Consider the following 72,089-nt stretch of genomic DNA (forward strand, 5'->3'; position numbering starts at 1 on the left):
ATTAAGTTTATGGAGTGTTACTCAGAACTCTCCAGTGTCCCTGATTTTACATCAGAAATATTCCTTTCCATGCCCATGGCTGGCACTGTCCTTCCTCAAGGACAGAGATTTGTAGAGAAGAGACCAGAGCAAATCCACAATCTTACCCAAAAATCTTACCCACCTTAGAAAAACATGCAGTGTCCTAGTGCTTTTCAATCTTTTCAACATTTCCAAAACCCTTATCTTGCTATCCACTTGGTGCCCCATTTCCTGATTCTTTAGTTTATCTCTTCAACCATGGAATTCAACAAATGGTGAAATATTCCATGACTCTTCAAAGCAATTTTTCTGATGGGAGCTGCTCATGTGGATTAGGAAATTTTATAACTGTCCATCATTCTGGTGCATTCAGCTGACAATGGCCTGAATGGGAAAAAAATGGACTGGAACAGATAGCAATTATTAAATAGAAACTTCACTAATGCAAAGGTCATTATACTATCAAAAAAATATAGAGAAAGAAAACAAAATGACTTCTGCCTCAAGCATACTTCAATTAGCAACAAAAATCTTTGCTGATGGAAAAACCAAATGCATTGTTTTAAAATTGCACATTCCCCAGTGGATCTTTTACCAATGTCACACTCTCTCTTGTCGTTTTCTTTTTGAAGTTGTGGAGAAGGAATTATCATGCAGAGCTGAATGCAGGCTGGGGTTGGGTGGAAATAAATGGAAACTATTGGGAAGAATGTTTTTAAAAATTGCTGAGATGGAAGCATATACCCTTAACATAATGAGTACATTGGTATGAGTTCTTCTAAACTAATACATATGGTAACCCATGGCTTCTCTTCATTCCTTCTTTCTTTCCTTCCATCTTGCCTTCCTCCCTCCTGACTTTCCTTCCTGCCCCCTCTCTCTCCCTCCCTCCTTCCATCCCTTTCTCTCTCTCTCTCTCTCCCTCTCTCTCTCTCTCTCTCTCTCTCTCTTTCTCTCTCTCTCTCCCTCCCTCTCTCTCTCTCTCTTTCTCCATCCGTGTAGTGAACTGCCAGCGAAAGAAGAAAATCCTCTGTTAATACAGAATGGCAACTTTTGTACAATTTATAGCCTCAGAGAGCTGCCTAGGACAGTTCTCATTAATCTTCTATAGGGGTTCCACTCAAATTGAAGGAGGCCTATCTCTAAATCTTCTAACATTTTGTTGGTACCATTGCAGCACAAAGGTGGTCCATACCCTATGCCTCACTCTAGCCCACACCCTTTTTGGATCTTGTATTTTCATGATTATGTCTTTTACACTAATCCCTCCATGCATATCATAGAATTACAGAATCAACTAGAGTTAGAAGGTCCCATGGGAGTCAGTGAGTCTGCATCCCCATTTTACAGATGAGAAAACTGGGGTTTATACAGCTCAAACAACTTGCACAGAGTCACATAGCTAACAAGTGTGTGAGGCAGGATTAGAACCCAGGTGTTGCTGACTCGAAATTCAGCACCGTCCCCTGTAGCATGGTACCTCAATACTGCTAATGCTACAACTGCTTATGCCTACCTTGCATCTTTTTACTGCCCATTAGGTCATTCCTTATGCCTGAGCAAATAGGAGAAAAGAAAGAAGAATTTGAGAACTAAAATTATTTGAATTAAATAAACTTTGAAAGACTAAAGCTACTTGAATTTCTTCTGAAACCAATAACAAAAGTAAAGGAAGGGAGAAGATCACAGCAAAAAAAGAGTATATAAGAAAAGAAATATATGACTATAATCATGCTTCTGTTCTAGTTAAAAGTCCCAAAACTTCTGTTCAATTTGTTTTAAAATGTTTTTTGACTTGAGGTGAAGATTTTAACCTAATTTTGGACATTTATAAAGACAGCTGCCCAGCAACAAATGAGAGATCAAATTGTAATAAAAATCAAAAATGTCTGTCTTTAGCTCTGGGACTAGTTGATGCATGGAAGATTGGAAAAAAATCTAATAAAAGAGATCTTGCATATTTCTCTATAGCACACACACATGCGCACACTCTGCAATTGATTATTTTTACTACCAGGGAAGAGAGGTAGAGGATATAAAAAATGTAATATCTCATCCTTCAAGTTTATCAGATGAAAATCCAGAGTTCCTTGATATAGTGTAAAACCATAAAGTTTAAAATGAGCCAGCAACTCAAAAAAAAATCCATCGCATGACTTGGTAGTTGATATAGATGACTAGAGAAAATTTTTTTAATTAAAATTGTAAATAGTATAGACAATGATCGATTAAGCTATAGGTTGTAGACCTTAAAAACCAAAGAAAATATCAGGGGATCAATAGTTGAGGTAGAAAAGGTCATACACCTACTACTTACTGTAAGGGACCTTGGAAGCTATCTACTCCAATGCTTTGTTTTATAAATGAAACATTTGAAATTCACAGAAGTTAAGTGACTCCTCAGCCAGGATCACAAATGTAGTGAGTATCAGAGGCAGGATATGAAATTAAGTTCCACTAGCACCAGGGCCAGAGCACTTTCCATTGTCCTATGATGCTTCTTCAAAGTATCCTTCCTTCATAAATAGAATCTTCTTCTTCTTCTTCTTCTTCTTCTTCTTCTTCTTCTTCTTCTTCTTCTTCTTCTTCTTCTTCTTCTTCTTCTTCTTCTTCTTCTCCTTCTTCTTCTTCTCCTTCTTTCTTTCTTTCTTTCTTTCTTTCTTTCTTTCTTTCTTCCTTCCTTCCTTCCTTCCTTCCTTCCTTCCTTCCTTCCTTTCTTTCTTTCTTTCTTCTTCTTTGCATAAAAATTGACAAAAGAACAAAACAATTGGGAGGGAAAATAAAAAGAATGAAAGGACTTTTTTTAGTGGTAGAACATCAGGTATCAATAGAAAGAAATGCCATCAATTTTGTTTTAACAAAACATATACACACAAATCAAGGTTGTCTCTTGCAAAGCAGTGACCTCAAGAAGAATACATGTTCCCAAAAGGCTACCTTTGTTCAAAATAGTCTTAGGCTCCTCTTCTAGAAATGTTCAGAAAGAAAAGAATAGTCTCATGGGCCCCTAGAGGACTTAGACCACAGCTGTACTGAGGTCTAGGCACTATATCATTCTAAGATTTCACAGTCCTATAAGTTGCCTGCTGGCTCAGTGGATAGAATGCTGGGGCTGCTGTGTGAACCCTGGGCAAGTCCCTTAACCCTGTTTGCTTTAGTTTCCTCATCTGTAAAATGAGCTGGAGAAGGAAATGGCATACTACTCCAGTATATCTGCCAAGAAAACCTCAAATGGGGGTCACAGTCAGACATGACTGAATATACATACACATATACACATATTTGTTTGTATACTTTATATGTTTGTTTGCATGTTGTCTCCCGCATTGGATTGTAAAATCCTTGAGGGCAGGGACTGTCTTGTGTTTCTTTTCCTATCCCAGCATTTAGCTCAGTACCTGGCACATAGTAGGCACTTAATAAGTGTTTGTAGATTGATACAAACCCATATATGCATATGTATACCTATACCTACACCTCCATGTATGCCTATACCTCTACATATACATATACATATACCTCTACATATACATATACATATTCATGCATGGTATTTTTCAAACCATAAAGAACTTTATAAATTTAAACTATTAATTAATTACTTCTCTTGACCTGCCCTTGCATTAAGTATTTGAGGTTACCTTCCAGCTTAGTGTCCTCTATTGAGCTAAACATTTAATACCCTTGCCCTTTGAAAACACTTCCTAAAATGCAAATCTCTTTGTAAATAAAAACTATAGCTGACGTCTATAGAGCACTTTAAGGTTTGGCTTTACAAACATTGCCTCACTTAACCCTCAGCAACCAGGGTTGTTAATTATCTTCATTTACTAATAAGAAAAATCAGGCTAAAAGAGGTTAAATACTTGCTCAAACACACACAGTAAGTGTAGGAGAAAGAATTTGAACTCGGGTCTATCCTGATTTCAAGTCTAGAACACCTTTTGAACCACAAGACTGTTCAAGATAATGTTCGTTATTATGACAATGGCGGTTGACACAATCATTTTTATATGACCTGGTTTCTAGACCCCTCTCTCTATTAACACAGGCTCAAATTACATTTGCTTAGAGGCATGTTACAGTGTTAGTCTGAAATGAGCTTCTGTTGGGTAAAAACTCCAGACCATGTCACAAAATGCTGTTATTCTACTTCTCCCTTGGGCAATTGATTATTTAATCTAAACATAAGACTTTACATTGACCCTCATTAAATTTCACTTTGCTGTCTCCCCTACATGTTGTTCCACTCTGATGATATAATGCTGCATCTTCATTCTACCAGCACACCCCCCACCCATGTATTAGCTAGAGGCCTTGGCTTTATGTCAGCTATAAATCAGAAAACATGTCTTCCTTGTCTTTCTCCAACCCATTTCTTAAAAAAGAAGGGAAGGTCAAGACCTGTAGCAATGACTGGAGATCTCCCCTCGAGCAGATACTTATCTATCCATCAATAATAAATATTCTTCAGAACTGACAACTTACCCAACTATGAATCTGCTAAAATGTATAGTCAGTTCTGCTATAATTCAATATATGTGTTTCTAAGATTTACTTTACTATGCAAAACTGGGCAATAAAAACCATAGAGTGTTAGGAAAAATGGGGTTAGGGCATAACATTTGAGTTCTTCATTTAAAACAAAAAAAGTAGTAACCTAATAAAAATGGTAGCATAGTTTTATACACTGTAAATGGTTAAGAAGTAATAAATTTTGGCAGTGTCCATGTCTCAGGCTGTTGCTCAGCCTGCACCCAGGTTCTTAAGGTTCCCCAGAATTTGCCAAAATCAAAAGGCTATGGATGCAGCAGTGAGAAGGGCTATGGCGGCCATGGCAGAAGATGTGGTGATGGCGGGGAGCCTGAGGGTGAAAACCAGTATCCTCCACCCACCGCAACTACTGCTCCAGAAGAGGGACAATGAATATATCTACCTGGACAAAGACCTGAAGTTTGCTTGCAGAAGTGGGTATCAGAAGGGCTGTAACCAGTAGTGGGATTTAGCTGGTTTGTGCCAATTTGATAGAACCAGTACCTAGTTTTATTTTGAGTTGGGTGAACTGGTTGTTAGCAGGGGCGAGGCCTGCAACCCCCACATCAGTAGTGAGGACAGAGACTCTGCTAGGTTCCATGGAAAACCGGGTGTTAATTCATTTGAATCCCACCACTGGCTGTAGCTAGTGAGTTGTTGAGCAGTGGTGAAAGGAGGGTTATCTGAAATCAGCAGGAAAGCTGTAATACCAGTTGTGGATGGGTGTGGCTCAGCGGCCTCTAGTCTCTGGAGAAATCAAGCATAGGCAAACCAAAATCCAAGTTGTGCTCAGAATGTTCCCTAATATAGCTATAGTTTGGGAACAAATTTCTGTTTTGTAAACAAGCTTTAGAGTAGAATTGATTGTACTTCCCACTAGCCCATGTTTCTCCATGAATCCTGGCCTTGCTATTTGGTTTAATGGAAAGAGTGCTCCATTTAGAGTGAGAAGATGTAGGTTCGAATCCTGGCTTTGTTGCAAACTACCTGTGCTACCTTAGGCAAGTACATTCTCCATACCTCAGTCTCCTCACATGTTCTTTCTTGCTTAGAACATAAAGAAAACCATCGTTCTCTCCTAGACTGCTTCCTAATGTCACAGCACATCCTTTGCCATCTGTCCTTGCTTAATTTTTAAATTAATGCTAGCTGGGGATAAGGAGAATTATGTAAACTATTACATTAAAAAACAGAATAGAAGATTTGAATATAAAAAAAGGCCATAGATTATTGTCAACTGCTTTCAAAACACTAAAAAATAAAAGAGTAAGGGCAAGCCAAGGACTTCATTTGAATGACCAGTCTTTATGTAAAGAACTTTGCAAGTCAGGAAAACAACAAATGATATGGAAGACAGCTTGGTTTCTTTTTTGTTATGTACATTTTCCATTTGTATAAATAAATATGCACTGTCTGAAGAATAGTAGCATTATAAAATCTAAATAAATTATGAATATAATCAGAAAATTATCCACATTTTTTAAAGATTGCATAAACCATGAGAGCCCTGATTAATCCATTGCTTATAATTCATTGTCATAAGGAAAACTTGTATAACTTTTCTTCAAACCACATTCCTAACTCTCCAAAGGAGGAACTGTTTTCTCTTGAAGGAGGAGATGAAAATACCAATCACATTCTGATGACAGGCAGCACAGTACAGTGGAAACACCAGCTCTTGAGTCAGAAGATCTCAGTTCAAGTCTTTTTTTTTTTTTTGGAGAGGGGAAGGCAAGACAATTGGGGTTAAGTGACTTGCCCAAGGTCACACAGCTAGCAATTATGTCAAGTGTCTGAGGTCATATTTGAACTCAGGTCCTCCTGACTCCAGGGCTGGTGCTCTACTCCCTGCGCCACCTAGCTGCCACTCTGGGTTCGTCTTAATTCTGTCATTGACCATGTGTAGGCTTGGACAAGTCACGGCTTCCGCAAGCCTCACTTTTCTTGTCTACACAATGAAGCAATTGGACTACTTGGTTTCTAAGATTCCTCCCAACTCTAATTCTATGAAACTTGTATGAGAGGACAAGTGGTTAGCAGCCTAGCTGGGAGATCAGGGAGCACTGAGTTTGAGTCTTAATTTATCAGTGCCCTCAGAAAACTCACAGACTCTACAGGGACTTCAGCTCATTTCATTCTCTATCTGCTATTCTGCCTGATTTCAACTCCATGTTACAAGATGCCCCCTCCCAGGATCATTTCTAATCTCATCACCGAACAGCTAGATGGCACCATAATGGATAGAGCACCAGGCCTGCAGTCAGGAAGACTCATCTCCCTGAGTTCAAATCTGGCCTCAGACATGTACTAGCTATGTGACCCCGGGCAAGTCACTTAACCCCATTGGCCCAAGTTTCCTCATCTATAAAATGAGCTGGAGAAGGAAATGGCAAAACCACACCAGTATCTCTGCCAAGAAAACCCCAAAATGGGGTCATGAAGAGTCAGACCGCTAGAAAAGGACTCAACAAAAACAATCTCATCAAGGTGCTGACTGGAGCCTTGGATACCACCTCCCCCATCCCACCCCCACCTCCTCTCCTCTCTGGCTGAAGGGCTACAGGGTTGAGTACTAAAGTCCTCCCAAAGTCTTCCTTTCTAGAGGGCAGAAATTGGACTTCCAGGTCACTCCACTCTCCATCCACAACTCTGCTTGGTTTCAGCTCCACTGAACAAGATGCCCCAGTGCTGGGTACCCTGTGGTGTCCATCATCCCCCACCCCTCAGATTTCCAGCTGCCTTTTGTGTGCTGTCTTCCTCCATTAAACTATAAACTCCTTGAGGGCAGGAACTGCCTTTTTCTTCTTTGTATCCCCAGCACTTAGCACAGTACCTGCCGGTGTAGTAGGCACTTAGTGTTTATTGAACTGAAAAGGCAGACGATTTGCAACAGAGGAGAAAGTTTCCCCATACTGAGAGAATCACAGATCCCCACCCCTGGCCAAAAGACAAAAGCAAACTAAAATCCTGTACCAAGAAACTATGGATGAGAGCCACAATGGCTGAGTTCAACTCCCACATCTGCTATTTGTGACCTGGTGACCTTGGGCAAGTCATTTATCCTCTCTGGCCTTTTGTTTTCATAACTATAAAATGAAAGGATTAAATGATCCTCAAGAGTACCACTGCAAAGTCCCATGATTCTAGATTCAAACATCCATGTTCTAATTCTGAAAAAAAAAGAAGCAAAACCATGTTTTCCAGTCTACTGGTACAATCTCAAGCAGTTGGTAGGCAAAGGCAAGATTCTCACTGGCACCAACTCCATGTATGTCTCAAAGTATCCAAACAGATCTGTGTAATTTGGAAGAAAAAAAAGGTTTTACCAAAGGTTTATGCATGTGTGGCAGGAGTCATTAAACCAATAACCAATAAACAAGCATTTATTCACAACTTCCTACGTGCCACACACTGTGCTAAGTGCTAGACATACAAAGATAAAGCTGTTTATTCAGCACCTGCCCTCAAGAATCTTATGTTCTAATGGATGAGATAGTGTCAGAACATATGATGTATGTCATATGTCAGAATATAGAGAGTAAATACAAAGTCAATGGAAGATGACTTTTTGTGGTGATTAAAAGGGTTTGAGAGAGAATTTGGGGTAATTTAATAATTTTATTAATAATGCAGGCATTTTAATGAAAGGATGGTCATTTGGCCATCTCTCTCTTTGACCAAAGACAACCATGGCGGGGGGGGGGGGGGGGGGCGGCGCGGCTCACAGCTTATATGCTCTTTTGGAAGAGGAGTGTTCCTTAGGGTGGCAATCAATCTTACTGATTAACAATTAATAATCAGAGGTGGACTTTACAAAGAGAAGTGAGCTCACTCCAAAGAGGGGCTAAGAGTGACATCAGGTCACTCTTGAACAGCAACTATCCCTATACCCAGAGGATTGCCTTGGGCAATCTAGACAAAAGCATCTATCTCCACCCAAGGGTGACTGAATGGAATTCACCTTAGACTAGAGATTCCTTGTAAGGTTGGGTGGGGTCGGATAGAGGAGAAGGTTAGCTCAACCGTCTTGAAATGAGGGTGATAGAAAAAGGGGGAAACCTGAATATCCCTAAATCACTGTTATTAATAATATTTCTCTCACTTTAGAAAGCATGACACTTCTCAAATGCGATAAAATAAACAGGAAAGGGATACGCTGATATTTTAACTGTAAGGATTACAAACCAAGGTCTAAACCATAGGTTCCCAAAGTGGGCAATATCACCCCCTGGGGTCACTGGAATAATCCAGGGAGTTGGTAGTAGCCTCCAGTACAATTCGGGGGCATAGAATAAAAATAAGAGGGCAACGGAAGTATAAGGAAAGAAGAGAAGAGAATTTTGTGTAACAGTTAAAGTAGTAGTAATCACATTATTTTCCAAATAAATACACAAAATGAAAGTTACAACCAATCAGTGGTCAAGTCTGCCAACAGGTCTTAACAATCAAGTTTGGCCAGCGTATCGCACATTTTTGGGAAGTCCAGCACATATCCATGCATCTGCAGGAATATGTGCATGCACTGCTTTGTTTATAATACAAATGCTATATGGTTACATGATACAATATTGCATCATCAAAATTTCAATGCAGGAAAAACCCCACAAATTTACAATAAATCATTAAATTTAAGATGTATCATTTAAAATATATATATATTTTATATATTTTGAATTGGTGCAAATTTCAAAAAAAAAAAAAGTTAAAGGATTAAAGAAAATAGATTTCCAAGGGGGGCACTGAGTAAATTTTTTTAAAGGGCCAAATAAGATGGGCCAAATAAGTTTGTGAACCTCTGGTTTAAACCTATGACCAGAAGCAAGATGAGACATTTTTCCTCCTTTAGGCAAGCTTGCAAAAATTGTGTTCTTGGAAGTTGTTGACTATTGGAGATTTTGAATCTTCACTGTAACACAGGAGATTTAACACAAAATAAAAAACTGTGTGTGGTAGAAAACAGAATGTTCTAGCATCAAAAAATATACTGCGTTAAACTTCAAAGCTGAGCACCTGGGTTCAAAACCTACCTCTGTGTGACCTTGGACAAATCACTTAACTTTCTTTGGCCTCTGTACCTCATTATATGACCTGTATGGCACTTCTAGCTCTAAATCTATGATCCTACATGCATTTATAATATTTTAAAGGTTTCCCCTATACCCACCTCCAGGGTGCACTTATGGTGTTAACCCACCATATCCACTTTTACTTCTGGCTCTTTTTTCCCCTATATTTCTAAATACTCTGTGCTAGATTAAATATCTGTTTACTCGATTTACATTTATGGTATGATGCATGCTGCTAAAACAGCTCCCCGAGTCTGCCAGAAAGTGTTTGTGCTGGGGTCTTAGCTGAGCAAAGTTTGAACACTGCCCCTGAGCTAACCCTAGGTAATAGTATTCATTCCACGCACCAAGAATTGAGGGCCTGAATTGAGGGCCTTTCTCTCACCTGTGCAGGCTGGCACTGCCAGGAAACACAGATGCTCAGTTTTCTGGGGCACACTGGTACTGGAGCAGGAATGTCTGAAGTGCATGACATTTGAACAGTGGGCTGAGTTGCATGTTACAGTTTGTGTTTGACAAGCTCAATAAAGAGACAGAAAGTGTCAGAAAATCTCACTTACCAGGAAGTTTGCTTTTCACTGTAGTACACAGAGAAAGAAGCTTTAACTCAGAAGCCCCAGCTCCATCATATGTGGGGGCATGAAATTGAGCCTCTCTGGATCTCCATTTCCTCATGTGAAAAATGGTCTGATACAACACTCACACTGATCAAACAAGATAATAGGTATAAACTTCTCTGTACATTTTTTAAAGGGTTATCTAATTGGCATAGTAGATAGATCACTGGGCGCGGAGTCAAGAAGACTCCTTTTCCTGAGATCAAATCCAGCCTCAGTTATTTACTAGCTATGTGACCCTAAGTCACCTGACCCTGCTTGCCTCAGTTTCTTCATCTGTCAAATGAGCTGGAGAAGGAAATGGCCAACTACTCCAGTATCTCTGTGTTTTAACAATCGGCTAGCAGCTTCTGTGGGGGCGTAAGATCCCCACCCCCCACAGCCAGCACCCAGGAGGCTGCCAGGATGCCGAGAAAGCACAGGTTCTTTTTATCTGCTTAAACAAGGAAAGCACGGTGAAGGGGTTGACCAGCTTACTTTAATCCAGCATTCAGTTAGCATACAGACAACATTCATTTAGTTCAGGGGAAAAACGCCAGCATTCAGTTAGCATTCAGTTAGTTCAGGGGAGCATACACACAAGCATCAAGAGACATACTTCAGGGGAAAAAACCAACACCCTGAGGTGCAGAACATTCATTTAGTTTGGGGGAAAAAAACCAGTACCCCGAACCTCAAAACCAAAATACAAACAAATTACAAATATCAACAGACAGACCCAATACAATTCATAGTTACCAACATCTGGGCTCAGCCCGAGAGCAAGGGCTGGCCCAGAGTCATGCTCCCCACTGCTGCCGCGCCAACCAGAAAAGGAAAGAGAGATCTTCAAGCTGTCCTCTCCCCTCTTATAGAGTTTTTGACATCATCAAGCGCCGCCTGAATGACCAGGGCCAATTGGTTCTTGAGTTGGCCTCTCCCCCTAGCGTAGACTAGGTTAACACCCAATAGGGCATGGCTCTGGAGTCAACACCTCCCCTCAGCCAGCCCCATGACTCATCACACAGGAAGTTCTCTTCTTCCTGGCATGGTTTCTGGGCTTCCTGCCCCAGAAGAGAAGCCCCCAAGGCCCAGCGAGGCTCAATGAGGTAAGCTGAGTCACTCAAAGAAAACAAAGGTCACTCTGGTTACACTCTGCCAAGAAAACTTCAAATGGGATCACAAAGAGTCAAACAGAACTGAAAACAACTTCAATATTTTGAACTCTCTCAAAAAATTCTTTCAGATACCTCTTGAGAAGTGAATCTGAACAGATTTGAAAGAGGTAGAATCCACTAGGAGACAGAGTGTGGCAGATTTCCAAGCCAGGAGGGTCCAGAGAGGGATCCATTTCACCAGGCCGGGAGAGCCCTGGGCGCAAGGAACCACCCCCAACTATACCAGAGCACCATACCAGAACGGGAGCAAGCCCAGTCCACTGGTTGCAGTGGTAATCTGATCCCCAAGCCTCTCAGTGCAGGATGGGAGTCTGTTGGAGCTAGATGAGACAGAAATGCACAGCCTGGGGCAGCAGCAACAGCTGCTCCTGGAGCTATCAGCCCACATCTAAAGGTTTGAAACTCACCTTTTTGAACTTCCGGGAGCCATGATGACCCAGTAAACTCTAAGAGCTCTCATCCCTCCCTTGAATAACCCAGGGAATACTGTCCTAGGAGACACCCTGGAAGAGAGGAGCCAGAAGTGGAGGTTCAGTAGTCTTTTAGCTTGGGAAGCTAGGGAGCAGCCCACTTGCAGTGATGGAAGGAGACCAGTGCAGGAAGGGAGGCATCCCAGCAAGCCCCACCTTAGCAGACCAGTGGGAGTTCCTGAGCTCCAGTGGGGTGGAGCCAGCAAGTGCCAACACAGGACCCTAGGCAGGCCTTTGCGCAGCCAGGGGAATTGGCAGACACCAGTGTAGACCTACAGCTGAGACCACCCGAACTATACAGCACAGCCCTAGGGGAAGAGAAGACTTCCAGCAGCCAGACCACCCCTCCCCCACACCTCACACTGTGACCCCGGGGAAACTCAGAAAGATTTCACTAGGCCTCAATCCTTGGTACATGCCAGCCAGCTTTGGCTCAGCACCAGATGAGCTGCAACAGTATATAGCTTCTAGCTGACAAAACCAGAGGCCACAGCACACAAATCCAGCAACCAGGCCCCTAGCTCTCAACACAAGAAGCTTGAGATAGAGGTCCCTGGGCCCCAGAAGCAGAGAGCCACTTAAAAGGTCAGGAAAAAAGGCAACCACAATGAAGAAGCAAGCTAGAAAAGTAAAAACGGCCATTGAATCTTATTATGGAGACAGAGAACATCAAAATACAAATTCAGAAGAGGACAGCATTGACACTATGCCCAAATCGGAAACCTCAAATAAAAACTACTAGACTAGACACACTCTAAATCCCTCCTAGCGCTAGATTTATGATCTGGCCCTGGCATGTCTTTGCTGGCTTGCTGCACATTACTCCTTTTCATATGCTACACTGTCTGTTTCAGTCAAACTAGGCTACTTGCTGCTCCCCAAATTCAATATTCTATCTCCCATCTTCATGGCTCTGTAAAAGTTGTCCCCTTGCTTAGAATTCACTCTATCCTCATCTGTACCTCTTGGAATGTCTGGCTTCCATCAAGGCTCAGTCTATATGCCTCCTGCTCCAACAAGCCTTCCCTCATTCTCCTATCATGTATATACTTACCTGTTTACCTGTTCGTAACCCCTCCTCCAGTAGGATAAAAAGTCCTTGAAGGTAAGGGCTGTTTTTCATTTTTTCCTTTGTACCACCAGGACCTTGCACAGTTTCTTATACATAGTAGGTGCTTAATTAATGCTTGTTGAATTTGGTTTGGTTTGGATGAAAACGTATGGTAAACTTATACTAAGAGGTGGTCAAACTCCCTTTTAATACCTCACTATTAAGTCTAGTTTAAATCTCCTCTAACAGCTTTTTTCTTGTCTTACCCTGGCTGTCAATCTGGAGGTGGTCAAAAGCTGTCCCACTTATCTAAAAGGCAAAGATGGAAAATAATTCAAACTACACATCTGTGAACTTGATATTAATCTCTGATAAAATTATAGAAATAATTACCAAAGAGATGGCTTTTGAATATTGAGAAAGGGAAGAAGCAGTCACTTGGAGTCAACAGGCTTCATGAATAGCATGCCATGCATGACTTTCCTTTTTTGTCAAGATTACCAGACTAGTAAATCAATATTTTAACAAAATATTTGAAGAATATTTTATAGTTCCATTGTGGATAAGTTGAAGAGATCTGAACTAACTCAAAGCTCAAATTCATACAGCGCCTAAGGTTTGAAAAAAAAACCTTTATAAACCTTATCTCATGCAATCCTCATGGCAACCCTATAAGGGAGGTGCTATTGTCACCCCCATTTTATAGACAAGGGTCAGAAGTTGAGTGTATTTCCTTAGTGTCACATAACGAGTTAATATTAGAGGGTAGATGTAAACCAAAGTCCATCTCCCACCTCTGTGCCTTTCACAGGCTGACCCCATGCCTACAATGCATTCTTCTTGAAGACCTAAATGAGCAGAACCAAGAGAACATTGTGTACAGCAGTGATACTGTTTTAAGAACAACTTTGAGTAACTAAGTCATTTTGACTGCTATAAATACCCAAATTAACTACAAAGAACATATGAAGGAAGATGCTATTTGCATATTGGAGTAGTTTATCATTTCCTTCTCCAGCTCAATTGAGAGATGAGGAAACTGAGGCAAACAGGGTTAAGTGATTTGCCCAAGATCACACAGCTAGTACGTGTCTGAGGCCAGATTTGAACTCAGGAAGAGGAGTCTCCTTGACTCCAGGCCCAGCAATCTATCTACTGTGCCATCTAGAAGCCCTTTAAAAAAAATACAGAGAGGTTTATAGCTATTATCTTGTTTGATCAGTGTGAATGTTCTATCAGACCATTTTTCACATGAGGAAATGGAGATCCAGGGAGGCCCAATTTCGTACCCCTACATGTGGCTTCTGAGTTAAAGCTTTTTTCTCTGTTGTTACCTCCAGGTAGTGGAAAGAACCGATAAATAGAAGTAGGTATAGAATAGTTTCACATGTCATACATAAACACACACACACACACACACACACACACACACACATATTTGTGTCTAATGGTAGCCATCTGTATGGTTGGGAAGAGAAAAAAAGGAAAAAAAAGTTGCATGATAACTTTATTATATATTTAAAAGGCATAGCAAGTCATACATGATAGATCTGCAGTTTCATGTATAATCACCTTTTTTTTCTATTGTACTATGTTATGGAAATTCTTGTTTTATTTCTTAAGTTCAGAATAAAATAAACTAAATTTAAAGAAAACCTCAGCTTAAGTGCCACCTGGCTCTTCCTCCAAATCTGTAAATGATGTAACCCAGAATTCACCTTGTATTCAAGGTACTTTGCATATACATATTTGTATACATACATGTTATTTTCCCCTGATAAGGCGTAATGGCCTCAAGAACTTCTTTTTTTGTCTTTCTATCCTCAGTCTGACATAGTGCTTGTCCTAGAGTAGATGCTTAATAAATTCTTGCTGATTGATTCAAATAGAGGCTGGATCAGCACTTTTCCAGACTAGTACGGACAAGACTTATTATTTAGGTCAGGTTTGGATTAGATGGCTTCAGGGGTGCCTTCCAATGCTGTAATTTTGTGATTTTTCTGATTCTCATCTATCTTTGGAGAAATTTTACATCAGAGCATAGTGACTGCCAGCTGTAACTAGTCAGAACCAGCCTGAGGTAGAACATCTCAGTGAGGAGGAATTTCTAGGATAAAGTAGTTATTTTCATGTGTATCCTTTGTTGTAGAATATGAGCAATGGTGACTAACTTGAGAGTTTAGATTACTGAAATCCAGACGTGAAGGTTATAAAAATCAATAAGAATACATAAAGAATACAATAAGAATAAATAAAGAATACATAAAGAATACATAAAGACCCTTATATGCCCCAAAGGGTACAAGCTTTGGGAATCCCAATCGGGGAATTTTTCCTACAGACCATAGGATCATAGTGGTGACTTTTTGGTAAGAAGTCTAGACCTGGAGTCAGGACAACTGAGTTCAATGAATGCCTCAGACACTTGTTAGCTGCCTGACCTTGGGCAAATCACTTAACCTTTTAGTTTCTTCATCTGTAGGATGAGGATTATAATAGCACTCACCTCACGGGGTTGTTATGAGGATCAAATGAGAAATATAAAGTGTTTCACAAATGTTAAAATGCTGTCTAACTGCTATCATAGGATGTTAAGAATTCGGTAAGATTATGACCCCTATTTGTTCCTGGAACCTGGAAGCACCACCATCCTGACCCCACAGAAAAGGATACGGTTTCATTAAAACTAGAGCCTCTGTTACGTACACGTTGGGAAGACCTATTCACCTCAGTGAGAAACATGATGTGCACACATTTCTAGATTCATTTCATAGAGCTGAGCTAAATTAAGGTCAGAGCGGTTTCTCACCGGAATATTAAAAGGCACCAACACATTGAACAGTCATCAGTTTTTTGGAGTCCAGCCAAAGCAAGTGCCAAACAAAATTAATAAAAATTAATACAAAGTAAATGAAGAATGCCTGAAAAATCCGATGGTACCATTTAATGCTTTATTAGTCATGGCTTAGTCTAATGTGGTATGCAAAGGCATTTATTTGAACGGCACACTATTACTTATTAATGGCCATTTTAGTAGCTAATAACTTCTTCCTAGTGGCTAGTGCCCATTGCAATTGGCTTCCTGCCAAGAGAGAAGCTGGCTGAGAATTCATGTGATACAAAAGGGAGGCCAGGCATGCTTCCTCTCTCTTTAACGGGAAATTGGGCAGCAACAGATGAGCTACTTGCAGCAAGGTAACCCCTGAAATAAAAAAGGTCAATTAGAACAAGGAATTGGGTTGTTCCTGCTGTTCTTATGAAGACTGACTAGCACTTACCATACTTTTGGAAAAATCCTGTGCCCTAGTGTGGCCCTCTTTCGCATATGTATTCTGGGCTTTCCAATAATAACCCACAAGTGTTTCAAAGCACTTTTTTCATGGCAGTCTGTGAGATAGGTAATGCAAGGATTACTCATATTATTGCAATAATGCAAAGAATTATTGCATGTTCCTATTGCAGATGAGGAAACAGAGGCTCATGGAGATAAGTGACTTCTCAAAGACCAAAAAACTATGAAGTATCAGATATGGGATTTTAATCCAGCTTTTCTGATCCTAAGTTCAATGCTCTTTCCATTTCATCGTGCCAGTCAATGGAAATAAGATATACTTGAAGCCACAGACTGTGATCTTTTTGGTTTTATATGACTATCAATTGGTTAAAGATCAAATCAGTACAAAATTAGGAAAGAGAAAAAAATGCCAAGATATGACAACTCCAAACTAACTTATTTAAACAAGCAGAAAGATTTGAATGCAGAAAGATTTGAAATGGACAACAGAACAAACATCAAAACAGATAATCGCCATACCCTAAGGCGGTCAAACCAGTATAAACCAGACAACCCCCGCAAGACTGCAGGAACCTCCAGGTGGAAGAAAGCAGCCAAAATTGTAGCAGCTTAGAATATAAACTCATTTATAAAATCTTACAGAGGAGATTGGTGGAAGATTATAAGCACTGTCATCACATAAAACAGTAAGAAGCAATGAATTGAAAAATAGTTTTATAAAAAGCTTGGCTAGACCAATTAAGCTAATTATAATCATTCTGTGAATATTTGAAGATGAAACTGGAAGACAAAATGAAAATGATCTCTAAAGATTTCTATAACAACCTCTTTTCTCCATCAATGAGAGTGGAGCCATTACATTTGAACTCTAATATCACTCTACCTGATGCGAGAAATAGAAATGACATTAAAGAAAACAAAATTAGAGGGAGAAACTAAGCCAGATCAGTGTATATGGAGGAAACCCATGTTGGAAATGACACAGTTTTGAGGGCATTAAGGGATTGCTTCTCAAAATACCTAAAAGAGGAAAAGATATCAATGTACCATAAGTATTAATGCGTAAGTTTTCTTTCCCACCTCTACAAAATTCTCATGAGAATAATCTACATGTGCATTGAGGGCAGGTATAAAAAGGAAACAGGCAAGACTTCACATATGATATTTTACAACTTTCTCAAGCTCTTGTCCTACATTTCTTCTCCCTTTGATTGCCATACTCCTAGAAAAAGAAAATTACACTCTTTACTCTCTCTTCTCTACCTCTCATTTACTTTATAACACTTTTCAATTTGGTTTCTGACCTCACCGTTTGACAAAAAACTGCTCTCTCCAAGCTCACCAATGATCTCTTAATTTATAAGTCTAATCACATAAATCTAATAACTATATCAATTATAAATTTAATCAGTATAAATATAAAGATTGATACTTTCTATTTATGAGTTATATTTATGATATAACATATAAATATTTGTATATTTTTACATGCTACATTTGTAGAAACATAAATTATGATTATAAATCCAATAATTTTCTCACTCCTCATCTTTCTTGTCCTCCCTGAAGCTTTTGAATTCAGTAAAATGTAAATATTTCATAGGATTTAAAGTAGGAAGAGACTTTAAAGTCTTTTTATTTCAACTCTCTAATTTTACAGATGAGAAAAACTGAAACACAGAGAAGTTAACTTGCCAAATGTTACATAAATAGACCTTTCCTGTTTTCTCATGTGTGTCCATGACAGTTAAGGCACCCTAGCAGTCAGAGGTCATAGCATCCTGAAAGTAACACCAGAATACCACAGAGGGGAAATCTTTTCTTCTTCCTCTATAACCCAAGGGGATCTAAGAGGTAATTGAGTGAACACATATAGAAATTACAACTAGATGCTTGGTGGTTTATGGCCAACAGAAATCCTGCTGTGTACAAAACACTGTGTCAATGACAGTGACTTCCCTCTGTTAACTATCTCCATTTTATCCTGTATATATCTTGTTTGTACATAGCTAGTTCCAGGGTTTGAGGGTCAAGTACTGTCTTGGACACAATAGTCAAGTACCAGTGTTGTAAGTTAGGACATAGCAGTCAACTCAACAGCTGGATTGTTATTGTCGAGTTGTTTCAGTCATGTTTGACTCTTTGTGACCCCATTTGGAGAGTTTTCCTGGCAAAGACACTGAAGTGGTTTGTCATTTCCTTCTCCAGCTCATTGTACAGATGAGGAAACAGAGGCAAACAGCGTTAAGTAACTTGCCCAGGGTCACACACCTAATGAGCTTCTGAAGCCAGATTTCAATTCATAAAGATGAGTCTTCATGACTCCAAGTCCAGCACTCTATTTACTGTACCACCAAACTGCTCAACAACAGTTGACTACAACAACATGTATTAAGTACCTGTTATATCCTAGACACTATGATAGACCCTGAGGTTTCAAAGACAAAAAATAAAACATTCATTGTTCTCAAGGAATTTACATTCTGTACACAGATAAGTACACACAAATTAAATATGTGGCAATGTGAATGGGGGATGAGAGAGGGAAACCAACAACTGGAGGAATCATGAAAGGCCTCTAAAGGAGGTGGCACTTGAGTTAAACAATGAAGGGAACTAGGTATTACAAGAGGCAGAGGTAACAAGGAAAGGCATTCTAGGCACAGAGGACAGCCTCTGCAAAGGTATGGAGGTGGGAGGTGAATTTTCATGTATAGAGAATATCGATTAGGTCACTTTGGCTAGAATACGGAGTTTGGGAAAAGAAGTAATATAAAATCACTCTGGAAAAATAGATTGGAACCAGACTGTGAAGGGCTTAAAATAATACTCACAGAAATTTGTATTTTATCCAGAAGCAGTCCTTTTAATCCCTCTCCTTAAAGTATTTGGTTATTACTGAAGATGAACAACAACAATACCTCACCCTACAGTTGATCAGATAAACAGCTACCCTTTCTTCATGGTAATCCCTGGGCAGAAGGCAGGCTATTTGGAAAGAGTATTTTTCTACTCCAGGATAAGCAGTTTGAAGCTAAGTTCACACTCATCCCTCTGAGCAAAGAGTTTACATGCCCACTAAGCTTTAGTAGAAAACAATTAAAGCTAGATTTGTAATTTGGCCACAATGCTGAGAACCAGGCCAGATGGCAAGGACTCAAGTTTCTACCTAGCCAAGCCCAGGAAGCCTCAGTTATCAATAGCCAAGCTGGTCCAGGGCTTATTTCGCTGTGTAAATATGTAGCTATTGGCACAATAAAGTCACAGCTGTTTGCAATTCTAAGAGCCCAGGGTCGTTGTGCGCAGAACAAGACCAGGGACATTTCTCTCTTCTATCGCAGGCAGAAAAATGACAGAGCGAATGAGATACTGTGTGAAGTCCTTTTAATTGGGCTTAGAGGTCTTGATCACAATTCCTGGGACTCTCAGCTCTGCTCTACCTAGCTTAAGGTGCAAGCTTAAAAAAAAAATTCAACACCTAAACACTATTTATCTCATAAGATTAACATCCCCAGGTCATTTCATAGAGAGTACATCACTTTTACTTTTTGAGGTAAATTATTTTGAATCGGATGGCCTCTGCCACATAATGTTTTTACATTCCCCCAAAATTCTGGCTTTTAATAATAAGGATTCAAATGTGATAATTTACTGTCACCAAAGCAAAAAACAACAGTAATAATAAAGAGATGCTTACATTGATATATCAAAAAGCCAAAAAGCCTTCATACGTACATAAAGCTTTGAGACATCTCACTTCAGCAATCAAATAACTGTGTTTTACCAAAAAAGATCTGTCCAGGGGGCGGAGCCAAGATGGTGACTGGAAAGCAGGGACTTGCCTAAAGCTCTCCTCCAGGACTCTCCAAACACCTATAAAAATGGCTCTGAACAAATTCTAGAGCTGCAGAACCCACGAAATAGCAGAGGGAAGCAGGGCTCCAGACCAGGACAGCCTGGATGGTCACTGGATAAGGTCTATCACACCGTGCTGGGAGCAGAGTGGAGCAGAGCCCAGAGTGGGCCACACCCATACCAACCAGACCCAGGAGCCAGGCGGAACAGGCCCTAGAGCCCTGAATCAGTGAGCTGTGGCAGTTACCAGACTTCTCAACCCACAAACACCAAAGACAACCAAGAAGGTTAGTGGAAAAAACTGTGGGGACAGAGTGAAAGGAGTTCACAGTCGACCACCACCCCAGGGGTGGCAGAGGTGGTGCAGCTCTGAGGCTGCTTACAGAGCTACAGCTACAGTTGCTCCTGGCCCCAGGCCCACCTGGTGGGAGGAAATAAGTGGCGAATCTGAGTGGGAGTGCAGAGTCTGCTTAAGATCTGAGTCGCGGTCAAGGTTGGTGGTTCTTGGGGAAGGAGGAGCACTGGTATGGCAAGACTTGCTGTGTAGAAATAGCTCTGAAAACAACAATGCAGTCCCTCAAGCTTGGGACAAAGTACTCTCTACAAGGAGTCATACCCCGACAAAAAGCTCGGGTCAAGTAATCGGCTGGGAACATGGCCAGGCAGCGAAAATGGACCCAGATTCAGACTCAGACTTTGGAATCTTTCTTTGGTGACAAAGAAGACCAAAACATACAGCCAGAAGAAGTCAACAAAGTCAAAGAGCCTACATCAAAAGCCTCCAAAAAAAACATAAACTGGGCTTGGGCCATGGAAGAGCTCAAAAAGGATTTGGAAAAGCAAGTTAGAGAAGTAGAGGAAAAATTGGGAAGAGAAATGAGAGTGATGCAAGAAAACCATGAAAAACAAGTCAATGACTTGCTAAAGGAGACCCAAAAAATACTGAAGAAAATAACACCTTAAAAAAATAGACTAAATCAAATGTCAAAAGAGCTCCAAAAAGCCAAGGAGGAGAAGAATGCCTTGAAAGACAGAATTAGCCAAATGGAAAAGGAGGTCCAAAAGACCATTGAAGAAAATACTACCTTAAAAATTAAATTGGAGCAAGTGGAAGCTAGTGACATTATGAGAAATTAAGAGATTATAAAACAGAACCAAAGGAATGAAAAAATGGAAGACCATGTGAAATATCTCATTGGAAAAACCACTGACCTGGAAAATAGATCCAGGAGAGATAATTTAAAAATTATTGGACTACCTGAAAGCCATGATCAAAAAAAGAGCCTAGATATCATCTTTCAAGAAATTATCAAGGAGAACTTCCCTGATATTCTAGAGCCAGAGGGTAAAAGAGAAATTGAAAGAATCCACAGATCACCTCCTCAAAAAGATCCCAAAAAGAAAACTCCTAGGAATATTGTTGCCAAATTCCAGAGCTCCCGGATCAAGGAGAAAATACTGCAAGCAGCCAGAAAGAAACAATTTGAGTATTGTGGAAACATAATCAGGATAATACAAGATCTAGCAGCTTCTACATTAAGAGATCAGAGGGCTTGGAATATGATATTCCAGAGGTCAATGGAGCTAGGATTAAAACCAAGAATCACCTACGCTGCAAAACTGAGTATCATGCTCCAAGGCAAAATATGAATTTTCAATAGAATAGAGGACTTTCAAGCTTTCTCAGTGAAAAGGAGCTGAATAGAAAATTTGACTTTCAAACACAAGAATCAAGAGAAGCATGAAAAGGTAAACAAGAAAGAGAAACCATAAGGGACTTACTAAAGTTGAACTGTTTTGTTTACATTCCTACATGGAAAGATGATGTATATAATTCATGACAGCTCAGTATTAGGGTAGCTGAAGGGAATATACATACATACATATATATATATATATATATATATGTGTGTGTGTGTGTGTGTGTGTGTGTGTGTGTGTGTGTATAGACAGAGGGCACAGGGTGAGTTAAATATGAAGGGATGATATCTAAAAAAATAAAATCAAATTAAGGGATGAGAGAGGAATATATTGAGAGAGGGAGAAAGGGAGAGATAGAATGGGGTAAATTATCTCATATAAAAGTGGCAAGAAACAGCAGTTCTGTAGGAAGGGAAGAGGGGGCAGGTAAAGGGGAATGAGTGAATCTTGCTCTCATCAGATTTAACCTGAGGAAGGAATAACATACACACTCAATTGGGTATCTTACTCCACAGGAAAGAAAGAGGAAGGAGTTAAAAAAGGGGGGATGATAGAAGGGAGGACAGATAGGGGGAGGAGGTAATCAAAAGCAAACACTTTCAAGAAGGGACAGGGTCAAGGGAGAAAATTGAATAAAGGGGGATAGAATAGGAAGGAGCAAAATATAGTTAGCCTTTCACAACATGAGTATTGTGGAAGGGTTTTACATAATGATACACATGTGGCCTAGGTTTAATTGCTTGCCTTCTTAAGGAGGGTGGGTGGGGAGGCAACAGGGGAGAGAATTTGGAACTCAAAGTTTTAAAAATAGTGTTCAGAAAAAAGGTGTTATTCCAACAAAACTTTCTCTGCTTTTCATCCTCAGGTGTCAGGGCCATCAGCATCTCAATAGGGAAAGGGAGATTTTGTGCCAGGAAACCCGGCTTTTTCTTCCTTCTTTATTAAAATTTAATCTGGGATAAAATCACTATTTTAATATAGTCAATAATCAAACCTAGACGGTGCTGCACCCAGAAACAGCCATAATAATAACAGGCATTTGTATATTTCTTTAAGGTTTACAAAGAATTTTTTATCTAGGATATTTCATTTGATCCTCACAACCTGAGAGGTAGATGCTATTATTATCTCTTCTTTTATATATGAGGAAACTGAGACTGAGAAGTTCAGTACCTTGCCTTGAGTCACACAGCTAGTGTCTGAGGCAGGATTCAAACCCAGGTCTTCCTGACCCCAAATCCAACACCACTTACCTAAAAAGCAGGTCATCATTCCCAATTCAGAAACCATAAGAGCATGAAGAAACTTTCCTATAATTCTGTGAATATGCTCTCCAAAAATCAAAGGCTCATGTCAGACTCTAGCAAGCTTTCTTCTCCTCTATGGCAAATTCTGAGATGGAGTTCTCACTCTTCTGAAAGGCTCGTGTCATCTCCACCAAAATAACTAATCCTTCCTTGTTCAGAATAAAAATAAACTTCCTTATCAGTTTTTCTTCCAGTTTTAAGATAAATTAAATTCTTAGCTACTCCATCTTGGTCAATGGAGAATTCCTACAGATGAGACTACGCCAGAAATCAAAAGCCCTGATCATGACATCAATAGGTTTTCATGACAAGTTAGTTTTGTTTCCCAAACTTATCTATTTTCTCATTCTGTCCAGGTGCTGTGGCCTACTCTGATAACAGCATCACTTCTGTTTCTGCCTGTTGCCTTCATGCAAATGATCTCCATCATGTTTGTACATTCTTGTTTCCTAGATTTCCTCACATGACTTTATCTTCAAAATACACGCTTCTGCTCTTCACCATGGCCTCCACCTTACCCTCCTTTTAAAAACCTATTATGTAGTCCCCTTGAATATGATACAGCCAGAAGCTTATTTTGGTCATGGCTTCTCATCCTACCAAGTCTCAGCATACAGTTCTTAACTTGGAATCAGGAAGAAATGGGTTTATATCTTGTCTCTTAACACTTAACTGTGTGACAATGAACAAGTCAATTAGCCTCTTTGAGACTCAGGCTCTGTCTGGAAAATGGTAATAAATAATACTTGTATCACTTATGGAATTGTTATAAGACCCAAACTCTAAAGCACTATCAAAATGTCAGTTATTGTTATCATCCTTTTAAGGTTAAATATGCCTCCTTACTTTAGATTCTATAGTTCAACTTTCTGGTTGCCAATTCTTGACATAAAGACATCTAAAGCCGTGGGTTTCATTGCTATATCTTTTCTTGGATTCTGTTCTTTGTGAACTTCTGGAAGTCTATGCTACAACTCTTCCCATCTTGTAGCTACTTTCTGTGACATCTAGTTGGATATGTGTGTGTGTGTGTGTGTGTGTGTGTGTGTGTGTGTGTGTGTGTCTGTGTACAGCTTTCTCTCTCTTTTCAGTTGAAAGCCATTTTGCTTAGATTTGAATGGCTCAAGGCAAATACATTCTATACATTCTTACCAATCCATTATAGGCATACTCCATCCCTGACCAAGAGACTATAATTCATATATTTTGAGCTATGGTCTAGAAATCTTGATAAGAAGATGCTCATAAATTTGGCAGTTCTGGGTTTCTACCAGTATTTTTAGAGAATTGTTTAATTAAAAAATTGTTGTTTCATGCTGTTTGTATTTTCCCGAAAAAACTTCGTAGCCTTCTGGCTAGATTTCCTGCCTTCTACCTGAATTTATAGATTGTACCTCTATTTACAGTTTTCTGGTTAGATTTGCAGTTTTCTTTTTTTGTTGTTGTTGATTCCTAGAAAGATTTTAGAATCCCGTATTTGTTGGTTTCTCTCTACTTTTCCATGTTTATAGATGTTTGTTACTTATTACATTTATTTCTAATCTCTACATATTCATGTAGTTTTCTAACCATACTCACTACTTACTAGATTTTAATATTTTTAGCCATTTTATAATTTATTAAATCTCAGTTTTCTAATAGCATTTATGGGCTTCCTAGATTTTCAGGTTTCTACCTGTATTTTTAGCACCCCAGCTAGATTTCTAGTTGTATTTTTAAGCTATAAGATGTCATCTTATTTCATTCCAACAATTTGGAATTCCTATTCTCAAACTTCCTTCAAAGTTTGCCATGCATTCTTTCCAGTGCTCTGAGTAGTGGTGAATTCTCATCCTTTGTGTACAGATTTAATTTTTAGAAACAGTCAAAAATGATTCATGCTGGTGAGCAAGCAAGCTGGCCAATGTCATTTTAGTCAATAAATAACCATGAAAACAAGGAGCAACTAGAAAGCATTGAAAATAATTTTCATCTGTTGCTCCTAAAAAAAGTTCTGATGGGAATTCCAAAACTATTTTGAGCAATGACGGCACCATTAAAGTAAGTGTATATCCTTCCAAGGTGACGATTTTTAATGGAACTGTTTGTTTGGATGTAAAATTCTAACCTATTTTTAACATAAAAAACCTCTTTGGTAAGTTTATAGTCACACTGAGTTATTTGCCTCTTAAAGTCTTGGGTCCTCATTTAACAAGAGCCACTTTAATCATCAAAACTATTTGGTACTTTTGGTTAAAAAATGTAAAAGTATATTAATGGAATAGGCTAGACAAAGAAGAGTCAGAAATAAGTGAACTCAATGACTCAAGGTGTAAATTAGCAAGAAAGAACTCCCTATTTGACAAAAATTGAGGGAAACTAGAAACTAGCCTGGTAGAGATGAGATTTAGACCACCATCTTGCATCCTATGCCATAAAAAACTCTAAATGGATACATGACCAGAATATTTAAAGTAATCTAGAAATTAAAAGAGAATCTGAACAGGTTCATGCAGCTATGGCTAAGGGGTAAATTCTTATCTAAGTATTAAATAGAGGCAATCACAAAGGATAAAATATATGATTCCGCTTATATAAAATTGAAAAGCATTTGCTCTCTGAGAAGCGGAAGGGATAAAATGAAAACTATAGGTGATGCCATCAGTTAATAAGCATTTATTAAGCACTTTCTATGTGTCAGGCACTGTTCTAAGCACAGGAAACAAAAACAAAAGTAGAAAGCTAGTCCTGGCCCTCCAAGAGCTTACCTTCTACTAGAAAAAGACAACACATGAAAGGAAGCTGAAGGGGTGGAGGGGTGGGAAGACAAGAAACTGAGGGAGCAAGAGACATCATTACTTGATGACTTAAGTAGGTTACAGCAGGAACAATAACTGCAGCTGGTTCAGTTTTTCCATTATCTTGCCAAAAATATCCTGGCCTCTGCATCCCATTTTGAGTTTCTATTTGAAGCTTCTTAGTGATAGTGCCTCGATATTTTTCATCTGTCATAGGATATTTATGACTCCTAACATAATCACACCTATACTTTTTAGGACTTAATCTATTAACATCTGAAATTGCTCCCAGAAGGGAATGATATCTGGCCAGACCATGAAGTATAGGTCTGCATACTAAATAGTCTATGTTCATATTGAGATTGGCTAATATATTCTGTAAGAGTTAAAGCTTGTAGGTGATCTTAAAAGGTCACCACCACACGTAGCATAACAAAATGCCAGCCAAGAGGTTACTAGGCCATTGTCTACCACAGAGAGAAATAATAGTGATGGATTATGATTTCAAATAGCATTTAACATATCTGTCCAATGTTTAATGAATATTGGGCCTGGCTCCTTGCATATTCACTGACAAATTTTTAAAAGCAGATGTTGGGATGAAGATAACCATATAACACTTTCCAAAAATCAGTCACAAAAGGTTTTGGAAACAAAAAAAAAATCAAAAGTGCAAAGGTAGACTGCATTTATTGAGTGTCTGATGGAATTTATTATAGAAAATACGCATGTAAAATTTTCTATAAAATACAGGATTTGGTCCTGAGTGTCTTTTACCTCTTTATGATAGCAAAAAGAAAAAAAAATCATCCACACATCTCTACTTTGCTCTCTACTCACACTGTACTGTGGAAATGACCTGGGGCTCTCAAAAGATAGGCCAGGGAAGCATAAGCTTTTTAACTATGTTTCCAATGATACAAAGGCAGAGATTTCAAGCACAGTCCCATCACAGACTGATTCTATTTGTCCAATTACCAATTTAAGTACAAAGAGAAGCATTGCCAGAAATAAGTTACCAGGTGAAGAAATTAAAGAAAAATAAATGGCTCTTAGAAACGCACAACCATTTTCTGTTCCCTCAGTGACAGTGGAGGATCAGCAGAAAATGGGGCTGAAGGTATTAAGGATAATATGCTTTTTAAGAACATCTATACAGATATGAGGTCATGAGACCTCAGATAGGGAAGCTGGTGGAATAAGGCCCCAAATTCCCTCAAAAATAACTTAAAATAATGCCTCAAAGTAAATTTTAGAGTGGTAGGAATAATTAAAAGTAAGAGTAAAGAAGTCATTGAGCCTAAGACAACTTGGGAGGCCTATCCAACCCCTTTGGGTGGTGCTCTGGCCTGATTGAAATGACTACCAAGTCAACAAACAGCAAGCCACAGGGGCAGGTAGCAGCCTTAGCTTCAGGAGATTCAGGAGTTTTTACCTCACAGATTGTGTAGGGCTCCTGTAGCTGATCAGGGGAAGATTGCAGGAGCTCTCCAGTGATCCCAGGTTGTAGCTGTGGGCAAAGAGGAGCAAGCATGGGCCAATGAGTGTGGTCAGAGGGCTCTGCTGATTGTGGTCACTCAAAGGAGAGCAGAGTCCTTGGTTTTGGTTCCAGGGCAGAGGGGTGAGCTGATACCCATAGCTGCCTGAGTGACTACAGGGAGCAAGAGCATTTGCAGTGGCAGTGGTGCTGGGGGCACTGGTCGTGGCTCAGAGGTGGAAAGGAGAGGAGTACCTGAGGCTACTTTTAAACCAAGGTGTGAAACAGAGGAGGAATGACCACACATGGACTTGGATTATAGAACATTGGAAGAACCAAAAAGTCAAAAGCCCCCACATTGAGCTCAGAAAACAACAGGACAAAAAAAATGAAGCCTGCGAAATTATCTCCCACATTCCAGAAGAAGAGCTCAACTCTAACACAAAGTTAACAGACAAGAAATTGGCCATTTAAAAAATGAGTAAAAAGCAGAAAAAGAACCTGACCATAGATGGCTACTACAGTGATAAAGAAGATCAGGGTTCAAACTCAGAAGACAAAACAGCTTCTTGTAAAGCTTCAAAGGAAAATACAAAATGTTCACAAACCCAAAAAAAGTTCTCAGAAAAGCATAAAAAGGACTTTAAAAATGAAATAAGAAAGGTTGAGGAAAATTGGGAAAAGAAATGAGCAGTACAAGAAAAGCAAGAAAGTTATTAAAAGAAAGTCAACCAATTGGAAAAAGAGACCCAAAAACTTACCAAGGAAAATAATTCCTTAAAACTTAGAATTGGGCAAAGGGAAGCTAATGACTTTATAAGAAAGCAAGAAATAATAAAATAAAATTTTTGAAATTTAAAAATAGGATATGTGAAATATCTCATTAGAAAAACAACTGACTTGGAATTGTCAGACTACCTGAAAGTTAAGATCAAAAAAAGGAGTCTAAACATTATACTTCAAGAAATTATTAAGGAAAATTGCCCTGAAGGTTTAGAATTAGAAGGTAAATTATCTCATACAAAAGAGGTATGAGTGGAAGAGCTATTACAACGGAGGAGAGGAGAGGTGGAAGGTGGGTAATATGAGAACCTTATTCTCATGGTAACTGGGTCAAAGAAGGACTAACAAATACATTTAGTAAAATATAAAAGTTTCCTTGACTTACATAGAAATAACTTTGAATGTAAATGGGATGAACTCACCCATAAAATGAAAAGTTGGCAGAATGGATCAAAAACCAGAACCTGACAATGTATTGTTTATAAGAAACACATTTAAAAATTTGAGATGCACATAGAGTTAAAATAAAGGGATGGAGTAGAATTTATTATGCTCCAGCTGATGTAAAAAAAAATCAAAAACAAAAAACTCCAAGGGTAGCAATCATGATCTCTGACAAAATTAAAGTTAAAATAGATTTAATTAAAATAGACAAGCAGGGAAACATTATGTTAGAAAGTACCATAAGTAATGAAATAAGATCAATACTAAACATACATGCACCAAATGCTATAACATTTAAATTTTTAAAAGGTAGATGTATTATAAGTGGAAATAGACAGCCAAACTTATTTTTGCTATCAGGACCCCTGGTCCTGATTACTATCTTTTTACAGGGTTTTGTTGGTGATATATAGAAATGTTGATGATTTATGTGGGTTTATTTTATATCTGCTACTTTGGTAAAATTGTTCCAACTAGCTTTTTAGTTGAATCTCCAGTATTTTCCAAGTATACCATCATATTGTCTGCAAAAAGAGATAGTTTTATTACCCCATTGCCTATTATGATTCCTTCCAATTCTCTTTCTTCTCTTACTGCTATTGCTAGCGCATTTCTAAAGAGGAAAGGATGGGGTACCAGTCATCAGATGAACTACACTTATCTGAAAGATAAAGAAAAGTTAAACACATTCAGAATTTGGCATAGAAGTATCTCATATGCCATAGGGAAATGTGTGGATACGGTGAAAGTGAAGTTAAGATGGAAGAAAAATATAAGGGAAGGAAAGACAGTTGTAAGCAAAACTAGCTTACTGATTCTGGGGAAATTAAAAGGAAAAAATGAAAAGGATTAGATTTTAGTAGATCATAACTTTCTCCATCAATTGTGGAATGACTGAATTGTGACATGTAACTGTAATGGAATACTATCAAATTATTGTTAAGATATAATAAGACGAACTTCGGAGAATCCCAGGTAGTTTGAATTGACAGGGTGAAGCAAGCAGAACCAGAAGAACAATCGATTCAAGGAAAACATTGCAAAGAAAAACACTTTTGAAAGGCTTAAGAACTCTGATCAATGCAGGAATGAACCATGTCTCTAAAGGATCTCTGATTGGTTTTGCTTTGACAATGCTTCTTTGTTAAACGTGGTGGTTTTTTTCCTCTGGTTTTTTTTTTTTTAATTTGGAAGGGGTGCTGAGACAGTTACAAATAGTGATGCTAAGAGGGCTATTGAAATATATTTTTAAATGCACAGAAGGAAAGTTCAGAGGGAAACACAAACAGGATAGTTTTGAAAGTGATATGTAATTTATTATGTATACATATATATTTTAAAAAGCAAGTAATATGAAACATTCATGGCTCCATATGCAACCTTCATTTTGTGTTCTATATAGATAGAAATGCTCATTTTTCTTTGGTTTTTAAGTTCAAGATTTTTTAAAAAGCCTTTAAAAAACCTTTTAAGAAAGGTACCAAGAATACAATGTCCTATTTGGTTTATTGTAAAACATGACTCACCAGAGCAAAACACAGCTTTAAAAGCTATCCTAGATAAGAGTTTCTTATACATATATTAAGACCATACATGATTCCTAGGTGTCAGAGATAACTGTTAAGTGCCTGATTATTAACATCGAGAAAGATGTAAAGCAAAGATGTTTCCCTTTAGTCATTAAAGGTTAGAATAGGGGCTTCCCATGGACGGTGAAGTCCTCCACAAATATTTTCAAATGACATTGTGTTGATTGCATCAAGGAAATGAACATTGTACAGGCCTTTCTCAGTGAGTTACATGATTCAAAAGAGATAAGCCTAACAGTCCATACTGAGAAAAAAAAACCCAAATGGATTAAATATGTCTAGTCTTCAGACAATGAAAACTGGTTGTATGCCCAATTCATCTAGTTAATCCATCACTACATATTTCTGTGTGAGGTTTTGCAAATGAATGAGTTGGGCCCAGAATTAAATAAGGAGGCTTCTTGGGAGGCTTGCACTAGGGAAATTTTAGTCCCTGTTTGACCTTGCCAAAGCTTCTTCCTACTACAAGAACCATAGGTTTTCCCTTCATGATCTTGTATGGGTATGAATCTTGTAACATCACATTCTTTCAAAAATCAATGTTTTGAGTGACAAAAAAGAAAATGACAAAAAAGTGCATGGTAGGCACAAGTAGGGGTGCACTCTATTTCCAATGATGACCTTTATGCTGTAAGCGACGGTGGCATCAAGGGCCTTTATGACTGGAAATAGTGTGGCTGCTCACATATAAGTGCACAGGATAACAGAGAGTTCAAGAGCTGTACCCATACCCAGGAAATGGGCAAGAACAGAGATCAGGAAACAATCATCCTAATTGCTAACATTTATAAAGCCTTTTATATAGCTCATCTCATGGAATCTTCACAACAGCCACAGGAGGTAGGTGCTATTATCCCCATTTTGCAGACAAGGTTTCCGGAGGTTGAGAAGGTAAGTGACTTGCCCAGGGTCACGTAGCTGGGAAATGTCCCAGGCAGAATTTAAACGCGGATCTTCCTGACTCAAAGGCTGGTGTTCTAACTAATCCTCCATCTAGAGGCCATGCTGAAAAAATAAGGCCTCTATGGACTGCTATTTTTAATGATGGAAGGAATACCCATTTGGATGAGATCTCAATCCCATGTAAACATTAAAGAAATACATTGGCAAAAAAAGAAAAATAGGTCTTAGGGTACTTTAATTTCAACAGTATCCTATCCTCAATGAACTATGACATGCATAATGTAAAAAGTAAGGCCAATTCAAAAATTAAGACAACATGAATATTTAATGATATTTCAGAATATATATTATGTGCCAGAACTCTGGCATCTATCAACATGAGGAAAATACATTGATGAATTTCTGCAATAACACAACTTGTGAAATGACAAGATGGAATTAGACACTGTTAAGAAAAATGAAAAGTTAATTTCCAACAAATACAATTATTTTCCTATGCTACCATTCCTATATTTCCAGTTCTGTTGTGAGGCCACAAGATAATAATCAGGAACAACCTCATCCATGATACTTCAATACTTGGGTGAATAAGAATAATCATTTTCCTTTCAATTCATTTTCTTGGTGCTACAAGTCTGATTTTGCATTTTCTATAAAAGATCTATGCCCCCTTTTCCCTTAATAAGTATGGCTACCCTTTAGCACAAGGTCTAACTACTACTTTTGAAAACCACATGTACACAATTCACCAAACCAAAACACACACACACACACACACACACACTCAGATACTATGCCACCCATGTGCAAGACATGTAATTCTTAGTCTTCAGGCTCCTCATAGTGAGCATAGCCACTGGCATAGGTCCTTCCTAAATTCAAATTAGTAAATAGATCTGTGGTCTCTGTATCTGAATCTTTTCCTCCTTCATCCTCTTCCTCATCATCCTCTTCTGCTTCATAGTCATCATCTTCTTCTTCCTGGTAGCCTGTATCTCCATACTTTCCTGATGCAAGATTCTTCCAATAGGCATCATACCCAGAAGCTCCATCTGCTTCTTCACCTCCAGTTTGCCGGCCAAACTTCAAGGAGCGTGCTACAAGAAAGAGGCATGAATTCAGAATTCACATTTTTCAAGATCTTTTCTCTAAGATATATGAAACAAGTCGAATCAGTGGCTACTTCTTGACAATCCCACCCAAGAAATTTTAAAATCCTTTCTTAAATGCATTCCAAATGTTGTTCTATGCTTAACAGAAAAGCAACTAATGTTTTTAAAAAATAAAACACATAAAGAATGTTATCCCCCAACAAACTATATAACCTGTGTACGACCGACCTATATGCAAGACAAAAACATTAATCAATCATAATGGATCCTGTAGCTGTAATCATTTAATCAAGAGAGCTGCCATCTCTATCATCAAATGAATTGACAAGGGCTGGTCTTTTTGCAGGCCTCCACATCTGTTACTTTTATGTCCCAGGTGGACACTATTGCTGGTTTGTTGCCAAGTTTTTTACAGTGACAGGAAAACAGAAACGATACATAACTATGCTAGGGGTGGACAGCTATTTTGTGAAGACATAAGAACACTAACATAATACAAGGTATCAAGTCTAATTTCTTGACCATAGTAGTAGCAAAAATAGGTATTTTAACTAGGTTTGGTGTGCAACAAAAGTTCATTCTTTGGTTTGTACTCATATCACTCCCAAGATGCAACAGACTTCATATGCTATTTTACTCTTTAAAAAATTAAACACACATATAAATGAACAAGATACTATGGAAAATAGATTCAATTTGTCCTGTTTTTCTACAATTGCAAAACTCTGAAAAACAAATCAGCAACTGGGTTAGCCTAGAGGTTAAGCAATTGATAGAGGGAATGGGGAGGTGTCTGTAAAAAACACATCTCATTTTTCATTTGATCATAGAAATGTCAGTTTTTTTGATTAAATATACATTATTACAGAAGCCACTTATAAAGTTAATAAAGTTGTGAAGTGTTTTCTAAAAGGTTAATGGTTTTCTTAGAAACTGTGTACTGCATTTGAAAACACTTCTTGGATTTCTTCACCTATAATCTTACTAGATAAAAACTTCATACATGTTACATAAGCACACTAAAAATCATATATATTTTCATTTTCCTCCAACGTAAAAAGAAATTGTGCTAAATGATGTCTAAAGTACATTTTAGCCCTAATATCCTTTTTCATTTTTATTGACCATGTAATTTCATTGATGAAAAGAACTCCTGGTAAGAAAACACTCTCTACCAATGCAGACTGGCAAATTCTCTTCCACACATAGTCTTGGTTCCTGGGACACTGAAAGGTTAAGTGATTTGCATGGGTTAATATGTAATTATATATCAGAGGCAGGTCTTCCCAACTTTGTGGCCTGTTCTCTATCTGCTATGCCATGATGTCTCTCCTTGTACTATTATGATCAAATATTTTAAGACAGGCTTGGGAAGTAGCCCTGTAATTTCACCAGACCTAAAATTACCATCAAATATTTCTTCTGAATTTAGTAGTGAACCATAGATTAATAGGAAGATGGGGGCAGGGGGTAGAGAAGAAAGCTCAAATCTTTAAATTTCTGTATTTAGTATGGCATTAACTAAGGCAAACTTATGGCTGACCACAAAAGCTATCCCCGCCCACCCCCAAAATGATCTTATTTCCAAATTAATGAAGTTGAAAAATTACCCTACCCCTACATGTATACTTTTTCACAGCAGTGCCAAGTCCAATTTTCTCAGCCAGATGAAAACACTAAGCATGAAAATGCTCTACTCAACTATAAAGCCTAAGTATGGACACTCCAAGAAGAGTCTTACTTGACATGCTCAGATCCTTAGTCTCTTGAGTTTCATGTCCACATTTAGGACAGGGAGGTTCTTTTCCTTTTTCTTGCTTAAACACTTTGCTCCTTGTATGATCATCACAGAAACAAGCCTAAGAAGAAAAGAAGGAAATAACTGAGTGGTATTACTTTAACCAAGTTCAAGAAATAGTCTTGACTGAGCACAGAGGGATATAAAGTTTTCACAGCATCTGAGAAATCCTCCTTCTGGGAAGGAATAAAATCAAGGAGGCGTTCTTAGGGGGAACAAAGTCTGGATCAGTCAGCACAGTTCCAATAAATTATAATTTAAGACTCTAACTTACCACAGGGTGGTGTCTCCTTCATACCATGCAGTACACCACAGAGAGAGGCACTCAATACCATAAAAGATTTCTCTCCCATAATAACAATATATGCTCAAAAATGAATTTATAAATTGAAACTGTACTATCAGTTAGCAAGTCTGATCCAAAAAGAAGGGCAAAGTTAATGCTGGATATGGCCTTGTAAGAAAAACAACTAGGAGAGGGTTTAACTATGACTAAGAAATGGTTAAGAGACCCCAATAATGTGGGTCACTTCCTAAGGCACAGGTTCTTAACTTTTTTGTGTCATGGGCCCCTTTCACAGTCTGGTGAAGGCTATGGACCCCTTATCAGAATAATGATTTCAAATGTATCAAAAAATGTACATGATTGCAAAGGAAATCAAGTATCTTTAAATACGCAAATAAGTAAATAGAAAGCTATATAAAAATTTATGTATTTATTTGTAAACAAACAAAAGCAAACTGATAGACCTATATGTGGAGTCAGGAAGACTCGAGTTCAAATCCTGCTCCAGATCTGCTGTGACCATGGGCAAGTCACCTAACCTCTGTCTGCTTTAGTTTCCTGATCTATAAAAAAGGGAAAATGAGATAATATTTGTAAAGTGCTTTAAAAAACTTAAAAGTATTGTATAAATGCTAGTTATGACAGACAGCTAGGTAGGACAGTGATTAAAGTGTTGGGCCTGGAGTCAGGAACATTTGAGTTCAAATCCTGCCTCAGACATTTACAAGCTGTGTGACCTTGGGCAAGTCATTTAACCAATCTGCCTTTTTCCTCAACTGTAAAATTCGGATAACACCAACAACATCTACCTCCAAAGGTTGCTGTGAGGATCAAATGAGATAATATTTCTTAAGCACTTAGTACAGTACCCAGCACATATTAGGGGCTAGGGCTATATTAATGTTTACTCTCCTACCTTCCCTATCCCCACATCAAGATTAAGAACCTCTAGTCTAAGAGGCAACAATCTGTGGGTAAAATAGTATGAAGTGAAGTGGTGGGGTTTTTTGTTTGTTTTTGTTTTTTATCATCAAAATTCTAGAAAAAACAACCAATCTGGAAAAACTCTGGCTAAATACAATGGTCATTTTCAGTAATGTGTTATGCAAGTTAAAATAACAATGAGAACTAACATTCTTATAGTACTTTAAGGTCTGGAAAGCACTTTACAAATACTATCTTATTTTAGCCTGACAATAACCTTGAAAGGAGGTAGGTGCTATTATTATCCCCATTTTACAGATGAAGAAACTGAGGCAAAGAGCGGTCAGGTGGCTTTCTCAGAGCTATACTAATATAGTGTCTGGGGCCAAACTTGAACTTGGGTCTTCCTGATTCTAGACACATTTCTCCTTTCTGGTAACAATAAATGTATTTTTTAATAAAAGAAAAAAATTATATGCTTAATATGACATTTATTGAAAACATAGTTATCATTTTGGATAGCACATTCCGATTCCAACTACACTGGGAGTAGAAATGGTAGAAAGAGCACTTGAGTGGGAGTCAGAAGACCTGCGTTTTAGGCCCATTTCTGCTATCATACAACCCCTGGCAAGTTAAAGTTACTTAACTTCTCTTGGTCAATGCTTCCTTATTTATAATATAAAGTGAGAGAGTTCAACTAGTAGAGTTATCGCTCACGTTCCTTCCAGCAAAATAATGTTTATGAACAATCTAAGCACTGGTGGTTGAGTTAGAATCATGAAGAAAACCCTGAACTAAAATATACAAGAGATCCATTCCTACCTTACAACGAAGGCATGAGTGCTGTCCCAGCCGATTACAGGAAACACCTGTGGGAGAAGATATACTTTTGTCATTTTCAAACTAGAACTGGCATTGCTAATTTCTACAAATTTGTATCTAAGGTTGAACTCTCAGATTCATTATCGAACTTCTAATTATTCTGAAGCAAAATGCAAACTCGAAAATATGAGCACACACAGTTATGATGGGATCCCCAATAAAGAAAAGGAAAATCTACAAAATCTGCAGACATTGTTTTGAGTCATGGAACTTTGCTTTTCTCCAGTTACTGCAGGTTTCTCCAATTCGCCAGCATCTGACAAACTGCACCACCACCATCCTTATCTGTGGGGATATCAAATCATCTTTTACCTCTCTGATCCAAACTTTAGTCACCCACACATGACTCAGGTTTTTCAAAGGGCTACCCCAAACATCACTACTGATATAAGCCTCTGATTTTGTAGATTCAGATACTACCACCTTACCCTGCCAATTCCAGGTAAGGTAAGTGGATAGAATAAGAAGTCTGGAAAGTAAGGCTGGAGGAAGGAAAAGTAGACAGAAAAGTACATTAAGTACTATGGTGCTAGAGTACAAATTTGGTGGATCTACTATCATCAATATTAAAAATTACTTTTAAAAGGAACACTGGCAGATCTGTTCCATTTTTCATCTTTTTTCCTACTGCCTGTTATGCCTATACTCCTGGGATAATCCAGCTTGGTTGGGTATTAACATGAAGTTTCCTGCAGACTTGGCTTCTTCCCTAATGCTCATGTCGCTCATTCCTATTTTGTGGGGCAATATTGCTTGTAATCTTCTACTACCCTCTCCCCATAATGTTTCACAAACACCTTTATACCCTAAAGTGGTATTTGCCTTAGCAGCTGTGTTTGTGCTTATCAAAGAGATTAAGTATATGCTGGCTGAGCCAGTTTCTGAGCTCTCTCATCCTCCTTGTTGTGGAAACCACTCTACACTGAAGCTATGTCTTACAGTCTAATCCATGTGGCAATTTGTGAGGGGCCATGTGGGAGACAGGGATTGCCCAGATCCATCTATCCCTCCAGGTTTGTCCCTCCCTCAGCCTGCTGCCTGCCAGCCAAAACCTGCAGCTCTACTACTGCACTATATATGTGGGGAAAACAACATTAGCATTAATAACAGCAGCTAGCTTTTATATAATGCTTTAAGATCTGGAAAGTACTTTACATACATTATCTCATTTGAGCCTCAAAACAATACGGATGAAGAAGCTGAGAATGAGAGAGAACGGTGCTTAGCTAGTCACATATCTAGTGTCTGGAGAAGAATTTGAATTCAGGCATTGTATCCCCTATGCCCCTAACTGCCCATTAATCAAGAAAGATAGATATTTACAAATGAGATTTAAAATATTCCAAAAGTATGAAGTTTCTTTAATTTTATTTTTTTAATTATCTTCCAGCAGCATGTTTTTAACACATACAGTACAATTTTCTAATATAAGTTTCTTAGAAATAATGATGAGTATGTATATATAAAACATGCTATAAAGCAGTGGTGTCAAGCCCAAATAGAAACAGGAGCAACTAATCCATATTTAAATATCCCTGCAGGCCACATGTTGACTTAGTTTTAAAATGTAATGCTATCTATGTTTTATTATCTTTTTATTTATTTTGTTGAGTACTTCCCAATTACATTTATTTTTCTGTTTAGTTATTTATTATTGTCAGTTCACATTTACTTTTTTTTTAATCTTTCACAGTTTTATTTCTTCCAATGTGAAACTTTTTTTTCTTTTTAATTTTTTTTATTTAATATATTTAGTTTTCAGCATTGATTTTCAAGAGTTGGAATTACAAATTTTCTCCCCATTTCTACCCTCCCCCCAACTCCAAGATGGCATATATTCTAGTTGCCCTGTTCCCCAGTCAGCTGTCCCTTCTGTCACCCCACTCCCCTCCCATCCCCTTTTCCCTTCCTTTCTTGTACGGCAAGATAAATTTCTACACCCAATTGCCTGTGTATCTTATTTTCTAGTTGCATGCAAAAATTTTTTTGTTTTTGTTTTTGAACATCTGTTTTTAAAACTTTGAGTTCCAAATTCTCTCCCCTCTTCCCTTCCCAACCACCCTCCCTAAGAAGTCAAGCAATTCAACATAGGCCACATGTGTATCACTATGTATAACTCTTCCACGATACTCATGCTGTGAAAGACTAACTATATTTTGCTCCTTCCTAACCTATCCCCCTTTATTCAATTTTCTCCCTTGACCCTGTCCCTTTTTGAAAGTGTTTGTTTTTGATTATCTCCACCCCATCTGCCCTCCCTTCTATCATCCCCCCCCTTTTTTTTTATCTTCTTCCTCCTTCTTTCCTGTGGGGTAAGATACCCAATTGAGTATGTATGGTATTCCCTCCTCAGGTCTAATCTGATGAGAGCAAGATTCACTCATTCCCCCTCACCTGCCTTCTCTTCTCTTCCTACAGAACTGCTTTTTCTTGCCACTTTTATGCGAGATAATTTACCCCATTCTATCTCTCCCTTTTCCCCTCTCTCAATATATTCCTCTCTCATCCCTTAATTTGATTTTATTTCTTTTAGATACCTTCCCTTCATCTTCAACTCACCCTGTGCTCGCTCTCTCTCTCTATCTATATATATATATGTGTGTGTGTATGTATATATATATACATATATATATACACATACATATATACATACATAGACACATATATACATATATATGTATAAACATATATATGTGTGTATATATATATATGCATATTCCCTTCAGCTACCCTAATACTGAGGTCTCATGAATCATACACATCATCTTTTCATGTAGGAATGTAAACAAAACAGTTCACCTTTAGTAAGTCCCTTGCAGTTTCTTTTTCTTGTTCTTTTTCTTGATTACCTTTTCATGCTTCTCTTGATTCTTGTGTTTGAAAGTCAAATTTTCTATTCAGTTCTGGTCTTTTCACTGACAAAGCTTGAAAGTCCTCTATTTTATTGAAAATCCATATTTTGCCTTGGAGCATGATACTCAGTTTTGCTGGGTAGGTGATTCTAGGTTTTAATCCTAGCTCCACTGACCTCCGGAATATCATATTCCAAGCCCCTCAATCTCTTAATGTAGAAGCTGCTAGATCTTGGTTTATTCTGATTGTGTTTCCACAATACTCAAATTGTTTCTTTCTGGCTGCTTGCAGTATTTTCTCCTTGACCTGGGAGCTCTGGAATTTGGCAACAATATTCCTAGGAGATTTCTTTTTGTCATCTATTTGAGGAGGCAATCGGTGGATTCTTTCAATTTCTAGAATATCAGGGCAGTTCTCCTTGATAATTTCTTGAAAGATGATATCTAGGTTCTTTTTTTGATCATGGCTTTCAGGTAGTCCAATAATTTTTAAATTATCTCTCCTGGATCTATTTTCCAGGTCAGTGGTTTTTCCAATGAGATATTTCACATGGTCTTCCATTTTTTCAATCCTTTGGTTCTGTTTTATAATCTCTTGATTTCTCACAAAGTCACTAGCTTCCACTTGCTCCAATTTAATTTTTAAGGTAGTATTTTCTTCAATGGTCTTTTGGACCTCCTTTTCCATTTGGCTAATTCTGTCTTTCAAGGCATTCTTCTCCTCATTGGCTTTTTGGAGCTCTTTTGACATCTGATTTAGTCTATTTTTTAAGGTGTTATTTTCTTCAGTATTTTTGGGGGTCTCCTTTAGCAAGTCATTGACTTGTTTTTCATGGTTTTCTTGCATCACTCTCATTTCTCTTCCCAATTTTTCCTCTACTTCTCTAACTTGCTTTTCCAAATCCTTTTTGAGCTCTTCCATGGCCTGAGGCCAGTTCATGTTTTTCTTGGAGGCTTTTGTTGTAGGCTCTTTGACTTTGTTGACTTCTTCTGGCTGTATGTTTTGGTCTTCTTTGTCACCAAAAAAGATTCCAAAGTCTGAGACTGAATCTGGGTGCGTTTTTGCTGCCTGGCCATGTTCCCAGCCAACTTACTTGACCCTTGAGTTTTTCAGTGTGGTATGACTGCTTGTAGAGTAAAGAGTACTATGTTCCAAGCTTGGGGGGATGCACTGTTGATTTCAGAGCTATTACAGCCAGCTCTGCCACACCAGCATTCCTCCTTCCCCAAGAACCCCCAACCTGGACTGGACTTAGATCTTCAGCAGGCTCTGCACTCCTGCTCTGATCTGCCACTTAATTCCTCCCACCAGGTGGGCCTGGGACTGGACGCAACTGCAGCTGTAGTTCTGCAGCTGCCCCACCTCCGCTGCCCCTGGGGTGGTGGCTGAACAGGGAACTCTATCACGCTGCCACAGCTCACTGATTCAGGGCACTAGAGCCCGCTCCACCTGGCTCCTGGTCTGGTTGGTCTGGCCGCCCATGCTGGGCTCTGCTCCACTCCCAACTCCGTGCGCGAAAGACCTCACCCAGCAACCATCCAGGCTGTCCTGGGCTGCAGCCCTGCTTCCCTCTGCTATCTTGTGGGTTCTGCAGTTCTAGAATTGGTTCAGAGCCATTTTTTACAGGTTTTTGGAGGGACTTGGCGGGGAGCTCACACTAGTCCTTGTTTTCCAGCCGCCATCTTGGCTCTGCCCCCCTCCCAATTACATTTTAATCTGGTTTGGGACACTCCAGAATGTTGCTATAACTCATATTTAAAATTCCTACAATTCCATTATAATGTCAAATGCATAAATTATTGGATTCAACCAAATGAGGAATAAAAGTAGCTTATGCTTGTCAGATTAATATGGAACCATTGGAATAGCACTTGAAGAACCTTCCCATGTTCCAAGAGCAATCAGTAAATGAGAAAATGAAGAACAAACCAGGTGGCAGAGAAAAGGAAGGCCTTTAAGAATTAATTATAGCAAACAGAAGAACATTGTGAATTTACAATGAGACTGATTTTAATATTACACATCAATGACAGAGTGATCATTCCCTCTCGGGATGCTGATGATTACAGAGCTTTGGGGCTTTGCTTGTGTCTCTTACTGCATCACTAAAAGATGACAGAATTATAATGCTATCATTTGCAGTTACCTGCCTTTTATTCCATGTGCTATAAAATGCACAAAGGAAAAAAAAATCAGTGTTTTGCTACATATTCTTGCAATGTGTCTAACAGGCTCAGACTTGACTCATAATTCCAGACACTCCTTTAGTCTGAAACGTTTCTATTAGCCTACAAACAGTGCAACACTGTAAATCTTAGAAGTCCCTTGGTAGATAAACCTACTTTAAAACCAGAGATAAGGAACATATTTAGAAAGCACTTCTTGTAACAAAGTCTCTGTGAGCCTTTGAATGCATTTCTAATGAAGAAACTCAGCCTACCCAAATGATGTAAGTATCATGCCCTGTGGAAATTAAGTTGTTTCATTTACAAAAATATTAGTAATCTAGAGTCAGTAGGCTATGTGTTTTTGAATTATTTTATCCAATAATGGAAAATCAATACTCACTTAAATTATTGTGCCATGGGGGAGTTCCATGGGAAGCATGCTATTTTTTCCACTAAATGTTAATACTCTTAAAAGAAAGTACCTTGGATAGACATAACAATTTAGATGAAATTACTTACATTTAAACGTTTCTGCCTCCAAAACCTGGCAGCTGGCTTGATGTTCAAATTGATCATCTTCACACAAGAAGTTATGGCAAAACGAGCAGCTGAATATTCTGCCTCCTGTCGGAATTCCCAAGATAATAACCAAATATGCTGACATAGTAAAACTAAGTGAACTTAAGTGACACTGCTTTAAAAAGTGATGTGCTATTGAAGAGGAACATAAAATCATCTGGCAATTTTTGTTCTGATAAAAGAGACAATGACAACAGTCAGACTGCTTGGGGGAGATAGCTTATGACCCCTCAGTATCCCTTCTTCCCCACTGCCCTTCTCTGTCTCTTCCCAAACAATATTCACAATTCCTAAAGAAGACTTTTGTTCTTGTTGCGTGGGTAAAAAATACTGGTAGAAAATATCTACAATCCCTGCTATTACATACCCCTTTCCATACTGTCCTAACAACTAATACAGCTGCCAACAGCTGGTATAAAACTGTTTCCATTAACTGTAACTTTAGAAATAATTTTGCAAGCAGCATTCAGAATGGTATAAAAGACATCCTACATATCTAACAAAGTAGAATATCTTTTCCCCCTTATTTCTAATAACTTACCATGGTCCCATACACCTCTTTCACATTCAACACATTCTGCATCAGTAAGAGGGCAGGTACAAGCATGTGTACTCAGACATTTCCTCCCATGGCAAACCCAGGCTTCACAGAAATCACAGATAGCACCCTGTAACCAAAGAGGGGGGAATATTGATCTCTGCAACTGACCATTTCGAATCCTACAAATGTAACAATTCATCTACCTTTGGTGCAATAAATAGTTTCACTGCAGGAAGTTCAACTAGGACACAAATATCCCTTACTTGAAAATCATAAGAAACAAAGGGAAAGGGATGAGGACAACTTTAGCAGCACAAAATCCATGAAATTAGTAGCCTATTTATCCACTCCACACTAGACAGGGTATTATACAGCATTAAATCAAAGTGAAAGACTAGGCACAATGGCTCCTTCACCTATATTTCTCAAAATAAATCCCAATTCTGATATACTATGCATGCACTTCCTATCTGGTAAGGGCTTCTTACAATTGAATGAACTTTAGCCTCAACATTTTTTACTTTCAAAAAAAGAGTATACACATAATTTCTAAAGAGGATCATGAAGTTACTCTGGAAAAAATGAGATAAAATGCTAAGAGTATTGTTTAAAAGACAGCTGATGATGTCTTTATATGATCACTCAGGATGCTTGTTTGTCGACAATGATAAAATTTAATACAAACCAAAGCCTACAGTAAGTTACTCTAGCTCTGTTCCAGGCTAAGAGAGTATACATAATAAATGGTCTTCTAATAAAAACCCTTCGATCTTGTACAGTGGTAACAATACATGGAACAGTAAATCTGCTGAATGTTTTTGGCTTTTAAAGTGGAATGCTAATGCATATGCCACTAAAAGAGCCATAATTCTGAAATACAGCACTTTACTAGATATATGCCCTAATTACGTGTGATTATATTTAAATGGTTTTATTGGTTTGTCCATCTACTAAATGGAAGTAATTATATTTCCCATTCATACACCTTAGGGAATGTTTTTAAAGGAGAATTTGTTTTGCTTGACTATGCATATACATTACAAGGTTGTTTTTTTTTTTCTTTTCTTCCAGTGAGGTGAAAAAGATGGGAGGCAGAAAAAATAATTGGAAAAAAAAGAAAATTTAAAGAACTTTCAAAAGATAGGGAGGGCTATTAAACATAAATAAAAGGAGGGCTATTAGACACAAATAAGCTACCAAGAAACAGTGGAATCTACTTTACTGAAGAATACCACTGGAATACCATACAGGGACAGAGAAGGCAAAAATTGACCTTTTGGACACTTTTGGTTTTGATTATATTGAGCATTACATGAATGGCCCAATATATAATTATCTCATCAATTTGCATTCTTTGATCATAATAGCAAAGAGAAAATGCACATGAACAATAAATCAGAAGTTATTTGGGGATTACAAATTTTCCATGAATAATCCACAAGGTTGATAGTTGAAAGTGACTCATAGAGAGAGAAAGACAGATAATGCTTTGATATCAAACTTAGAAAAATATTTTCCTTCAGAATAATTTACCGCCTAAATATTTTGTCTTACTTTAAAAGATGATGTTTTAGAAAGCTTACCACCATTGCAAGGCCAGTACTATACACCCCAGCATGCTTTATGACACAATCTGAAGACTTCATCATACATTTTGTTTTTCCTATGTTTAAAAAAAGGAAAAAGAAAATTTAAAAAGGTTTTAAACTAGCCTTGAGGAGTGATACAAAAATATCTACTAAGCCTTCATCTTTTCCCTTAGCCTACTCCCCTACAGAAAACAGTCCAGGAGTAAAACAAATTAAATCAACATTCTTTACTACTTATCTGAGTGACTAGGAGAGTGGTTATAACTAAGATATTTAACTGTATGTGGAAGTTCTTTCAAGGTAAGTAATATTAGTAAAAACAAACATTTTGGGCAATAGTTATTTACATGCAAAATCACACCAAATATAAGGTTATGCACAAATTTATAATCTAGTATCAATATTAAGCATCTTGTAACACAAAAACAGAAATAGTATATGTCACATTTGGAAACATACTCATTACTATTTAATAATCATTTATTTCTGTCATGTTTGTTACCCAACATAATGTTCAGCTTGGTACTATCAGTGGAAAAAATAGCCTGAGAATCAGGTATGGGTTCTAGACCTAGATTCTCCATTAACTACTATCTATGTGATAATTAATCTCTTTGGGTCTGTTTCCTCATCTGTAAAATGACTAGGTGGGGCTATTGAACTCTAAGTTCCATTCCACATCTAAGATTTTATGAAAATGCTTAAATTTTTAAAAAGTCCTATTAATTTCACATTATATAATTCATGTTTTAAAAAGGTAGATTTAATATTATTGCTAACTTCATCTTGCAGCATTATCTCAAGTCTGAAACCAAGACAAAGAATATTTACAAGGCTTATTCAATATGAATTTATATATCTGATTAGCCATGCTAACTATTTCAGAAAATGTTTTAAAACCATATAGATAGGCTTGACAACAAAAAGTTTGAAGTAGAGAGTGAGGGAGCTCAAAAAACTATTATAAATTTGTTGTTGAGACCAATGACCCCAGAAAAAGCCAATGGCAATCACTACCGACAAAATGAAAAACCCCAATCTTGTAGGATAACAAGAAATCATGAGGAAAAATACTTTGTAAGCCATTAAGGACTATCTGAATCTCATATATCACCAGTTTTTCAGCTCTCATAACAACTTAAAATGGAAAGATGGTTAAGAGAAATAGTTTTACAACATCCCTGCCTGCCTACAGAACAAAACCCTTGAGATAGGCAAGAAGGTTGCAAACAATAAGAGAATAAGAAAGTAGTTCTATCCAGCAACTACCTAACATGCCCATGCTTCTGATACCAACTCAGAACATGAGCAGGTACAGTACACATTCAAAATGCTTCCTTCCCATTATTCCAATTCTCCACTATTACCCATGAAATAATCTTTTACTCACTATCAAAAAAATCTGGAAATTGACCTTTCCACCTTGCTTGTAACATCAACTCCCTTACATAACCCAGATTCACATTCCTGAGACACCATATTTCAAATGAACTCACACAACAGACCATGTGAGACCATGGTAGACTTAACGTTTTCTGGTCCTAGCTCTAAAAGAAACATTAAAATAGTCTGTATGACAGTATGATAAATAAATGGCTCTCTACATTACCTTCAAAGGTTACACCCTTATACTGCTAACTCCTTCTTCATCCTGTATCTATCACTCATGAATGTAACAAAATTCTTTTTAAACTTGCTTATCTTTTTAAGTTAAATGACCTTTCATCGTGACAAATACCATTCTTATTATCTGAGGTGAGTAGCATATCCTATTCTATTCTGAACTAAAAACAGGCAGGCATAAGGGACTGAAAAACCCCAAAGGGTAGCTACCAAGCACCTTGCAGCAACAAAGGCAACATGATTTCAAAAGATAAGAATATGTCTAGTCACATTAAAAAAATGCTTCAAATAACTAATAATTAGAGAAATGCAAAGAGGCTCTGCTTCACACCCATCAGATTAGCAATTTTTAACAAAAGGGATCATAATCTCTAAACAAGCAGATCTCTATAAATCAGATGTAGGATATAAGTCATATAAAAACTAAGATTTTTCTTTAAAAAAAAGGTGGCCTGGACCTTTCAACTTTCCCCCAGCATTTTATTGATTCTTAGGCAAACAAGGACAATGGGACTTTTCTGCTAATCAAAAAGCAGTGTTTTTTAACATTAAGTTTATCTGTGAGACAGATTGCTTGTTATAAGCAATTATAAGATTGCTTGTGAAGAACATTCAGGTTCAGGTCAAAACTTATTAACATTATAAACAGAATGCTCTGTAAAGAAAAAGAGATGTGTCCTTTGTCATATATACTTACCACACTGAGCGCACAGTGGTAACTTCTGCACAGAATTACAAAAGTAACAAAATGCTCTATTCTTCTGTCGTCTTGTTATGTGAAATAAAAATAAAGAGTGAAGTCGACTAATTATCAAAAATAAAATGCAAATTTTATAATGAAATGTACAAAGAAAAAATGATTAAATGTTTACCTTTGACATTTATCACATTCCTGTAAGGAAAAAAACACATTAAAAATTTTTTTTTCTGTTGCCACAAAATGGTGAAGAGAATTTATAAAGGTTATATCATAATTTTTATTCTGTCAGTACATATTTTAGGTGTCTATATACAAAACATAACTAGGAATGTCTGGCTTCAGTAAAATCACATATTGCATTATGTATGTATGAAACAGAGATATGGAAACAGAAAAAAGACAGGAAAAAGTTGGAGTTATGAAAAAAGGCAAACATAAGACATTAAAATAATGCCATAGAGGAAATGGTAGAATAAAACAAAGACTAAAAAGGAGATGAGCAACATCATAAGGACAATGAGGACAGAATTAAAAAACAGGGAAAGCCAAGATAGCTCAGTGGGACATGGTAAATAGGGGGAGATTTTTTAAAAAGGCAGGGGATGAGTATGCATCAAATGCTACTTTACTACATCATTGAATAATCCCAACCAATCCAGAAATTAGTGGCCTACACTGTTCAGAACCATATTTGCTATAAAAACCACAAAGAAATCCCTCCTGGAAGAGCTATCTACAAAAACGGCAGGGTCGGCAGTGTAGCAGCACAGATACGAGTACCTGGGGAAACATGAAAACCGAGGTAAGAACCTAGCACAGGTATAGGGAAAACATGGAACAGATATAAGAAGGAACATCAGCATAACTGAAATTCAGAAAATGTGACATTTATTACATAACTACTCTGTGTAAGGAATGTGCTAGACACCAAGGATACAAAGGCAAAAGAAATGTGGTTCTAGCCTTCGACAATATTACATCCCATAGGGAAGATAAGAGTTACACAGATCAATATAAGAAATAATAATATGAAGAAAAGAGCAGTAGATTACTGGGGGAATATCAAGACTTCATAGAGAAAGCAGGACCTGGGCTAAGCTTTCAAGGAAAGAAAAGGAAGGAGAGGAGATGATGGAGACAGGACCCTAGTAAAAAGACTAGAGCTGAGGAGGGTCAGAATTGGGAGACCCAAGTAAGTTATGAATCACCTATCTGGTTCTCCATCTCACCCGAACTCCAACTAGGACAGTTCCTTCTAGGGAACTTTTCAAGAGATGAATGGAGCCATAGACAACATCCCCCATATCTGGTGTAGTGATATCTGTGATGATCAAGGATCAGCGAAAGCAGCCAAGTACTTTTCAGAGATTGAGCTGGCAAAATAACTACTCAAGAGGTTTGTGGAAGTGGCAGAGTCAAAGAGAAGCAAAAAGACATTCATGAATGCAGAGGGAGCTGAAGAGGTGGAAGATGAGAAGCTGAAAGTTAGGGAAAGTGAAGAAGGAAATATTACCCAGTATTCACTATCTCCCCTCGCCTTAGATCCAACTGCTGCTGATCAGCTACAGCTTAATCATCTATGGCATTTGCTGGTCTCTGACACTTTCGATAAAGAATCTCCTCTAAGCTGCCCTGTGAGGCTTCCCCCATTTCCTAAGGCATGGAGTCAAGGGCCATGGACACAGGAACCAAGGGGCCTGGCGTCCTCAGGAGATGGAGCCAGGTGGCTGCATTTTGAGAGTCTGCATTCTCCCATGTCCCCACAGCACCACCCAAGAAAAAAAAAGCAGGGCCTTATGTCCTGGTAAGCCATAGCTGTACCTATTCTTTTACCTGAGGATCCCAAGGAGATTTGAGACTTTGCTACCCAGATTTTCATAATAGTTCCTCCAAGCCTCTAGGCATTCCAATAGAATAATATCCCAAACATAAAAGACATCAAGAATGTTGATAAACATCCAATGCTAACTAGCCAGGGCAAGAGGTGAGGAATGAGAAAGGCCCATCAGAAAATTTTTCATAGGACAGGACCTAAGATCCTAAGATCCTAAGATGAATAGCAAATACCTGAATGGCACATAAAGACAGAACAACACATCCTTGCATCAATATAAAACATTATTTTGCAGACAACTTTTCTAAGCTACCAACAAAGAAACATTTCCTATTGAGACAGATTGCTCTGTTTAGCATGTTTCATATGCTAGGTGCTATGCAGAGAATGGAATGAAATATATTCAATGCAGGAAGTATAATAGGTATGTATATATGTGGGTACAGGCATCATCCTTTGACATCAAATCCTAGACTAAAATTAAACATGTCAGCACACTGTAAATAATGCAATGCTATGTTTTCACTGTAATCTGTAAATAACAGCATCTGGCTTTATCAATATCTGCCCTGAACCATCATCTCTACACTCTCATTCTGGGTTATCTCAACAATTTCCATGGGTCCATTCTCATCTACAAACTGGTTGATGATTCTCAAATCTATATACTCTGCCTCAACCTCTCTCCTTAATTCAAATCCTGAATCACTAACTGCCTGGGCATCTCCACTAGAATCAGAAACTCAACATGTCAAAAACACAACTCATTATAACATTTCCCCAAAACCATCTCTCCTCCAAACTTTCTTATTTCTGCTGAGGGCACTCCCAGTCACCAAGGTTCACCCTGGAAATTATCTTTGGTTCTTCCCTCTTCTCCATATTCAATCCATTGCCAAGTCTTGTCGATTTTACCTTCAGAGCATCTCTTACACCTATCCCCCTCCCTCCAATCTCAGTGGCTATTTCACAAAAATCACTGAAACAGCCTCCATGCTCCTAGTCTCTCCCTTTTCCAATTCATCTTCCACACAGGTACCAAATTAATATTACTAAAACACAAATCTGACCCAGTAAAAAATAATGTTAAATGGTTCCCTAATGCTCTAGAATAAAATACAAACTCTTCAATTTGGCACTTAAAAGTCTTCTACAATCTGGCTTATCTTTCTGGATTTATTTCACATTACATCCCTTCACATACTCCACGTTCCAGACAAACTAACCTCCTAGCCTTCCTCCAAACTTGACGTTGAATTCTACTGCAATACATCCCAGCAAAAGCTGTCCCTCATTCCTAGGATACACTCCCAGCTTTCCTCTACCTCTTAAAACTCTCTTTATTAAGGTTCAGTTCAGGTGATACCTTCTCAAAGCCTGATTGTCCCAGTAGCGAAGTGATCATAATGTAATTATATATCTGTGCACATGTTTATACACCCAGTAGAACATAAGCTCCTTGAGAGCAATGACTGTTTAGTTTTTGTCTTTGTATTCCAAAGGTCTAGAACAAAGCCGTATATATGTGTGTGGGTGGGTGTATGGATGTGGATATGGATGTGTGTATGTGTGTGTGTGTGTATACTTAAAAATATTTATTTAATTGAATTATGGGGGAAAATTACCATTGAAGCGTTACATGGATGTTTAGCTAAATCGATATTGCCTCTTGCTGCTCTCAGCTGTTTTTCGCGTTCTCGACGGCTTTCAGCCTTCTTTCTTGCACCAGTCTTTTTTTTAGGCATTTTGCCTACTTTCTGCACATAAGAGAAAAGAAGATTTGAGATCTGGCTGCATCTACTATTTTAACCCAACTTAAATTATGTAACATAATGTTCTCTCAACCTGGTAATTTTGATGGATTAACCACATTATTCAAATTTTTTGAAACATTTAACACATTTTATATGCTACCTGACAAAGAAATTAGTGATATTCTTAAAAACACATAGTCTATTAAAATAAAGCACTTATTTACATTCACAGAATCATTCTAAAACATGTGAAACTCAAAAAGTAGATAGCATTTATTTTGAAAGCCAAAACATTTATTGCAGGTTAAAACTTTATTTGTGCTGAATTCTTCAAAAGATGCACTACGATGCCCACCCCTCCAAAAAAAAAAAAACCACCCACGCTTCTTTTCTGGCGACAATATAAGTAGAATAGTATAGAAGAAGAATATAGATATAATCTTTTACTGATCTAATGTATAGCATCCTTCCAAATGATGTCGTAACATAAACAGATTTATCATTTACTATACTGCTGATCTGAAAAATTAAATGCTTAACTTTTAAATAAAAATTAAAAATTAAATACCTAAATATACTAAGTTTGACAGCATTATTCACAAATATAATTCTCTCTCAGAAGATATCATCATATTTTCTACGTAACCTGCTTTCGGGGCACCGTTTCCTGCAGATAGTCTAAGTTATAATTAAGCACTTTTAATATAATAAAACATAACAAGTTGAAACTGTTTTTAATATTTTAATTTTCTTCACTTAAGCTACAGATATACCATCCTCAAATTTAATATTTTCTTATTTAGTCAATTGGGAATTAGCCATGCTTTGCAATCTCTGAAGGAAAAATTTCTAAATTACCATAGTTTAAGTAACCCTAATTTTACAGGAGAATAAATCTAATTAGTATGAATCAAGAAACTTCTACAAAATAAGCCTTTTTATTGCCTGTCTATAAAGAGATCAAGCAAAACTAAAGAAGCCACGCAGCTCTGAAGTTGAGGCTAAGCTACAAAGAACTGGCATAACCATCTTAAATATGAGGCAGTGGCTTTTTTCATTTGAAAAATGAGGCCTACTATCTTAAGAGCACAGGCTGTCTCCTCACGGAAGGCGTCATATGCAAAAGTCATAGAATCATAGAGTTAGACATGGAAAAAAGCATACACATCTGCTACTCCACCCATATCATTTTACGGTTGAGAAAAATGAAGTTCAATGATTTGCTCTAATTCACAAAGCTAGTGAGAGGCAGAGACAGGTTTCAAATCTCAAAGAGAAGAGAATTCATTCACAACAGAACAGATAGGTTCACCAGATTCATTTATATATGACAGTAACTGTACCAAGACTAAGAATGCTGTAGGGCAGACCCATATGACCTGGTAGTAGGTAGGAGCCAAAATTAATACGGGATAAACTTCTTCAAGCCACAGATGCCTTTTTAGCAGCTCACTTTCCAAGTGTGAGGGATGGCTCGCAGTGAAATTCCCTCACTAATACACTGTTACATTCTTACCTCTCTCTCTCCGTGCTACATTTTGCCAAATGATGAAAGGAAACCAAAACTGAACCTCAATAATCCTCTTCTGACTGGTTGCCCCCAAGTTTGGTAAAAGGAAATGCATAATGAGGTTTTGTAAAACCACTGTCCTCTGATAGGGTACAAATTAGTTAGGAATAATTATGGTAATGAAGGATAAAAACTGCAAGAAGACTGTGAGCTTCCCTCACTGGCCAATGGTGAGGTAGGACAGAAGTTAGAGGTGGGATTAGGATTAGGACAAAAGAAGCCTGCGAGCTTCCACATCTCCAAACTCCCTGGCTGCTGCTGCTTGAGTGATGGGGGCTGTGCCCTTTCTCGTGAGAAAGAATAAAGACCTTTTCTGATCTCCGACTCAGACTCCAAACTCTTGAATCTGGTGGTTGTCATCCCACACACAAGTAAGGGTATAATTAATGATTAAACTATTTCTCAAAACACTTTTTTTTAATGAGGACATAATCCAGAAACTGCAATCAGAAAACAATTCTTTATAATGTCACCTTCAGTAAAAGACTTCCCAGCAGCAGCAATTTCTTTAGAAATCTGAAAACTAACCTTAGTAGCTGCCTCATTTTCTGAGTTTACTTTCTTGAAAAACTATTGTTCCCCAAGGAGACTTTTCAACAATTTGGACACTTGAATTTGTTTTTCATTGGTGTCCAATTTGCTTAAGTCAGGATGTTTTGATTCCAAATGTCAATGAAGATTGTATTTACCTTGGAATGGCTATTATTTCTCAGCAAACAAGGCACAATATTTTGTCTCTCATGTAAGTAAACAAGTATCCATTTGTCCACTCCAGACTAAACACTATGTTCTGATTTGATCTTCCACTTCTTTTTGTCACACATTTTACAGTCACCCCAAAAACTTTAATGTTAGAACCAAAAAAACATCTGCAGCAACTGAGGCTCATATACAAAGAAATACTGAACTGAGTGGCTGACCTTGTAGTGCCAGACACTCATGTAACTGAGAGAGAGGCTGTGCAACAAGGGAGGGGAAGAAGCACTGTTGCTGCTCATTACACAGTGGGCATCAGCTGCGTTGGGAGCGAGTGGCTGCACTCACTTTGAACCTGTTCAATGCCAGTAATGACTGAAAACACAGCAAAAAGATATGACACTCACTCCTCTCAGACTGGAGAGACTGACAATGGGTTGGATGCCATGGGTCATGTGACAAAGAAGAGGGTGTACAGTGGCAACCTACCTGCCAAGTTACACGATGGGCACAACAGTGATTAGTGGAAGGTGGGGAAAGCACTCGTTACATCTTTACTTCCTTTTACATCCTCTATATTTTTCACAGGCCGCCCAAAATTCTTTCCTGGGTGGCCCACAGGCTGTATGTTATGCAGGACTCCTATAGGGTCACCTCAAAGAAATACATGGTCAACCTCCATGGAGGCTGGACTAATCGAATAAAAGGGAAAAAAGATAAAAGAAAACACACTGAGGAACCATAATATGCAGGAGTGAATTGGCCTACCAGTAAAATGTACTTGATTGCTACAATAACGGTATAGAGAGAAAAAAATACTGGACCTGGGAGTCAAATGAGCTGAATTCAAGTTCTTACTGGCTATGTAAACTTGATTCCCCCCGGGCCTCACATTTATACTCTATGAAACGACAGCACTCAATTTAATCTATGTTCTAACTTTCAGGGCAACCAATCCATGTGTCCAATTATCCATGCAACAACTCTGGAAGGAAGATATTAAGTCTGCAGGTTGGTCAAGTGATTGGTTGCTTGGTGTTTAGCTTCCTGAGAGGCACACAATGTTGCAATAGCTTACCACAGCAAGTATAACATTACTGAACTGGGTCTAAAGCCACAAATCTAAGAGCAAAATCTCAAGCAAGTTGGGTTAGCCCCTGAGAAATTTAAACACAGCAGGTAACACCAAGGGCTTATAAAGCACTTGAACATGAATCCCATCTCCAACATTTAGGACAAGTAATCATCTAACCTCCACTTAACAGCCTTCAGTGAAGGGGAAATCACTTTCTAGCCCAGCACTAAAGCCTTAGGAGATTCTTCCTTACACTGAAACTCTGGTTCAGATTTTAATCTCCCATAGGACTCCTACTGCAGTCCTTATAAGAGGTGATGAAAGGCTGAAATAGGATAGTGACTGTGATCAGAGAGAAGGGGACAGGTATGACAGACACTATGAAGATAAAATTGATAAGACTAGGCAAAGGATTGGCTAGAGGGAGGAAGGAAGAGTCAAGGACAGCTCATAGGTTGTGAGCTTGGGTGACTGGGGCAACCCTCAACAGTGCTCAGCCCAGGGAAGACATTTTTATTTAATGAATAACTGGAGCAGAGTCAGAATGAGAGGACCTCAGTATGAGTCCTGGCTGTCACTAGCTACCTACATAACTGTGCAAATCATCACTCCTCTTTAGGTCTCCATGTCACTGAACCGGACATTCTAGTCCAGACTGCATGGTACATTTGAAAGAATTCTTTCAGAACCTCTGATACTCTCTGCATGACCTCTGACAAAACCCTTAACTTGTTCAGGCCTTAGTGTCCTCATCTGGATAAAGCGGGGTTTGGACTAGGCTCTTGCTTAGCTGGCCTCCAAGACACCTTTTAGCTCTAGATCTACAATGCTCAGTGCAACCCTTTTCAATCAGTGAAAAGTCACATTTTCCAGAGGTCTAAGAGAACACCTCTGGAACATCTGTGGCCCTTCAGGAATAGTTCTTCTGTCTCAACAAGTCTTTCATGCTCAAAAAAGGCAGATTCCCCAAACTCTGGAACTTCTCAGGAACTGGGTGACTGGAAAAGATTCTTGTCAGCAAAGTTGAAAGAATCACAGCTGGGGGAGACCTCAATGGCCAACTAGTTCAATCTGTACCTGGAAAAGAATTCCATCTAGTATACCCCCAACAAGGAGACTTTCATCTTCTTCTTGAAGACTTCCAGTAACACGTGGAGGGTTGGGAAGGATCCCATAACCTTCTGAGGGAGCCCAATCCACTCTGATAGTTCTAAAATTTCATTAGTTTATCCTTACAGCAAACTTTAATTTGTAGCTATCTTATGCAATTAAATGGCAGCTAGGTGGCACAATGGATAGAGCACCTGGACTGGAGTCAGAAAGACACCTCTCCTTGAGTTCAAATCCCACCTTAAACACTTATTAGTTGTGTGACCCTCAGCAAGTCACTTAACTCTCCTTGCCTCAGTTTCCTCATCTGTAAAATGAGCTGGAGGAGGAAAAGGCAAATCACTCCAGTATCTTTGCCAAGAAAATCCTAAATGGGGTCATGAAGAGTCAGACACAACTGAAAAACACTTAAACAACAACTACGCAATTAATATGGCCACACTGCTTTATTATTTCCCTTATTAAACTGCAAAGTTCATTAGGGCAGTGACCATCTCTTATCTAAACTCTAAATTTCAGCAGTACCTAGTACAGTTCTCTAACATACAGCTTTTAATAAATGTTTGTTGAATGACTAACAGCCAAAAAAAATTTGATAAAATCTCTTTAAAGAGCTGTATAAAAATTTGTACATAAGGACTAATAAACATTAAATTACAGTCAGTAACAACAAGTTGAGAACTGGTAATGTTCGATTTAGAACTATTCCCAATTTGATTTGGACCCTCAGCTGTGTGTGTATTCCACAGAGTAGGGGCTTAACACATGCTTATTAAATTGAATCAAACTGAATTAAATTGAATTCCATAAGGTTATTGATATTTATAGCACTCGTCTCATAGGACTATTCTAAGGATCAAATAAGATTACATATATATAGCGCTTTTCAAATTTTAAAGCGCTCTGCAAATGTCAATGTTGAATTCTACTAGACCACTGTAAAAATTGATAAACTCTCATGGAAAAAAAAATTGTACAGTATCAATAAAAAGCATAAGGACTTTTCTCAATGCCTGTCTTAAATGGGACATGAAATTTCAGAGGACTGCTCTTTAGATTCATTTTCCCCTGTCTCTCCCCAACCCTAAATTTCTTTGGCAACATTTAAGAAACCAGGTGATAAGTACAGAGCGAAAAGAAGGTGTGAAAGTATTTCCTAATTTAACAAGAACTGCTGGGAGAACTGGAAAAAAGTTGGGCAAATAGCCTGTTTAGACCAAAGCTCATACCATATGACGTAAATAAGATCCGGAAGGGTTCTTTACCAAACTATAAAAGATCACATCACTTTCTTTGGAAAAAATACAGGAAGGTATCTTTCACAAGTAACGATTGGGAAAAATCTTTGGCAGCCCCCCTTGGTAAGCCATTTCATTTCTAGGAGACCTATTTCCTCGTGTATGAAACTAGGAATGTGGGCTAGATGATTGCTAAGATTTATAGTTACAATTGTGATCCTACGGGATATAAGTGACCACAAGGGTGATTACATAAAACTGAAAAGGTTCAGAAGGACAAAAATCAATGCAAAATGAAAATCAGAGAAACCACGTGGGGGTGGGGGTGGGGGAAATCTTTGAATTAAGAAAGCCCCTTGGTATGGCCAAAGAGAGTTGGATTTTGTTTCTTTTTTTCATCTTCCGAAGTTTTATTTTGTTTTCCCACGGGTGAATCTTGGATTCCTTACTTCGGGAAGTTGTGCTATTGCCGGTGCCGTGCGTTCATCCCCCGGTTAGGAAGTCACCAGTGAGCAGCCTGCACTCACAGGGAAGAGTGACGTTCCGAGAGGCGGAAGGGAGCTCGCCGGAGCCCTACCTGAAGAACGCAGAACTCGCCGAGACAGAGAAGAATGCTGAGCTGGGGTGTCGCACGGCCTCGGGTTCGAATCCTGCCTCTGCCACCTGGACAGTGGGGTGACCTTGTGGAAGTCACTTCCCCTCTCTGGGCCTCAGTTTCCTCATCTGTAAAACAAGGTAGGGAAGGAGCTAGACTGCCTCTAAGGTCGCTACGGGCTGCCAATCTACGGTCCCCAAACCCGTGGGCATTCCGACGTCACTTGAGGACCAATCCCCGGGTAATGGAGGGGTCGCTCCCTTCCCCTAGAACGTGGGACCAGCCTCCGACTGTGGCCGGGGCTGGAGGTGGGTGATGACCCCAGAGCCCCACACCCCGCCGCCCGGACACGACCTCCCCCGGGGGCCGGCGATGACGGCTCAGCTGGACGCCGCCGGCGCCTTCTCCCAGCAGGCCGCGCTCCCCCCGCCCGCGTCCACACTGACCAACGGCGGAGCCTCCCGCGGGCCGGACGCTGACAGCGGCGGAGTGACAGCGATCGGACGGGCGCGACAGCGCCAAAGGCAGACGTGGGGAAGAGGAGCGGACGGGAGGGGGCGGGGCCAGCCGGCGTCCGCACAACGTCAGCACGCCCGCACGCCGACACGTATCGCCGCCACCACCCCCTGTTTGCTCCGCCTCCGCCTCCGAGGACCAAAGGGGCCTCCCGAGGGGCGGGGCTGCTCCCGAGGGGCGGGGCTACTCCCGAGGGACGGGGCTGCTCCCGAGGGGCGGGGCTGCCTCACTGTAGATCTGGAAAGAGGAGCAGACAATCCAAGGGAGATTAGGAGGGAGGGTCTTGGGGGTGCTCTAGTCTAGATCAAGGATTCCTAATCTTTTTTTGTGTCAGGCAGCCATGGACCGCTTCTCAGAATAGTTTCTAATTTAAATGCATAAAATAAGATACAAAGGAAACCAAGTTTATTGAAACATAGTTGTCAAAATATTTTTTAAGCAAGCTCATGGGCCATGGTTTCAAAAAAACTTTTTTTTAAAACAAGATCATGGGCCATAGTTATTAAAATAATTTTTAAAAACTAATTAATAGGCCAAAATTATAAAAAATTACCAAGTTCATAATACATAGTTTAAAAATTTTTTAAACAAATTCATGGGCCATTATTATCAAAATACATCTTTTAAAATTTTATGGGCCCTAGTTATCAAGAGATAAATAGGTAGGTAGGTAGGTAGATAGATGTGTGTACATATTTATTTCAAAAGTTCATTAGGCCCCAGATTAACCTGCACCGATAGGATGAGGGGAGGAGAACAAGAGGGAAAAGATAGAATAAGAAGAAGGAAAGCAGAAGAGTAGTAACAAAGCACTGAGTCCTCCTTAACTTCCCTATTTCTGTTTAAGGCACTGCCCACCATCCTTGGACTCTGTCAAAGCTCACCATCTCAGTCATGGGATCATAGCTATAGAGCTGGATGGGACCTCAGAGGTGATCTAGACCTACCCTTATTTTACTGATGAATAAATTGAGGCCCGAAGAGGTTCAATTGCATTCAATAAATATTTAGTGCCTACTATGTGCCAGCCACTGTGCTAAAAACTGGGGATACAAAAAGAGTCAAAGGATAGTCTCTGACCTCCAGGAGCTTACAATCCAGTGGGAGGACAGCATGCAAACAAATAGATTTGTTGACTTGCACAAGTCACACAGGTAGCAAGCAAGAGAGGTGGGAATTGACCCAAGTCCTCTCATTTAGGTCAGTACTTTTTTTTTCCCTCTCCATTTCCCAATAAGTTGCCAAGTCTTGCCTCTTGCTTCCAATCCTTCACTCACAAGACCACCAACCTTAGTTCAGAGCCTTATCATCTCTAGCTTGTTCTGTTCTATGGCAGCAGTCTTTTTTTTAATTAAATTCATTTATTTTTAGTTTTCATCATGCACTCCCATAAGATTTTGAGTTTTAAATTTTCTCACCCTCCCTTCCTTCCCTCCTCCCCAAGATGGCGTGCAATCTGATATAGGCTTTACATATACATTCATATTAAACTTATTTTCACATTAGTCATGTTGTAAAGAATTAGAACCAATGGGAGGAACCACAAGAAAGAAGAAACAACAAAACAACAAAAAAGAGAGAGCAAATAGTATACTTCGATCTGGCTGCACACTCTAAATTGGTCTCCCTAACCCTAGTCTACCCTCCACAAAACTGCTAAATTGATATTTCTAAAGAACAGGTTGTTACCCTCTTTGAAAAGCTCCTCTGGCTCCCTATTGATAGCCTACAAATTCCTCGGCTAGATTTTTTTTTCAGTATTTTTTTTAATTTTTAGTTTTAGTTTACAACATTCGGTTCTACATAATCTCCCCTCCCTCCCCAAGACAGCATGGAATCTCATATAACTACCATGTATAACTTCGCATTGAATTAATTTATACACTAGTCAAGTTGTGGAGAAGAATTATGACCAATGGAATGAACCATGAGAAAGAAGAAACAGAACCAAAAAAAAAACAAACAAACAAACAAAAAAACCAAAAACAAAAGAGAAGAAAAAAAGGGGGAAAAGAAGGTGAGCATGAAGTGTGCCTCAATTTGCATTCAAACTTCACAGTTCTTTCTCTGGATGTAGATAGCATTCTCCATCATGAGTCCTTTGGAGTTGTCTTTGTACCTTGTGTTGCTGAGAAGAGTGAAGTCTGTCAGGGTTGGTCTCACGGAATCCATATATCTGTGGTTGTGCATAATGTTCTCCTGGCTCTGCTCCGCTTGCTCAGCATTATGTCGTGTAGGTTTTTCCAGGTTGTTATGAAGTCCATATCATCCCCATTTCTTATGGCACAATAGTATTCTATTACCTTCATATACCACACCTCGGCTAGATTTTTAAAGACTGTGACAGTCCAGTTCCAGCCTGCCTTACCAGGCTTATTACATACTACTGCCCTTCACACTTTCTATGGTCCAGCCAAACTAGCTTCCATGCTGCTTCCCATATAAGACACCTCATACCCGCTCAGACTATCTTCCTTGCTTGAAATGGGCTCCTTGCTCTCCTCTCCTCCACCTATTAGACTCCCCAGTGTCCTTAAAAGCTCAGCTCAGATGCCATTTCTTCAAAGAGGTCTTTTTCTGATCCCCAACTCCATTTCTAGTGCACTACCTCCACCCCCAAAAATCCCTTTGTATTTACTTTGTATATATTTTGTGTTTCTTTATATATGCACATGTTGTCTCCTCACCAACAGAGTATAAGCACCTTATGGACATGGACTGTCTTATTTTGTTGTTGTATACCCAGGGCCTAGCACATGGTGGGAGTTTAAGAAATACTCGTTGAATGAATGAATGAAACTCCCCTCTCTACCAAGAGGACTTGCCAGATCTCAAAACACATCCTGCTCAGATTAATGCTTTTATTGTTCAGATCAACATACAGTTTCCCTGATGGAGCCCAATAAATCAAAACAGATTTGTGATAATCGCCTTGCCAGAGGTGCTTTGCATTACAAGTCTGAAGACTGACTTAAAAACTCATTAACACAGATTGACACATTTATAAATCTGGTTTGAAGGTACCTTAGCGGTCACCCATTCCAACCTCCCTTCCAATACAGTGATTTGTAGTGTCCCTAATAAGAATTGAGCCTTTTCTTAAATGTTATCAGTGATGGAGAGCTCAACACCTCAAAAGACTACCTATGCCATTTGGGGATAGCTATCACTGCTGGAAAGTTCTTCCTCACCTACCACAACTTCTGCCTCCTGGTCATAGTTCTTCCCAGTGGGCCAACACACAATATCTGATTGTTCTGCCATGGCCCTCAAAGAATTTGAAGATAGCTTGTCTTATTGTTTGTTTAGAGAAAGTTTCTAACCTGCCATTTGTTTATTTTAGAGAAGTCATTTAAGGTCTTTTCTTCCAGAGCTATGCTTATCTGTAAAATAATGACAGTGCTCACAATACTCCTCTATATCCCGGGAAGTTCCAATTCCCTGATGAAAAGGGTAGGAGAGCCTTGTCCAAGACCATCACAGCAACCACTACAGCTGGCATTTGAGATTTGCAAAGTGATTTGCATGCATTATCTTGCTTGATTCTCACAACCTCGTATTATGATTCCCATTTTATAAGCAAAGAGACTATGGTTTGGAAGGGTGGGATGACTTACTCTAGGCTCATAAATAGTAAATATAGGAAGTTGCTTTCAAACTCCTGTCTCTCATGGTTCCACATGCAGTGTACTTTCTACTATACAACTCTTCTGCCCTCCTAGGGTAATTCAGAATCCTCCTCCGGTTCCCTGAGCTTGTGACTGTCTGTTTCTGCTCTGGACATACCCTTCTATTCAGCACACCTTCCTTTTTCTGGAATCTTCTATGCCTGGAACTTCCCATGGTACAGCTTTGGTGGCTCCTTATATATGACATCGGAGATGGGAAACCAACTGAAACATCCTAGGAAAGACCAAAACAACATGATAAAACCCCTGACCTTCTTCTCCATCCTTGAGCTGTCCAAATGCATGGAGTGAGAAAGAACTAAGGAAACCTACTCATTGAACCAAGAGGAGTGGGAAGAGCTTAGTGTAGCCATTAACCAAGTTTAGGAAAAGGCCTTGCTCAGGCCAGTAATGGACTTCCTCCTTCTTTTACTTCAGTCTCAAGATCATCATGCCTGAAATTCTGGAAAAATCTTTGCTTGTATGTATTGCTTTCTTATCCTTTCCCATCCAGTTCTGGAAGTGTTAGCTAATACCCTGTTTGAGGGTTTTAGAAGTAAGTGATGGGGGAAGGGGTGGTGTTGCCATAATAGGTTTCCCTTGTTGCCTTTGTCTCTCTCTGTGTTCCTAGCTTTGGATATCTCAAGTTATATCATATAGCCTTCTCTTAAACTCACCAAATAATAAATGCCTGGTTTGAATCTTGGCTTTCATCACTTACTACTCATGATACCTAGGTCAAGTTCTTTAACTCCATTGGCCTCATGTTCTTCATCTTAAAAATTAGGAAATTGGTCAAGTCTTCCTGTAAGGTCCCGCCCAGCTCTAAATCTATGGATCTCAAGCTCTCTTTCTTTACATAGTTCCCCTTTGTTCCTACTGAACTAACTGCTCCCTTGGAACATCATTTGCAAGGTAAGATTATATTGAGTCTAATCCATTTAGTTAATGTGATGAATTGGACACCATCCCTCCAGATACCATTACCCCAGGGGGTCATTATTAAAACACACACATGCTCTAAAGGACTGGAAAGAGGAATCTCCCTTAGATGCTTCTATTAGCATGGAACAGTTTATTACATTAGCTAATTGTCACCTTGGAAGACACTGAGAACATTCCTTTAGGAGATGAAATACAGAACAGGTAAATTTCTATTCGAGACAGAAGAGTGAGAAGACAGATACCTCACACACAGTAATGAATTTCTCTAACCTTGACTGATGTACATGAAACAATCAAAACACTTAGGCTGAGGAAAAGCACTTATTCCTTTGAGAAAGGGTTTGCATACCTTATCTGGTAGATCTGCCCCAATGAGAATTCTTTCCTCCTAGAAGATCTAGAAAGCAATCCTAATCTCCTATTTAAAAAGCTGTTACCCCTGCCCACAGGATAAAAATATTTGATTCTTGAGCCTCTGATATGCCTGAGAGGATGGTATTTGGGAATCCTATAAGCCCCACAAATAAAAAATCATGTAAAGTATTTAAAATCATAACTTCTTTTCAAGTACCTCCACAAGAAGGAATTGTTCAGGTTTCTTTCCTTCTTTATTCATGCAATGAAAATGCAGACCTGGTCAGTTTTCTGGAAGGTGAAAACAATATTAAATCATTAACCTTCAGAGACTTAATGTACCAGTTAATTCACAGCAGTCTTTTCCTGGCCATGGCTTCTTGGCACAGTGACTACTTACCAGTTTCCTTGCCTGGTGTCATTTCCCAGGGCTAAAATCAGTGTCTCCATGTCCTAAAAATCATTTCTCTTTGTTCTTGGAATGTATTAGAGACCTATTTTTAAATGTAGTTGTACTTTATGTTCTAGCATTCAAACATTTTTTAAAAAAAAAGTTAGCACTATGAAGATCAGAACCACAATTTGATTATAAAACAAATGGGGGAAGGGTGGAACCAGAGACACAGGTTATAGGTGCTATTGTGCAGAGGTCAATACTGGTTCCTACAGGGATTAGGGATCAAGATGGGCCCCATAAGGTTACTAGGTGATCATAGCCTGGGACTGTATGGGTGGCCTGGGACAAAGGAACATGGAGAAGTTCAGGAAACTTGGTTGCCACAAGGAGGAAGCTCACTCCTACATATAAATATCAGGTGTGAGTAAAGCCTCTTTCAGCCTATGCTACTTGTGTTCTGGGGAGGACCCAGCCTAGAAGTTGGAACTCTCTTCAGTGCCCCTTGCCATTTCTTGTTTCCCCATTCCCTTCCTACCATAGGACTAATGCACTTTACCAAAAAGTAATCATATGTTCAATATTAAAATCCTTTTGTTGGGCAAGCTAGGTGGTACAGTGAGTAGAGCACTGGCCCTGGAGTCAGGAGGACCTGAGTTCAAATTTGGCCTAAGAGACTTGACACACTTACTAGCTGTGTGACATCTCCAAAAAAAAAAATCCTTTTGTCTAAGAACAAGGTAGAAAGTGCTGCCATTGAATTGAGCATTAATATAGTACCTACTACGTGTCAGGCACTACACTACCCTGAGAAGTAGGTACAATTATTTTCCCCATTTTACAATGGGGGCAACTGAGGCATAGTGCCTTGCCCAAGGTCACACAGCTGGAAAGTGGCTTAGGGGGGATTTGAACTCAGGTCATCCTGACTCAGGCACAGTACCCTCTCCACTGCATCACCCAGCTGCTTCTAAGAAGAGTGGTAATGTCAATAATGGTTTAGAAGAAAAGTGACAGCTACCCTCTTTCCTAGCTTCATGCAAGAGCTTCGTTCTCCGCTAATTCTGAAGCTTGCATTCATCAGCCCTGGTTCTGCGTGGTAACGCTGAGCAGAACAAGACTCACAACTCATCTACACAACAGCCCTTCAACTCACTGAAAGGAGTGAGGATGCTCCATCTTGAGTATTTCCTGGTACCTTCAAGCTGTAAGTGACACAGTTCTGAGGCCTATTACCATTCTGGTCTCCAGGCTCTGTATGTGCTCCAACTTTTAACTGACCTTCATTAAATGTCTTCAGAACCAAACATGATCTTTCAGACATGATCTGACCAACTCAGAGTACGTTGGTATTAGTTTCTCCCTCATTCTGGACAGTTTAGTTTCATTCAGAAATGTTACTTCACCTATGAGAAACTCATTTATTCATGAAAGTCACAATCTCCTGATTTATAGGGCAATAATAATTATTATAAGGACTTTGGCGCCGCACTCAATATCTATTGGAAAGGTGGTGAGGGGAGGGGGGCAGGGGACAATGGCAAAGTAACGGGATGCTGAGCAGACTAATGGACAGCTGGGACCTTGTGCACCCTGAGACCACCACTGTCACTGTGGAAGTCTGGCAGTAATATTGATATTCAAGCCAATCGGGGGTCTGGCAATACTATTGATTGGATAAGGACCCTGGACAGTGTGATAAAATTGCTCCTCTGGTTCTAAGAAATAGGGCAGGGGTGGGGAACTTGCAGCCTCAAGGCCACATGTGGCCCTCTAGGTCTTCAAGTGTGGCCCTTTGCGGCTTTGAGGCTGCAGGTTCCTCACCCCTGAAATAGGTCACCATAGGGTTGTAGGCTAGCCCTACACAAAACCATTATAATGACTTGAAGGAGAGTGGAGTGAATAGTACTGCTTAATATTATGGTACCACAAGAAGGCAAGATACATCAGATGAAATCAGCAATGCCCATGCCTGGCCTGCTGGACATGTTTGGGTGTAGATGGCACTGACTACTAAAGGAAAACAACAACCATCCATAAGTGTACTTGAAATGCACTGAAAACATAATAATTTTATTATTCACCAAAATAAAACTGGAAACAAATCTCATATGCTATAGACAATGATTCCATGCTATTTTTATTAAAATTACCCTCCAGTCCAAATCACCTGACAATGCATTGTCGAGCAATGTGCAATAATCATAAAAAGTAACTTCATCCCCAAGTCGAGGTAGACATAATAAGATGAAATCAAGGAGCTACTAAAATCTGAAGATGACAAAGTTGGAGACCCTAAGATCACTGAAAATCTTGTAATGTCCAGAAATTATGCCTAATAACCAAGAAGATGGCGAGGTCTCAACTGTATATCTCCTCTGCCTGGTATTCCCTTACTTTGCCATTGCTCCTACCCTGCCACTCAATATTTCATGGATATTGAATTGAATTCCAAGATACTTCTTGTTGGTGCTCACCCTTTGTTTTTGAAGAGGACCAATGGCATCATGGGGTGGGGGGGGGTATGTTTTGACTTGTATGAGAGTCAGTGAGGCAGAGTTGATACAGGCATTGCTGCTGTTCAGTTGTTCAGTCATGTCTGACACTTTGTGACCCTGTGGACCATAGCACACCCTTCCAACCTCCACTGTCTCCCAAAGTCTGTCCAAGCTCATGTTCATTGCTTCCATGACACCATCTATCCATCTCATCCTCTGCTGTCCCCTTCTCCCTTTGCCTTCAATCTTGCCCAACATCAGGGTCTTTGGCAATGTCATACAGGCATACCTAAAAGATATTGTAGGTCTGTTCCAGACCACCACAATAAAACAAACATTACAATATAACAAGTTACACAATATTTTTGGTTGCCCAGTACATATAAAAGTTATGTTTATGCCATACTGTAATCTGTTAAGTATGCAATAGTATTATGCCCAAAATAAAAACAATGTATATACCTCAATTTAAAAATACTTTATTGTTAAAACCGTGATCTGAACCTTCAGGGAGTCATAATTTTTTGCCAGTGGAGGGTCTTGCCTCCATGTTGAGGGCTGCTGACTGATCAGGTTGGTGGTTGCTAAAGGTTGGAGTAGCTGTCCAGTTTCTTAAAATAAGAAAACAATGAAGTTTGCTACATCAACTGACTCTTCCTTTCATTTGAACACTTAGAGGCCATTGACGCAATTTCAGTTGATGTGTCTCAGGGAATAGGGAGGCTGAGAAGAAGGAGCAAGACTGGGGAATGGGCTGGTCTATGGAGCAGTCAGAACACACACAGCATTTATCAATGAAGTTCATTGTCTTATATGGACCTAGTTCATGGTGCCCCAAAACAATCACGATAGTACCATCAAAGATCACTGATCATGTAGCTTATCATACAACAGATATAATAATAATGAAAAAGTTTGAAATACTGTGAGAGTTACCAAAATGTGACACATAGACACCATGTGAGCACATACTGTAATCTTCAGTAGGTAAAAAACCCAGTATCTGCAAAGCACAATAAAACAAGGTATGCCTGTAATTATGATTACTATTCTGTAAATCATGACTGTGATGCATAGAATTGCAGTTTTTCATAAGTGAAGTTAGCCTGGTGTAATATTTATGAATGAATATAACCTGTCCAGAATGAAGGAGAAACTCATACCATTGTATTCCAACTTGGTCAGACCATATCTGAAAGATTATATTCAGGTATGAGCACATTTAACAAAGGTCGTTTGAAAGCTGGTACACGTACAGAATCTAGTGACTGGAATAGCAAGAGGCCTTAAAACCATGTCCAATATATCAAATGATTTCAAAATAGGAAATAGGTTTACCTACACTGGAATTTCATAGTATTTTATTTTAAAAACACTGGATTCCAAAAAACCCTTTTGGAGTTTGACAGCACGAATGCAACCAGCTGACCAATTATTAAAAAAAAAAGACTAATTTTTTTTTAAAAACCTAGCATTTCTTGTGATTACGAAAGGATTATTTTTAAGGAACCTGGTCTTAGTGATCAATGCAGATTATATAAAGAAAAGGTAGAAATCATATAACATATCATTGTAGAAGCTATAAAAATTTAGCACCTTGTAAATATCTAGCAGGACTTGACCTGGTAGCTAGACTTATACATCAGAAACTTTTTTTCGTGAACAACCAGACATATCCTCATCTTTCAAAAACCTCAAAATATCCTGGAAAACTCAACCAGTAAACTCTTGCAAATAAATGATCCATTGTCACAAAGTGATATCACAAAGTTTGCCATAACTGTCATAACATTGATCTTAAAACTTAAGAATAATATTTTAATAGATGTTTCCATACCAAATAGTCATACACTCCAAGGTATGTGGAACTAAAAGCTTTCATTAAGTAGAGACCTAGCATAGCACATCAAAGTCATGTGGGGATAAGGTAAGGTACCCACTATCCCTGTTATCCTGTTTGCTGGTAGAGTTTTAGTGAGGCTTCAGGAGAGCTGAGGATTCTGGAGAGTTAAGAAGATGCATTCCAAGAATGGTGTAGGGACTGGGGAGTGGAGTGTGGGGTGGGTAATATGAATTTGACGAGAGAACTACCTAGCTTGGCTAGAATGAGGAACATATAGCTATGTAGAAGCCAGAGTGCTACTATAAATAACAGCCAGAATAAACGAGGTCATCTAGTCTCACCCCTTCATTTTATAGATGAGAAAAAAAGAAGCCATTTTCACAAGGTCACGCAGATGACTATCAGCAAAGGTGGAATTTGAACCCAGATCTTGAAGCCAAATCTAGCCCTTGGTCCACCACACCTTCTAGTCTTTGGCAGCGCTTTACTCCCCATCCCTTCTCTTATTTCTTCCTATGAGTAGCAAGCTGATCTTTGTTGTTATTCAGATGTGTCCAACTATTCATGACCGCATTTGGGGTTCTCTTGGCAAAGATACTGGAGTGGTTTGCCATGTCCCTCTCCAGCTCATTTGACAGATGAGGAACTGAGGCAAATAGGGTTAAGTGACTTGCCCAGAGACACACAGCTAGTAAGAGTCTGAGGTCAGATTTGAACTCTGGAAGATGAGTCTTCCTGATTCCAAGCCCTCTGCACCACCTAGCTGCCTCACCTTGCTCTTCTTCCCCGCAGCTGTCTATTAAAAGACATTCTTCAGGAAGAATGGGAATAACTGCAACATTTAACTTTTTAAGTGTCCAGACCTTGCCTTCATTAAGGTGTTTTGGCTTTCCTCTCCTTCCTATCTTTTTACTTTCTTTGACATGTGGGTATGGGAGCAAGTGAAGCTGACCTTGGGAACACAGCCTGGCTGCTTGTGTTCCAAAGAAATATAATTGAAAGGAGACAAAAGAGCTGTCTTCTTGCCATTCTGGATGACAGACTTGTGGACTCTCCTAGGAGTCATGCTCAGAGACAGGGCAGGCATTCTGGAACTGAGCAGCTGTTTTGGTAGAAGGAGCTGGGGCAAGGAGAGGGGAGGAGAGGAGAATTGTGGCTGCTGGCATCTTCATCTGGGGAACAGAGAGGACAGCTGTGACCAGAATGTGAGCAGAGTCCAATCACAGATGAACTTTTCTCTGGCTGAGAATCCAGGCAGCTGATGGGTGAAACCACTTCCCCCCTCCCTCTTCTCTTTGTGTTCTAGAAGGCTGAATGTCTTCTGCTCTTTTGGGGTTATTTGCTGTTTTAAGTAACACTTTAAAAATCTGACCTATTTTAACTGCTTTAGATTGAGGTGTGTTCTTAATTGTGAACAAGAGCGGTAGGATGGAAGAACTGGTATTTGGTTTCAGTATATAGAGATATAGAAAGGACCACAGTTTGAGCCAGGTTCAGAAATTTCTCCTGGCTGGAGGTAGAGCTAAATCAGGAGAGAATAATATAATTTTCTACTTTTTGATTTTCTCAAAATTTCTCAAAAAGGCAGAACTAAAATGGGTTTTCCTTCTTCCCCTCAGGCAAAAACAAGGCAAAGCACTTTTTTTTAATGCTATTTGAGCCAACCCTGGGCTATCTGATCATGTGGCCTCTTCCACTCCTCCTTGCCCCCTCCCTTAAGACATGCTCAAAGAAAATTCTCTGCTGGGGTGGAGTTAAAGGTGGTACCAAAGAAATCACTGTTTGGAAAAAAGGAGAAAGAGGCACGTAGGTAGGAGGTAGGGAAGAAAGTGCTTTATTTCCTGCGCCTTCACTCAAGGACAAATGTTACACAATGAACAAAGGGAGGTATAGCGAGAAAGGAGTTAAGGTCAGGGAAGGCTGCCCTGCTTAGAGTAATCAAGCTGTGATGGTAAAAACAAAGAGGCTGCCACCACCACCCAGAGATAATGATGCCATGTTGTTAGGTCCTCTTGCCTAACTTAAGCCCTAACAGATGTCAGGTGCATTGTGCTGGAGCAGATCCAGCACAGAGTCCAAGTTAAAAGAGAGAAGATGAGTGGCTCCAAGTGATCCTGTTTGTGGCTTGTATGGTGCTGATTGCTTCAATTCCTTAAACTGTGGAGAGCTTCCTGGATAAGATCCCATGAGCACTCAACAGTTTGGTCTGTCTACATAGGAAAAACCAAATGGATGAAGAATGCCTATTGTCCAGATAATACATTGTTGGATGGTCACCCTTTAGAGCCTCTGTGTGTGTGTGCGTGCGCGCGCCTGCCTGTCTGTCTTTGTCTCTATGTCTGTCTCAATCTGTTTGTCTCTCTCTCCCTCTCTCTTTCTCTCCCCCTCTCTCTCTGTGGGGGTGTGTGGGTGTGTCTGTCTTTCTCTCTCTGTCTCTCTCCCTTCATTTGATGATCTCAAATGATAGGAAACCCACTACTTGCAGCAGCCCAGAAGACTGATCTCAACTCAAGGTGAACTCAAAGAATCCCAGAATATCAAACTTAAAAGACATCTCTGGGGCATCTCATTAAACTCATTCTGGAGAAATAGTCGTAGGATTATAGATTTAGAGCCAAAAGGGACCTTTCAAGGTCATCTAGTCCAAAAGTTTCTGCTTGAAGACCCTTGGTGATACATGTTAGAAACATACTCACGTTGTCTAAGAATAAGCAAGACTCATTGGGAAGTCAGGAATGTTTTAATTATAATTTACATTTATTCCCCCTGAATAAATGGGTACCTCCTCTGAACAGAGTACAAGAGAAAGTGCAAAGGACTCAGATGGAAGCCAGTCCTTTAATAGACCCTAACCTTGGATCTCCCACCAGGCTCTTCATTGGCCAGATACAACACCCTGACTGCCTACATCATGCCCTCCTCAAATGGCCCACTTAAGCATGTGTATAAGCCTCTGACCTTTCACCTGACCGACCTGAGGCCTGGTTTCTGCTAAAGCTGGGGTGGGGGAGGGGGAAAGGTACACCTTCAATTCTGTGGAAACAAAACTCCTCCTCCCATTTCTTACAATATGGAACTCAATACTTTCAGAGACACTCTATTCTGCCTCCTGCTAAACATAGCACATTAACATAGCATGTTAAGTTTGGGGGGTTTATGGGTTTTTTTGAGAAGCTTTGGGGTTAAGTGACTTACCCAGGGACACGCAGCTACTAAGTGTCTGAGGCAAAATTTGAACTCAGGTCCTCTATCCACTGTATCACCTAGCTGCCCCCATGTTAAATTTTGCAAATGACTTTCTTCATCACAAACCTGTATGTTAGGTGGTACAATATTAGCATTTCCATTTTATGAATAATACTAAGAGCCACAATCAAAATAATATTTATGTAATGCCTAAGGTTTATAAAACCTTAACCTATATTACCTCATTTGTTCTTTTTTTTTGGGAGGGGGGAGGGCGGGACTTCCGACTTTATTACCAAAAAGAAAAGAAAAAGAAAAAAAAGAAAAATGTTTGAGAGAACATCAATAATTATTGACACATAATGCTTTCTTTCCCATCTATAGGAAATTTTAGTTTTAAAATTAATTTATTTCTTTTTACTTTTCAACATTTGCTTCCATAAGATTTTGAGGTCTAAATTTTCTCCCCCTCCCTCCCCTCCCCCCTCCCCAAGATGGCATGCAATCTGATATAGGCTCTACATATACATTCATATTAAACATATTTTCACATTAGTCATGTTGTAAAGGAGAAGTAGAACCAGTGGGAGGAACCACATATCTTTTTTTTCCCCACAACTCTGGGAGGTAGGTACCATCACTACCCCCAAGATAAAATGGAGACTGACTTGTAAAAGGTCACAGAAGGCAAAGGTGTCTGAGGCAGAATTTGAACTCAGATCTTACTCACTCCCAGAGTAGCACTCTAGCCTCTCCATCGTCTAAGTGAAGCTGGAGGAAGTTCAAAATCCTGCATATGATCAGAGAACTAGGAAGTCACTGAGAGAGGATTCCAAACCAGGTCTCTTGACTTGAAGTGCAGAATTCTATCCACTCTACTACTACTCCACCTCTCCCATAATCACTGAATAAAGATCTAAAGAGAGCATCCCCTCCTCAGTCCCTAGAAGATGTTGCTTTTATCCTGCTGACTGAGTTCTAAGCAAAGTACAGCTGGATTCTCCACCCCTCTTGATTTCTTCTCTCACATTCGATTTTTCTTTCCTCTCCCTCGCCTTCTCCCCCACCCCCAGAATAAGCAATGTCATCCAGAAAGGTTTTTTTAAAATTTGATGTTTCATTTTTCCCCCAATTAAATGTGAAAAATTTTAACCTTCACTTAAAATTTTTTTTTGAGTTCTAGCTTCTCTCCCTTCCCTCTCCCATCATTAAGAAGCAAAGCAATTTGATAGAGGTTATTCATGTGCAGTCATATAAAACATATTTCTGGATTATTTCGATAGCCTTGTGGTTGGTATCCCTGCTTCAAGTCTCTCCAGGCTGCCTTTCACTCAGCTGCCAAAGTGATTTTCCTAAAGGGCAGTTCTGACCATTTCACCAGCCTACTCATAAACTTTAGCGGCTCCCTATGACCTCCAAGGTCAAATATGAATTCTCCTGTTTGGCTTTTAGGTCCTCCTTTACCTGCTCCTTCCTACCTTTCCAATCTGCTTATGCTTTAGCCCTCTGCAGGTGCCGCAGTCCAGTGACACTGGCCTCCTGGCTATTCCATAAACAAGACACTCCATCTCTCCATTCCATGCTTGTTCACTGCCTGATTCCAAGATTGCTAATGCTCTCCCTCCCCACCCCCCATACCTCCTGGCTTCCCTGGTTTCCTTCAAGTCTCAGCTAAAATCTCACCTTCCACAAGAAACCTTTCTGGACCCCTTTGATGCAGTAGTTCCTTCCCTCTTAAATTCCCTACACTTTACATGTATACATAGTTGTTTTGCATCTTGTCTTCCCATTAGAATGTAAGCTCCTTAAGGGCAGGGACTATTTTTGCCTTTCTTTATATCCTTAGCACTTAACTTAGTGGCTAGGCAGAGCATTTAATAAATGTTTGTTCACTGACTGACTCCTTAGTTTCTGAGACCTAATCTAGTGAGAGCAGCTAATTGATGCAGTGGATAGGGTGCTGGGTTTGGCATCAGGAAGACTCATCTTCCTCAGTTCATATCTGGCCTGAGACACTTCCTAAGCTGTGTGACCCAGGGCAAATCACTTAACCCTGTTTGCCTCAACTTCCTCATCTATAAAATGATCTGGAAAAGGAAATAGTGATTCAATCTAGTATCTCTGCCAAGAAAACCCCAAATAGGGTTGTGAAAAGTCAGTCATGAGTCAAATAACTGAACAGCAACTCTAATGACAGCAAATTAAATTTCCCTATCAAAAAAAAAGCAGAAGAAAAATAAACACCAAAACATCTCAAAACTCAATGGTTCTGCCTTTTTCGTCCAAATTTTATTTAATCTTTTATTAATTCCTTTATTTTACATACTTTTTTATTGATTTATATTCCTTCCTTCTTCTACCCAGTGAACCACCCCCTTGTAATAGGGGGGGAAAGTGGTTGAGCAAAACTAAAGAATAAATCAATTAGTGTGATTGTAAATGAAAGCTTTAGCCCATGGGCCTCCACCTGAGTAAAGACAGAGGGAGGGCACCTCTTATCTTTCTTCTCGGGCCAATCTTTACTTTGTCCACCCCTCTGAGTACCCTCAAACGTCTTGTTTGTCTGGGGAAGAGGTGCCTAGAACCTTTTCAATTCAGTAATTTAAAATTCAACAAACATTTATAAGCACCAACTGTGTGCCAGTGTAAGCACTGAAGAAACAAAATAAAAACAAACCCATTCTTGTCCTCAGGAGTTTTCATTCTTCC

General features: G+C 39.1%; 1 protein-coding gene across 1 annotated transcript; it reads right to left on the reverse strand.

Moving 5' to 3' along the window:
- Positions 1–31,344: 31,344 nt before the first annotated feature.
- Positions 31,345–56,550, reverse strand: ZNF330 (zinc finger protein 330). Its single transcript, XM_036764481.1, has 11 exons — positions 56,423–56,550; positions 55,959–56,104; positions 49,564–49,695; positions 46,277–46,296; positions 46,102–46,172; positions 43,776–43,855; positions 42,193–42,319; positions 41,592–41,696; positions 35,992–36,038; positions 33,900–34,017; positions 31,345–32,143 (listed from the first exon to the last, which is right to left on the reverse strand). The coding sequence occupies exons 3-11, from the start codon at positions 49,681–49,683 to the stop codon at positions 31,869–31,871; spliced, it is 963 nt and encodes a 320-aa protein (XP_036620376.1). The 5' UTR covers positions 49,684–49,695; positions 55,959–56,104; positions 56,423–56,550; the 3' UTR covers positions 31,345–31,868.
- Positions 56,551–72,089: the final 15,539 nt, after the last annotated feature.

This window comes from Trichosurus vulpecula, chromosome 6 (assembly GCF_011100635.1).
Source record: "Trichosurus vulpecula isolate mTriVul1 chromosome 6, mTriVul1.pri, whole genome shotgun sequence".
In the NCBI taxonomy this organism is placed as follows: domain Eukaryota; kingdom Metazoa; phylum Chordata; class Mammalia; order Diprotodontia; family Phalangeridae; genus Trichosurus; species Trichosurus vulpecula.

What these genes read in the sequence shown, in the direction of transcription:
- ZNF330 (XM_036764481.1), bottom strand. Translation starts at nt 49,683, where the DNA reads ATGCCTAAAAAAAAGACTGGTGCAAGAAAGAAGGCTGAAAGCCGTCGA. An exon ending in ATCCATGTAACGCTTCAATG is followed by an intron (nt 46,297 to 49,563) that starts GTAATTTTCCCC and finishes TTTTCCTTACAG; the next exon opens with GAATGTGATAAATGTCAAAG. An exon ending in ACCACTGTGCGCTCAGTGTG is followed by an intron (nt 43,856 to 46,101) that starts GTAAGTATATAT and finishes TTTTAAACATAG; the next exon opens with GAAAAACAAAATGTATGATG.